This window comes from Cetorhinus maximus, chromosome 10, assembly GCF_964194155.1.
Source record: "Cetorhinus maximus chromosome 10, sCetMax3.hap1.1, whole genome shotgun sequence".
NCBI classification, from domain to species: Eukaryota; Metazoa; Chordata; class Chondrichthyes; order Lamniformes; family Cetorhinidae; genus Cetorhinus; species Cetorhinus maximus.
The window spans coordinates 138,648,390-138,720,478 of NC_135888.1; positions in this window are offsets into that span (position 1 = coordinate 138,648,390).

The following is a 72,089-nucleotide window of genomic DNA, read 5'->3' on the forward strand; positions in this document are numbered from 1 at the left end:
AGCAAGACCTGGGTCCTGCAATCGTTGAAAAGCCACCCCTGCCTTACAGCTACTCTGGTAGGCAGAGGCCTGATGGTAAGCCCCCTTTAAAGTGATGTGGTGCTGCCTGTGAAGCCTGGCGTTGATGACTGCGAGTGCTGCCCGAAGCAAGGCCGACAAATAAACCTCGAAGTCCTGAGCAACGTGCAGCTCGCCAGGTGCACGTGGCTTATGTTGTGAAACACCCGGATGATCCAGCATTAAGGGATGATTCTGGCGAGCAGGGCTTATAATGAGATGCTAAAGTATTGAAATTAGGTTCCCGATGTGTGGCAGCGGGAAACGTGGCCCTGCCATTAACAGGTCGGACGGACAATCGCAAACTGGTTTCACAACAGTGTGAAAACGATTTTTGGCCCACTCACCATATTGTCCGCTCATGCCCACCATGACGCCTACCGCAAATGGGATCGGGCGATTCTGCCCCATGTTTACCATTTTTAAAGGGTGATGGCGGGTCAGTGTAACGGTGTGATTTTCTAATCCAGGTGTGTATTTATCACCTGCATCGCCAGATAAGGTGACAGTTTTTGGTGCCAATCGGCTTTTGGTTTACTGAAGACCGAGCTGTGTGCCTGAAAACAGTGGATTTTAACTAACATGCCAATCATGTTGCATATCCTGTATTGACTCGATAAAGAAGAAAACTGTTACTTTCATCCACACCTCTCAGAGCCACCTCAAAGCATTTCAGAAACAGTGGCCGGAATTTTCCAGCCCCCGCTCTCCCCCCTCCCGCGGCGAGGCCATCGAACCACTGAAATCGCCATTCGCATCAGCGGGACCAGAGGATCAGATGAAGGGCTGGAGAATTCCGGCCTGTAGCTTTGCAGTGCCATAACAATTGTGAAAGTGACAAAATGCAGCAGCCAGTTTGTACTGGAGCTCCCATAATTGACGGTGAGGTTAATCTGGTTTCTTCCAGATTAGTCAGGCCGATGGATAATGGAGCTACATAAAGAGATAGGGGGGCATGTGACTCAAAGTACTTGGTCAGGTATTAAAGGAATGTTGTAAATGAAGAAGGAGTGGTTTAAAGGGGACTTGCAGAATCACAAAAAGTCAGCATGCAGTTACAGCAAGTCATGAGGAAGGCAAACAGAATATTTGCCTTTATTTCTGGGATATATTGGCCTTTAATGCTGAGTATGAAAGTAGGAAAGCCTTGTACAGGGCATTGGTGAGACCACACCCACTGTGTACAGTTTTGGTCACCTTACTTAAGGAGGGTCATTCTTGCATTGGAAGCAGTTCACTAGCCTGAAGAAAGATTGGAATTTAGAAGAATAATCTTATTGAAACATATAAGATTTGGAGGGAGCTTGACAGGGTATCTTTTTTAGCTCTTTCATGGGATATGGATATCACCAGCATTTATTGTCCATCCCTAATTGCCATTTTTCAGGGGGCATTTATAAGTCAACCATATTGCTGTGGACCTGGAGTCACATATAGGCTGGGCCAGGTAAGGGCAGCAGGTTTCCTTCTGTAAGGGACATTAGTGAACCATCTCTCCATTAAGGCAACAATCTAGATTTTTGTTGGATTCAAATTGCACCATCTGCTATGGTGGGATTTGAACCCAGGTCACTGGTACATTATCCTGAGTCCCTGGAATACTAGTCCAGTGACAATACTATTAGGCCACCCTCTCCCCCTGCGGATGTTTAGAAGATGATTCCTCATGTGGGAAGTTTCCAACTAAGGTGCCTCCCATTTAAGACAGAGAGGAGGAGGATTTATTTCTCTCCGAGGATGGTTAATGTTTGGAATTCTCTTCCCCGGTGAGCATTGGAGGTTGGGTTATTGAATATGTTCAAGCCTGAGTTAGACAGATTTTCTGATCTGCCAGCTGGGATTAAAGGGTTATGAGGGGCAGGCCAGAAAGTGGAGTTAAGGCCACAATCCGATCAGCCATCAGCAGGCTCAATGGGCTGAATGGCTTACTCCTGTTTCTGTTTCTCACGTTCTAATCTTCTGTTCAGGGCAAATGCAGCTTAAAGCACAGCTGCTAATGGTGGGGTGATTAAGATGAGAGATGCACAAATCCTTCTTTTGGCTTTTCCCATGTCTGATTTTCCTGTATTTGCTCCGCCCTGACAAAGGACCATATGATTTACCCCCAGCTTCTGATAGTCTGAAAAAAACAGTGAACTCTAAAGATGTGCATCTATCAATGTTTAAAGATGCCTACTACTCACAACTGTCCTAAAACAGATATGAAACATATGTCTCCTTGTTCATCAATTCACAAACTTATTCATGCTTAACACAAACACCTTATTTTTGTGTTTTTCCTTCATTATTCTCTTCTCCATTCCTGACTTCTGCTCAGGTAAAGCAATCAGTGGACAGCAATCAGAGCAGGTGCGAGGGCTAGTTTATTCTCCTTCCTATCAAAGAAGCACTGCAGAAAATGTTGCCAACTTAATACTGTCTTTGCTGAGATCAGCAACATTGGTACGGTGTTGGGATTGAACCCCTGACCTTCCCTCACTCCCTGCTTCAATTCCACACCAACTATATGAATTTACATTGCTTCTAATATTGCAAAACATCCCAAAGAGACATTAGTCAGCAGACTGCTTTCTAATAGAGCAGCAGTGGATGATGGTATAGTGGTAATGTCACTGGGCTAGTAACGCGGGAGCTCAAACTAATGCCCTGGGGGCACATGTTCAAATCCTACCATAGCAGCTGGTGGAATTTCAATTCATTTGGAATTTAATTTCCATCTGACTTTAAAAACTCATCTCAGGAAAGCTATTATCAATTGTCATAAAAACCCACCTGGTTCACTCGTGCCTTTTATAGGAGGAAATCTGCTGTCCTCACCTGGTCTGGCCTACGTGTGACTCCAAACCCACAGCAATATGGTTGACTCTTAATTGCCCTCTGAAATGGCCGATAGCAAATGCTGGCCTTGCCAGTGGCACCCACATCCCATGAAAAAAAAAATGTCACATCCCAAACTGAGCCAGCTGTTACCAGATGTTAAAAACGCATAGCTTCCAATAAAGCTTTTGGAATTAGGGTATAAACAGAAAGGGTTTTGGAGGAGCTCTAGTTTGACAGAGGGTAGTAGCTGCGAGGGTGGCCAGGAATGCATTGGCCTAGTCTAGTATGGAGGTAACAAAATGAGAGTCGGAAGTATCAGCAACATATTCAATGTACTGTACAAGGCATAGCTTCTTCTATGCATCCTTTGAAGATATATGTATTAGCTGTTACAAACTAAATAGTTGTCATCACATAGGGTGGTGAAGAGTTAAATTCATTTCATGTTTCTGGCCCTCAGCAACCTCTGCCAGTGCAGATGAAAGGCCTGTGGAGTATTGATCTTACTAATACTGTAACAAACTTTGTACTCAGGCTTTTCTGAAGTTTAATCTTCTAAGGCCCACAGTAAGATTGCTTCACTGCAGATTGGCAATATTACAAGGTTATAGCTTCACGTCTGATTCCAAGCATAGTGCAGAAATGCTCTGATGTTTGGTACAATTCTGCTTTAAGAACATGAGCATGTTTAACAGGGGTAGTTCATTCAATCCAAGAGGCTCAACTCTTCTTTGGATAGATCTAACTCACCCACCTACCTCCACACAATAAGTCCCAGTCATCTCTCTCTCCAGAAATACAGCTAATACCTGCTTGCCTCATTGCTGGCAATTGCATCTCTGGATCAGAATATTGTGGGTTTAAGCAACATACTTGAACAGCAACACCTAATGTAGAACGTACTGAAGATATAGTGGATTGTTGGCAGCTGTCCTTTGAAGAGAAGTTCAAATGAGACACAATTCACTTCTGTTTGGATCCTCCCACGGTACTATTCCAGTAAAACACTAGTCTGATTTCAACTAGAGTATTGCATCCAATTTTGGACAGCAATTTACTAAAGATGTGAAAGCTTTAGAGAGGGTGCAGAAAGGATTTACAAGAATGGTTGCAGGATTAAGGAACTTCAGTTACGAGAATAGATTGGAGAAGCTGGTGTTGTTCTCCTTAGAGAAGAAAAAATTGAGAGGAGATTTGATAGAAGTGTTGAAAATCAAGAGGGGTCTGGACACTAATAGAGAGAAACAGTTCTCACTTGTCTGCTTCTGAACTTGCCGCACTCCATTCCCTGAAGTCCAACCCTAACATTGTCATCGAACCAGTTGACAACAGTGGCACTGTTGTAGTCTGGTGGACTGACTTCTACCTAGCAGAGGCTGAACATCAGTTCCCTGGCACTTCCTCTTACCTCCCCCTGCACCGTGGTGCCACTACCAAACATCAAGCCATTGCACCCAGGACCGTCACTGGGTGGAGGGGGGCGGGGGTTATGTGCAGCACTCCCTCAGTACTGGAGACTCATCTAAATGATATGCTCAAGTCTCTGGAGAAAAGATTTAAACTCACAACATTCTGATTCAGAGGCGCGAATGCTACCAGCTGATAGGTAATAACAATCGCTGCACTCCAAAAGCAATTAATTGTGAAAAGCACTTGAAATGTCTTAAAGCGCTGAAATGGCTTATAAATATAAGTATCATTTATTATTGAACCTTTTGTCCTGCCTGCTTCCCACAGCCTTTCCTGTGAACTGATTTTATTTCTCTATTACCATTTGGTGGAAAAAAAACTCAGTTAACTTCCATTTTTACTTCAAACATATCCCGTCCTTATTTTCCGGTGGAGTTCCTGCCATTTGAACCCTGCACGGTAAAGAACAAATGACCGCTGGTCACATCAGTTATGAGCAGCAGAACAGGACAGTGGCAAAACTGTTTCCCCTTGTGTTCCCAACACTTACCTAATGCAAATATCAGGCAGGCTCATACATGGGAGCCTAGCGGACTCACTTGGAACAAGAGGAAGGTTGTTTGCATATGCAAATCTGGGTATTAAGTCGATTGTAACTTTCAATCTTTATTGCGATGTGGATCAGGATCCCAGTGACAGTCTGGTTTGGATTTAAAGCTATAACCTTCCTCCTTGATCTGAATAGATTATAAACAATCAGCTTTATTTTTAGCTTTAAACGTATGGATTGACTCGATAAAACTGTGATCAGGATGACAGCAACACCAGCCAAAAATGTCAATCTGATTATACTTGGACAAGTTACCTTCTCTGGCTCCCAACCCTTTGCTTACTGTTCTCGTAGTGCCCTCAATTTTCAAAGCAGTGCTACCCACACACACATACACTGAGTGAGGACAATCCTAAGTGACTATTCAGTGCCATGTCCTGAGGCAGCTAAGGAAGGTTGGATGCAGTGATGTGCAATGACACATTTATTAATGCTGCTGGTAACGCTGGTCTCTGGCTTTCTTTCATAACCTGTTATATAAAGCAAAAACCTAGCTGAGGTGAAGCCAGCATTAATAAAAGCTCTCATTTTACATGTGTGTCTCAGAAAGAACCCCACTAACAGAGATCTAGAGAAACTTTCACCTTTTGAAACCTTATGTCGAAAATAGTCATTTTGAAACCTGGTCAACCAACGAAAGGAGAGTTACCTCATTCTATTTTGTTCTTTCATGAGACGAGTGCCCTTGGAAAGGCCAGCATTTGTTGTCCATCCCTAATTACCCCTGAGAAGGTGGTGGTGAGCTGCCTTCCTGAACCGCTGCAGTCCATGTGGTGTAGGTACACCCACAGCGCTGTTAGGAAGGGAGTTCCAGGGTTTTGACCCAGCGACAGTGAAGAAACGGCGACATATTTCCAAATCAGGATGATGTGTGGTTTTGAGGAGAACTTGCATATGAAGCTGTCCCCATGAATCTGCTGCCCTTGTCTTTCTTGGAGGTAGAGGGTGCAGGTTTGGAAGGTGTTGCCTAAGGATCCTTGGTGAGTTGCTGCAGTGCATATTTTAGACAGTACACACTGCTGCCACTGTGCGTCGGTGGTGAAGGGAGTGAATGTTTAAGGTGGCAGATGGGGTGCTGATCAAGTGGGCTACTTTGTCCTGGATGATGTCAAGCTTCCTGAGGGCTGGGAGAGCTGCACTCAGCCGGGCAAGCGGAGAGTATTGCATCACATTCCCGACCTGTGCCTTGTAGATGGTGGACAGGCTTTGGACAGTCAGGATGTGAGTTACTCACTGCAGAATTGCCAGTCTCTGACCTGCTCTTGATACCAACAGTATTTATATGTCTGGTCCAGTTAGGTTTCTGGCCAATGGTAACCCTGAGAATGTTGATAGTGGGAGATTCAGCAATGGTAAAGCTATTGAGTATCAAGGAGAGATGTCTAGACTCTCTCTTGCTGGAGATAGTCATTGACTGGCATTGACTGGCAATATTTGTAGCACAAATGTTACTTACTACTTATCAGCCGAAATCCGAATGTTGTCTACAGGTTTTGCTACATGCAGGCACGGGCTGTTTCGAGATCTGAGGAGTTGTGAATGATACTGAGCATTGTAGCAATCAACAGTGAACATCCCCACCCCTGACCTTGCTGGAGGGAATATCATTGATGAAGAGGCTGAATCCTGAATCACCTCACTCCTACTGTGAAGGAGGAATAACATTGACGTGTGATTAAAAATAAATCAGGTTCAATTATCAGGATGACAACCCTAAATCCTTTGAATCTTGAGCTGGCTATGAAAGCAATAAAAACAAAGGCTCACATTTTTCACAATGCAGGATTTCTCAATGTGTTTTACAGTCAATAATATGTAAGAACATAAGGGCATAAGAAATAAATCCAGCATTAGACTGGAAGGCCCCTCAAGACTACTCTACCATTTAATAAGATCATTTCTGAGCATCAATTTCAACTCCACATTCTCGCCTAATCATCATATCCTTTGTTTACCTTAGAATATAGATCTTGGCCTTGAATATACTCAATGACTGAGCATTCACAGGCCTCTGAGGTGCACAGTTCCAAGGATACCATTCTTTGAGTAAAGACATTATTCCTCATCTCAATCTGAAATGAGCCTTTATCCTGAAACTACACTCCCTAATTCTAGACTCATCAGCTCAGGAAACAGCCCTTTTAAAATTAATTTTATGGGATGTGTGGTTCGCTGGCTGGGCCAGCATTTATTGCCCATCCCTAATGACCCTTGAGAAGGTGCTGGTGAGCTGCCCTCTTGAACCACTGGGTGTAGGTACATCGAGAGTACTGTTAGAAAGAGAGTTCCAGGATCCAGCAATAGGGAAGGAAGAATGATATATTTCTAAATCAGGATGGCGAGTGACTTGGAGGGAAAATTCCAGGCAGCAGTGTTCCCATGTACTTGCCATCCTTGTCCTTCTAGATGGTAGTGGTTGTGGGTTTGGAAGGTGCTGCCTAAGTAGCCTTGATGAGTTTCTACAGTGCATATTGTAGATGGAACAGTATCCACAGTATCTATAACATCAGTCTCAGTATCTACCCTGTCAAGTCTTCTCAGAATCTTATATATTTCAATGAGATATTTTTTTCAAGGGTAGTCATGTTGTAATTTAGGAACCATGACATTTTTCCATAGCATGGCCCCAGAACAAATAATAATATTTAATAATTAAATATTTATAAATAAATAAATAATAAATAATAATAATCAGATAACCTGGATTTCTTTTGTAGTATTGGTTGAGGGATAAATTTTGGCTAAGACACTAGAGAGAACACCACTGGTCTTCTTTGTTAATTAGTACTGGGTTCCTTATACCCACCTAAGAGGACAGTGAGAAATCCATTTAACATCTCATTTGAAGGATGGTACTTCTGACAGCGTAGAGTTCCCTCAGTGCTGCACTGGAGTATTAGCCTGGAGTTTATGTTCCGCTTTCTGGAGTAAGACTTGAAACTACAACGTTCTGACTCACTGGTGAGTGCTATCCACTGAGCCAGGACTGACATAAACAGCCTGTTGGAAGTCACTGAGTGTAAGTGACCCAGGTGTAATGAAATTGTTAAGAGCATGCACTGGTGTAGTCCTGATTACAGGTATGCTTGAAGCCAAAATCAAGTAGTTTTAAAATGTATACACATAAGGATCTTCATGACATAGCTTGATTTCTAAACCAGGCTGCAATGTTGGCAGCTCTGAGTTGGAAGATTATGAATTCGAGTTCCATTCCAGGGACTTGAGCTCCACTGTAGTATAAGGGTCTGGCACATATAGGGTTAAAGTGGGACTGAGTACAATACCACCCATATAGTGATGTAAGAGGACACAAGCCCCTTACCCAGGGTCAGTCTAGTGTTGGACAGAGCCATGTGTACCAACAAGCATGGCGACAGCTCCTAGCTTGTACCCTTCACTGTATATTTGTAAATAGTTCTCAGAGTCAATAAAAACTTACAGTTGACCTTCATATGACTACGGAGTCTTCTTCAGGCCTACCGAACTGTAACCAACATGCTACAACATCCACCACTTCCAAACTGAGATTTCAGTGCAATGCAGAGAGGGTGCTTTATTGGAAGAAGTGATGCTCTTCCACTGAGAGGTTAAGCAGTTCCATCTGTCTCTTGAGAGTGGCCACTAACCAACTTATTGTCTCAGCTATGGCTCAATGCTAAGCATAAGCACTTGAGTTAGTTGAAGCACTTTGATGTGAAAAGCAGAAATACTGAACCCAGAAATCTTATGAGGACATTATCTTACCTATTGTAGAAGAAAGAATTCCTCTTGGCCGAGAGAGCATTCTGAGTGCATAGGTGGACTGTTTGTCAGAGTGGCTTCTTACTGGATAGAGAATAATGTCATCCTGTATAGTAAAATTGCAATTTTTTCATGAAAAGATCTTTAGCCAGACAGTAAAGCTCTTCTTTTAGAAAACATTCTCCTATTACAATATATACAATATATACAATATAAATTATTTGTTCATAGGATGTGTGTGTTGCTGGCTGGGCCAGCATTTCTTTCCCGTCCCTAATTGCCCTTGAGAAGGTGGTGGTGAGCTTCCTTCTTGAACCGCTGCAGTCCATGTGGTGTAGGTACACCCACAGTGCTGTTAGGGAGGTGGTTCCTGGATTTTGACCCAGTGACAGTGAAGGAAGGGCGGTATATTTCCACGTCAGGTTGGCAAGTAACTTGGAAGGGAACTTGCAGGTGGTGGTGTTCTCATGTGTCTGCTGCCCTTGTCTTTCTAGATGGTAGTGGTCATGGATCTGGAAGGTGATGTCTAAAGAGGTCGGTTCCCGCAGTGCATCCTGTAGATGGTACACACTGCTGCTACTGTGCATCAGTGGTGGATGGAAAGAATTTTTGTGGATGGGGTACCAATCCAGCGGGCGTTTTGTCTTGAATGGTGTTGAGCTTCTTGAGTGTTGTTGGAGCTGCACTCACCCAGGCAAGTGGAGAGTATTCCATCACATTCCTGACTTGTGCCTTGTAGATGGTGGACAGGCTCTGGGGAGTCAGGAGGTGAGTTACTCACCACAGGATTCCTAGCCTCTGATCTGCTCTTGTAGCCACAGTATTTATATGGTTAGTCCTGTTCAGTTTCTGGGCAATGGTAACCTCACAGGATGTTGATAGTGTGGGATTCAGCAGTAGTAATTGCCATTGAATGTCAAGGGTTGATCGTAAGATTCTTTCTTATTGGAGATGGTCATTGCCTGGAAATTGTGTGATGCAATTTTTTGTCCACTTGTCAGCCCAAGCCTGGATATCATCCAGGTCAAGCTGCATATCAAAAATATTACATTAGAACATCCTGAAGTCACGAAATGTGTTATATATATTTTTTTTCATCTTTCTTTTATCTTCCATCCACAATTTTGTATTGCTGAGAAAAGAGACATTCTATCAAAACTTTTCATCTTGCACTCATCAGGACAGCACATTTTTCTAAGAAATTTCCAATCATAACAGGGGAACAATTTATACTACATGAGAAAAGAATGCTGATTGTTTGGCAGGTGGGACTTTGGTGGAGGCATTGCCACAGAGAATGCAGCATGGAAAAGTTACCTACCCAGCTTTGTTCATATTAAAACCTGGCAAGTCAAATCTGGTCAAGACATTGCCCTGAGGAATGAACCAGGGAGTGGCTGTGCCTTCAGTTTTTGTTAAGTTGAAAAAGGTGCAACGTGAGAAAATGTTCCTTTTATCTGCAAAAGACAGGGCCCTGGGTGCAAATATATGTGGCCTCTAGCATGCGTAAGTGAGCCAAATTGTGAGCCCCACTGATAATCTAAATTGGTTTTCAGAATAATTCTTAGCACAATCAAGATTGTTTGGATGTTGTCCAATTGCACAGTCATAGCCAATGTTGGACACCATTTTGAGTTCTGCAAGAATGGGTTGGTTGAATATGGTCTTTACTTTGCCTGTTGTGAACAGCCAAATGAATGTGCTGTTTGATAGGATCCACCAATCACTGGGACGTGCAGCCTATATGTTTGGCAACACACTAGCATGAACAAGAACAAAGAACAAAGAAAAGTACAGCACAGGAACAGGCCCTTCGGCCCTCCAAGCCTGCGCCGATCATATAGCCTGTCATAAGTGCATTTTGCACTTCCGGGGTCCGTATCCCTCTATTCCCATCCTATTCATGTATTTGTCAAGCTGCCTCTTAAACACCACTATTGTACCTGCTTCCACCACCTCCTCTGGCAGTGAATTCCAGACACTCACTACCCTCTGCGTAAAACACTTGCCTCGCACATCTCCTCTAAAGTTTTCTCCTCTCACCTTAAATCTATGTCCCCTAGTAATTGACTCTTCCACCCTGGGAAAAAGCTTCTGACTATCTACCCTGTCCATGCCATTCATAATTTTGTAAACTTCAATCAAGTCGTCCCTCAATCTCAGTCGCTCTAGTGAGAACAATCCGAGTTTCTCCAACCTCTCCTCATAGCTAATAACCTGGTAAACCTCCTCTGCACTCTCTCCAATGCCTCCATATCCTTCTGGTAATGTGGCGACCAGAATTGCACGCAATATTGCAAGTGTGGCCTAACCAAGGTTCTATACAGCTGCAGCATGACTTCCCAGCTTTTATACTCAATACCCCTGCCGATGAAGGCAAGCATGCCATATGTATTCCTGACTACCTTATCCACCTGCGTTGCCACTTTCAGTGACCTGTGGACCTGTACACGCAGATCCCTCTGCCCATCGATGCACTTAAGGGTTCTGCCATTTACTGTATAATTCCTGCCTGTATTAGACCTTCCAAAATGCATTACATCGCATTTGTCCGGATTAAACTCCATCTGCCATTTCTCCGCCCAAGTCTCCAACCGATCTATATCCCGTTGTATCCTTTGACAATCCTCTTCACTATCTGCAACTCCTCCAAACTTAGTGTCGTCTGCAAACTTATTAATTAGCCCAGTTACATTTTCCTCCAAATCATTTACGTATACTACAAACAGCAAAGGTCCCAGCACTGATCCCTGTGGAACTCCACTAGTCACAGCTCTCCATTCAGAAAAGCACCCTTCCACTGCTACCCTCTGGCTTCTATGACCAAGCCAACTCTGTATCCATCTTGCCAGCTCACCTCTGATCCCATGCAACTTTACCTTCTGTACCAGTCTGCCATGAGGGACCTTGTCAAAGGCCTTACTGAAATCCATGTAGATAACATCCACTGCCCTTCCATCGTCGATCATCTTTGTCATTTCCTCAAAAAACCCGGTCAAATTAGTGAGTCATGACCTCCCCTTCGCAAAAACCATGCTGCCTCTCACTAATACGCCCATTTGCATCCAAATGGTAGCAAATCCTGTCACGAAGAATCTGCCCCAATAATTTCCCTACCACTGACGTAAGGCTCACCGGCTTGTAATTTCCTGGATTATCCCTGCTACCCTTCTTAAATAATGGAACAACATTGGCCATTCTCCAGTCCTCTGGGACCCCACCTGTAGCCAGTGAAGATACAAAGATTTCTGTCAAGGCCCCAGCAATCTCCTCCCTTGCCTCCCTCAGTACTGTGGGGTAGATCCCATCTGGCCCTGCGGACTTATCCACCTTAATATTCTTCAAGATGCCTAACACCTCCTCTTTTTTGATCTCAACATAATCCAGGCTTTCTACCCACTCGTCCCTAGACAAATCAACTGCTAAATCCTTCTCTTTGGTGAATACTGATAAGAAGTACTCATTTAGTACCTCTCCCATTTCTTCTGGCTCCACAGACATATTCCCACCTCTGTCCCTGAGTGGGCCTACCCTTTCCCTGGCTACCATCTTGCTTTTACATATGTATAATAGGCCTTGGGATTTTCCTTAATCCTGGTTGCCAGTGACTTTTCATGACCCCTTTTAGCCCTCCTGGCTCCTTGCTTAAGTTTCTTCTTACTTTCTTTATATTCTCCACGGGCTTCATCTGTTCCTAGCCTTCTAGCCCTTACGAATGCTTCCCTTTTCTTTTTGACTAATCTCATAATATCCTTCGTCATCCAAGGTTCCTGAAACTTGCCATACTTACTCTTCATCCTAGCAGGAACATGCTGGACCTGAATTCTTATCAACTGACGTTTGAAAGCCCCCCACATGTCAGTTGTTGATTTGCCCTCAAACATCCGCCTCCAGTCTAGATTCCTCAGTTCCTGCCTAATATTTTTATAATTAGCCTTTCCCCAATTAAGCACCTTAACCCGAGGACTCCTGTTATCCTTATCCACCAGTACCTTGAAACTTACTGAATTATGGTCACTTTTCCCGAAATGCTCCCCTACTGAAACCTCGACCACCTGGCAGGGTTCATTCCCTAATACCTGGTCCACTATTGCCCCTTCCCTAGTTGGACTATCTACATATTGTCTCAGGAAGCCCTCCTGGGTGCACCTTACAAACTCTGCACCATCCAAGCCCCTAGCACTAAGTGATTCCCAGTCAATATAGGGAAAGTTAAAATCACCCACCACAACAACCCTATTACTTTTACATCTTTCCAAAATCTGCCTACATAACAGTTCCTCAATCTCCCTCCGGCAATTGGGAGGCCTATAGTAAACCCCCAACATTGTGACTGCACCCTTCCTATTCCGGAGCTCTACCCATATTGCCTCGCTGCATGAGCCCACCGAGGTGTCCTCCTTTGATATTCTCCTTAATCAGCAGTGCAACTCCCCCATTTCTTCTACATCCGTCTCTATTCTGCCTGAAACATCTAAATCCTGGAATGTTTATCTGCCAATCCTGTCCATCCTTCAACCAAGTCTCTGTAATGGCAATAACATCATAGTCCCAAGTACTAATCCAAGCTCTAAACTCATCTGCCTTGCCTGTTATACTTCTCGCATTGAAACAAATGCATTTCAGACCCCCAGTCCCACTGTGTTCAGTAATTTCTCCCTGCCTGCTCTTCCTCTTAGTCCTACTGGCCATATTCACTGATTCCCAGTCATTTGTTTCACCTGCTGACCTATTGCTCTGGTTCCCACCCCCCTGCCATACTAGTTTAAATCCCGAGTGACACTAGCAAACCTCGCAGCCAGGATATTGGTGCCCCTCCAGTTTAGATGCAACCCGTCCTTCTTGTACAGGTCCCACCTGCCCCTGAAGAGATCCCAATGGTCCAGATATTGGAAATCCTCCCTCCTACACCATCTGTTCAGCCACGTGTTTAGCTCCACTATCTTCCTATTTCTAGCCTCACTGACAGGTGGCACAGGGAGTAATCTTGAGATTACAACCCTAGAGGTCCTGTTTTTTAACTTTCTGCCTAGCTCCCTGAACTCCCGCTGCAGGACCTCGTCACTCTTCCTGTCTATGTCATTAGTACCAATGTGCACCACAACCTTACCTCGGGGATAGACGGCCTAGTTCCAGGGAGCAGAGTCAGAGGGCGGAGTTCCAGAGCGGTGAGTATAAAAACCTTACCTCGGGGATTCGCGGCCTAGTTCCAGGGGGCAGAGTCGGCGGGCGGTGTTCCAGAGAGGTGAGTGTAAAAACCTTACCTCGGGGATTCGCAGCCTAGTTCCAGAGAGCAGAGTCGGAGGGCGGACCTCGGGTCTTAAAAAAAAATAATTAAAAGTGGCATCATGGTAAATCTGTCATCTGATTGGCTGGTAGGCTATACTGAATTTGAAACTATGGGAAATCATATACCACATTGCTCTATTTGTGTGACAGAATGTCTTTTTGGCTTGACAGCAACATCCTGTTTGTGGAGAATTCTACTCATGTTGCCACTGCATAGTAACAGTGTGAAATGGCTAGCTTCACTTGTTTCTCAAATTTTTGAGGTGCCTTACCATTCTGGAGTAACCTGAGGTACTGGGTGCTTTTCAGGACTGAAAGTGGCAGACTTAGGCCCATTTCCTGGGTTTTCCTGATATACATTGAGTGATGGCCTGATCAGGGTAGCCATTGTTCTGCAGGATGGCTTTGGTGTGCCCTATTTCAACAAATGGCTTGAGCCCTATTTAACAGTTTGTCGATAACTATTCTGATGAGTGCAAGATGAAAAGCTTTGACAGTAAGTCTCTTTTTTTCAGCAATAGTTCTGTACTACCAAACAACTATCTACAATTTCGTTAAAAGGATCTAACCAAGGGAATCTTCCTCATCACAGCTAGGATCTTCTCAGACAAAAAAGATCAGACGATTCTTGACCCTGGCAGATTTATCCAAATTTTTAACATTGTTAATTATTTTTCAGCATTATTTTACTTGACAGCATCATCCAACTGTTGTGCTATACTCATATTTTTTAAAATTTGCTTCTAACGTTGTGATATTTGATGTGTTAAGCACATGGTATGCTTTATGAAGAACGTTTTTTAGTATAGTCGAAGTTAAAGACAGATTTGTTAAAAAAAAAGGTGGCATCTCAGCATAAATAATTGAATCTCTTTGTGAGGAAACTTATTTCCCAACTAATCAAACCTCAATGAAATATTAAGTAGCTTTTCAGTCATCAATATTAGTTAATAAAATGAGCTTGATGAATAATTAATTGCCCATCCCCGCGATATAATATTCAAATCACTTCATCATTTGCTAAGAGAAAATTGCATGGCAGCCCTGACATTATTATATTGATCAGTGTTCAGGATTATACATGAAAACAGATCATTATTCAGTGAAAAAATTGATTATTTGTCAAAGGGCTTATTTGTTAATTAAAAGGATTGTCTACTTACACTCAATATTATCAGTACAAAGGGAAATATGTAATTCTGGTACTGAATGCATTAACATGTCATCACTGTATTCACAGGTTCTTTGCAAATTTTTATCAATGTGCAACTGTAAAGAAAGTATAGAGTGTAAAGCATATGTAGAGTGTTATAGCCTAGCTGTCATAGTTCAGCTGTCACACTGAAGGGAAACCACTTTTAATTTAGGTAGCACCTTCTCATGACATCGGGATGTCCCAAAGTACTTTATAACCAACAAAAAGTATAGGCACTGTTGCAATGCAGCAGTAACTTACTTTTGTGTAGCACCTGTAAAACATCCCAAGGTGCTGTACAGGAACATTATCAAACAAAATTTGACACAAAGCCACATAAGAAGATATTATGATCGGCGAGTAAAAGCTTGCTCAGAGAAGGAGCTTTAAGGGTTGTGTCAAAGGAGGAGGGAGGTGTAGAGAGGTGGAGACATTTAGGGGAGACAGTTTTGAGCTTATGACCTAGTCAGCTGAAGGCACAGCCACCAATGGTGGAGTTATTAATCTGGGGACATGCCAGAGGCCAGAATTAGAGGAGTGCAGAGATTCTGTGGGTTATAGGGATGGAGGTAGTTACAGGGATAGGGAGGGTCAAGGCTACAGAGTGATTTGACAATGAGAATACAGAACAGTGTATCAAATCCAACTGCCCCAAAATTGGAGTTATCCAAAAACCAGACACTTTTAGAATGTGCCCCGCATCAATTTTAACTGAGAAAAATCAAAAAATAACTAACCTGGAAAATTTGACTAGATGCTGCACTGGTGCTGTGTAGCACAGGGCTAGTTATTCCCTTCCCTGTATTGTTCTGTATTCTCATTGTCAAATCACTCTGTAACCTTGTCCCTCCCTATCCCTGTAACTACCTCCATCCCTACAACCCACAGAATCTCTGCACTCCTCTAATTCTGGCTTCTGGCATTGCGCACTGGTCTATTCCCGTGCTCTGAGCGACCCTTAACTCCACCTGATCTGCCTTGACCCGAACCTCTCAACCCAAAACCTGGCAAGATAGAAACATAGAAACTAGGAGCAGGAGTAGGCCATTCGGCCCTTCGAGCTTACTCCGACGTTCAATATGATCATGGCTGATCCTCTATCTCAACGCCATATTCCCGCTATCCCTCCATACCCCTTGATGCTCCTAATATCCAAAAATTTATTAATTTCTTTCTTGAATATACTCAGTGACCCAACCTCCACAGCCACAGGTTGACCACCTTCTGAGTGAAGAAATTTTTCCTAATCTCAGTCCTAAATGGCCTGCCCCGTATCCTGAGGCTATGGCCCCTGGTCCTAGACTCCCCAACCAGGGGAAACATCCTCCCTGCATCTAGTCTGTCTAGCCCTGTTAGAATTTTATACGTTTCAATCAGATCCCCGCATTCTTCTAAACTCTAGTGAAAGAAGGTCTAGTCGCACCAATCTCTCCTTATATGACAGTCCTGCCATCCCCAGTATCAGCCAAGTGATACTTCGCTGCTCTCCCTCTATGGCAAGCATATCCTTTCTTAGATCGGGAGACCAAAACTGCACGCAATACTCCAGGTGTGGTCTCATCAAGGCCTTGCATAAATGCAGTAAGACATCCCTACCTCTGAACTCAAATCCTCCTGCAGTGAAGGCCAACAAACCATTTGCCTTCCTAATTGCTTGCTGCGCCTGCCTGTTTACTTGCATTGCCTGCTGTACAAGGAAGCCCAAATCCCTTTGTACATCCATATTTCCCAATATATCACCATTTAACTAATATTCTGCCTTTCTGTTTTCACACTGAAGCGTATAACCTCACATTTATCCACGTCATACTGCATCGACGTGTGTTTGCCCACACACACTTTTCTAAATCGCCTCCTTGCATCCGCCACACAACTCACAACCCCGCCCAGTTTTGTGTTGTCAGCAAACTTGGAAATATTCACAGAATCACAGTGCAGAAGAGGCCCTTCGGCCCATCAAGTCTGCACCAACACTTGAGAAATACCTGACCTATCTACCTAATCCCATTTACCAGCACTTGGCCCATAGCCTTGAACGTTATGATGTGCCAAGTGCTCATCCAGGTACTTTTTAAAGGATGTGAGGCAACCCGCCTCCACTACCCTCACAGGCAGCGCATTCCAGACCGTCACCACCCTCTGGGTAAAAAAGTTTTTCCTCACATCCCCCCTAAACCTCCTGCCCCTCACCTTGAACTTATGCCCCCTTGTGACTGTCTCTTCAACTAAGGGGAACAGCTGCTCCCTATCCACCCTGTCCATGCCCCTCATAATCTTGTACACCTCGATCAGGTCGCCCCTCAGTCTTCTCTGCTCCAACGAAAACAACCCAAGTCTATCCAACCTCTCTTCATAACTTAAATGTTTCATCCCAGGCAATATCCTGGTGAATCTCCTCTGCACCCCCTCCAGTGCAATCACATCCTTCCTATAATGTGGCGACCAGAACTGCACACACTACTCCACCTGTGGCCTCACCAAGGTTCTATACAACTCCAACATGACCTCCCTACTTTTGTAATCTATGCCTCATTTGATAAAGGCAAGTGTCCCGTATGCCTTTTTCACCACCCCACTAACATGCCCCTCCGCTTTCAGAGATCTATGGACACATACACCAAGGTCCCTTTGTTCCTCAGAACTTCCTAGTGTCATGCCGTTCATTGATTACTTCCTTGTCAAATTACTCCTTCCAAAGTGTATCACCTCACACTTTTCAGGGTTAAATTCCATCTGCCACTTATCTGCCCATTTGACCATCCCGTCTATATCTTCCTGTAGCCCAAGACACTCAACCTCACTGTTAACCACCCGGCCAGTCTTTGTGTCATCCGCAAACTTACTAATCCTATCCCCCCACGTAGTCATCTATGTCATTTATATAAATGACAAATAATAGGGAACCCAGCACAGATTCCTGCGCTACGCCACTGGACACTGGCTTCCAGTTACTAAAGCATCCTTCTGTCACCAACCTCTGCCTCCTACAACTAAGCTAATTTAGAATCCACCTTATCAAATTACCCTGTATCCCCTGTGCATTTGCCTTCTTTATAAGTCTCCCATGTGGGACCTTGTCAAACGCTTTGCTGAAATCCACACAAACTACATCAACTACACTACCCTCATCTACACACCTGGTCACCTCTCAAAAAATTCAATCAAATTTGTTAGGCATGGCCTCCCTCTGACAAAGCCATGCTGACTATCCCTGATCAAACCTTGCCTCTCCAAGTGGAGATAGATTCTCTCCTTCACAACTTTCTCCAATAGTTTCCCTACCACTGACATGAGACTCACTGGCCTGTAGTTCCCTGGCTTATCTCTACAACCCTTCTTAAATAGCGGAACCACATTAGCTGTTCTCCTGTCCTCTGGCACCTCCCCCGTGGGTTTCCTCATCCAAGTCATTTATATATATTGTGAATAGCTGAGGCCCAAGCACTAATCCCTGCAGTGCACCACTAGTCACCGTCTGTCATCCAGAAAAATTATTCCCACTCTCTGTTTCTGGTCTGTCAACCAATTCTCAATCCGTGCCAGTATATTACCCCTGATCCCATGTGCTTTAGTTTTGCCCGCTAGCCTCTTATGTGAGACTTTATCAAAAGCTTTCTTGAAATCCAAATACACCACACCCACTGGTTCTCCCTTATCTGTTCTATTAGTTACATCCTCAAAAAACCCCAGTAGATTAGTTAAGCATGATTTCCCTTTTATAAACCAATGCTGACTTTGTCTAATCCCATTAATGCTTTCCAATTATTCACTTCTTTTATAATAGACCCTAGCATTTTCCCCACTACTAACACTGATGTTAGGTTAACTGGTCTGTAATTCTCTGTTTTTTTCTCTCCCTCCTTTTTTTAACAGTGGGGTTACATTTGCCACCCTCCAATCTGTAGGAACCGCTCCAGAGTCTATAGAATTTTAGAAGATGACCACCAATGCATCCGATATTTCCAGGGCCACTTCCTTTAGTCTTCTGGAATTATCAGGCCCTGGGATTTTTCAGCCTTTAACCCCATTAATTTCTTGAGCACCATGTTTTTACTAATACTGATTTTCTTCAATTCCTCCCTCTCACTAGACCCTTGGTTCCCTACATTTCTAGGAAATTATTTGTGTCCTCTTTTGTGAAGACAGCACTGAAATATGTGTTCAATTCTTCTGCCATTTCTTTGATCCCCATTATAATTTCCCCCATTTCTGACTGTAAGGGACCTACATTTGTCTTTGCTAATCTTTTTCTCTTCACATATTTATAGAAGTTTTAACAGTGAGTTTTTATATTCCCTGAAAATTTGCTTTCGTATTCCATTTTTTCTTTCTTGATCAACCTTTTTGTCCACTTTTCCTGAATTCTAAACTGCTCCCAATCTTCAGGCTTGCTGCTTTTTCTGGCAATTTTATATGTCTCCTCTTTGGATCTAATACTATCCCTAATTTCTTTTGTAAGCCATGGTTGAGCCACCTTTCCTGTTTTATTTTTTGTGCCAGACAGGAATGAATAATTGTTGTAATTCATGCATACATTCCTTAAATATTAGCCATTGCCTATCCACTGTCAACCCTTTTAGTAAGGTTTCCCAATCCATCATTGCCAACTCAGGCCTCATACCCTCGTAGTTCCCTTTATTTAGATTCAGGACACTAGTTTTGGGTTCAACTTCTTCACTCTCCATCTTAATGGATAATTATATCATTTTATGATCGCTCTTCCCCAAGGGACCACAAAACAAGATTGTTAATTAACCCTTTCTCATTGCACAATACCCAGTCTAGGATAGCCTACTCTCTAATTGGTTCCTCAATGTATTGGTCTAAAAAACCATTGCGTACATACTCCAGGAAATCCTCCTGCACAATATTATTGCTGCTTTGGTTTGTCCAGTTTTTTTGTAGATTAAAGTCACCCATGATTACAGTTGTACCCTTATTGCATGCATCTCTAATTTCCTGTTTAATGCTTTCCCTTACCTCTCCGTTAGTGTTTGGGGTCTATAAACAATCCCCACCAACATTTCCTGCCCTTTGGTGTATCTTATTTCCACTCAAACAGATTCCATATCATGATTTTCCAAGCCAATATCCTTCCTCGCTATTGCATTGATTTCCCCCTTTACTAACAGTGCTACCCCACCTCCTTTCCCTATTTGTCTGTCCTTCTTAAATATTGAATACCCCTGGATCTTCAGTTCCCATTCTTGGTCACCCTGCAGCCATGTCCCCATAATTGGAACTATATCATAACCTGCAATCCGGCACAGCCTCGCCCCCAAGGTTGTCGGTCTTGAGGCACTGAGCCTGTATGAAAATTGATGCGTTGCTGCAATAGGAGCTATGTAGGTCAGGATGCACTGGGGATATGGATGAATGACATTTGGTGTGAGTTAGGACACAGGCAAGAGGTTTTGAAGGCACTCAAGCTTACAGAGATTGGAAAATAGAAGCCCAATTAGGAGCGCGCTGGAATAAAAGAAACATACATCTGTAGAGTGTCTTTGAAGAACTTGGGACATCTCAAAGTGCTTTACAGCCAATGTATTACGTCTGAGTTTCTGTTATAATGTAGGACACACAGTAGCCCATTTACCCACGGCAATGTGATAATGAACAGATATTCTGCTACATATTTAGGATTGAGATACATTTTCCCAAGGGAACAAACCCAAAGATTTTAGCAACCATGTCGAATACTTTAAATCCAAGGTTAACAAGGGGATTGGGAAAGGCAATTTAAGCAAATTACTGTCTGGTGCAGATGGGTTTAGATATCAGGTGAGATATGCTGAAAATGAGGAAGTCACTGGTGAAATCAAGTACATTTTCAACCAAAGGTGAGAGACCAGTGGAAAAGATTACCAGGGAATGAACTGTACAAATGGATTCATGAAGCATGATTTGAGAGAGAAAGAGGATTGAAAGGCATGCTGAGGAGGCAGGGAAGCGACGGTGTGATATATATATATATATATATATATTTATCCCTTTACTCTTTTTCTAGAGGTATCACTATGACACTGATCTGATCAGGGACAATTTCAGTTGGAAGCTGAGAAACTGACACATGCCATGACTTCAGAAATGCAGCACGTGAATGAAATACATGCTTAAAAGCATCAAGCTGAAGCAGTTCCATGGCAGGAACAGACAAGTGTCATCAAGATGTTAATTTCACTCTCTTGCTGCTTGTAACCTGTCTCTCTGCTGCACTCTGCAATGCCTTGATGGAGCGGGCAGGTTTCAACAAGAAACAGATACACTTTATTACAGAGAGCTTTCCAAGTGTTGCATGCTCAATCAGAACTCTCGTCAGGAAGCCCCCACCCCGCAGATTGCCCACGCTTAGAGTTCATTGGTAGGAGCCTCCAAGAACTATCACGTGACCCCTGATAGACAGTAGGGAGGGCTATTCCTTCAGATACCTAAATTTCCTTCCCCTTTAGTTTTTGACAGTTTCTATTTACAGAGAACACTTGAATATCCAACATCGTGTACATAAATGAAAGCAAAATGCTGCGGATGCTGGAAATTGGAAACAAAAACAGAAAATGCTGGAAAAACTCGGCAGGTCCAACAGCATCTGTGGAGATAGAAACAGAGTTAACGTTTCGAGTCCGTATGACTCTTCTTCAGAGCTAAAGAGAAGTAGAAATGTGATTAAATTTATACTGTTTAAGTGGGGGTGGGGCAGGTGAAGCTGGATAGAAGACCAGCGATAGGTGGGAGCAAAGGAGAGATTGACAAAGAGACAGTCATTGAGTAAGGAAATATGGCTGAGAAAGTGAGTTTTGGTAAACACCTTGTCAAACACCAGGAGGCTTAACCACTGGAACGATGGGTGCTGCCCATTCTGAGAATTGGACAGGCTGGATGATGTCCAGCTTTTCTAACCAGCACAGGTCTACATCCACCTTCTCCTTCAGCACATAAGACACAGGTCTGGCCTTAAAGAAATGTGGTGTCGCCTGAGGATTTGCATATATTTTTGCTTGTAAGCCTTTTACCCTCCCTACTTCGTCCCGAAATACGCTGTCATGTTTCCCTAGCAGTTCAGGAACTCCTCCTGTTTTCAGGTGAAATATTTCAGACAGTCAAGCTTGATTTCCTGTAACCATTCTCAGCCCAGAAGATTAGATCCTTCTCCTGTCACTATTATCACTGGAACCTGGGCTGTCCGTTGCCTATAAGACACTGGTACTGTGGTGAGGTAATTATGGCTTTATATAATGTGCAGTATATCTTTAAGAAGAATGTTATAAAGGATGATCACATGACCTTGTGTAACCAGAAGAGCAGCGCAGTCTACCTCTGTAGTCAGTAACCTGTAGCTAGTAGTCAGAAGCATGGAGACAGGGCTTGATATAGAAGCACACATGTGTAGCTGCCGAGTACCTTGTAAATAAACAGAATATGTTCCACCTAAGAAGTGTCTGCTGATCAACTCTCCCTATAGTACCAATCCCTCAAACAAGCATGCAACTGAGGTTCACAAGTCTCCACATGTGGCGATGCCCTTTCCCTTAATAGATTCCCCAGTTTGTGTCTTTAATTTAGCAGTTGTCCACTCAAGGTTCAGTGGCTAGGCACCTTCCTTTAGGTATTTAAATGTGTCCTCTCCCACTACTGTGGTTGAAGCTCCCGTATCTGCCTCCATTATTCGTGGCTTCTCATTAACTAGGATTGTGACAGTGATAGGTTCAGTTTTCACAGCAGTGATGTTATCCAGGGAATAGATGTCGGTATCAGCAGCTTCAGGTTCTGCTGCATTCTTTAATTCAGTCATGTTAGTTTGCTGCCTTATGGGTTGTTTTGACTCGCCCTGAATTGCCTTACTATGTGACCTTTCTCAAGGCAGTAATGGCATTCTGCCTTCTTAAGTCTGCATGTGTCCAGTCTGTGGTCACCCCCACATCTATAACAAATTAACTGCTGGAGCAGTTCTACCAGGCCTTTTCATGTTTCTAACAGCGGACATTGCCTCTCACTTCGATGATGTATCTCTGGTTTTCATGCCACGCTCAGCAGTAGGTTCCTGCTTCACATGAAGAACAGCACCATGTTGTAAATTTTGCACAGCCTGCGAGACTCTCGCATCGCTTTCCATGGTGAGGGATATTTCCAGGGCGCACTTCAAGTCGATGTTGACCTCAGCGAGTTAACGGCACTGAATGGCGTTGTGTTGAACTCCACAAACTAATCGGTCCTGTAGCGTATTAACTACCCGACTACTGAACTAAGACAAGTTGAGATTGCATCTGAGAGAAGTCTGGCCGACAGTGAAGTCAAAAAGAAGGCCGAGACTAAATTCTTTGGTAAAAAGAACAAGATATGTAGCGAGAGGATGCAGAATTACTGGTGAGGTGCCATTTTTGTACAAGGCTAAGCCTGATGCTTCCTAATTTGGATGGGAAGGTGGAGAAAAGTCAAGGGAACCAAAAAGCCACTCATGATTTGCATAGTTGTGAGCGACAATTTACTGTTTGTTATGCAGCATATGTAAGGAATTTTGGCAGAAGACCAAAATGGTTACCTGGTAAAGTAAGCTCTGTGACCGGACCATTATTGTACCACGTGGAAGTGGAGGTCCGGATAACCCGGAAGCGTGTGGATCATTTAAGAAAAAGTGAGATACCCCAACAAAATGATGTTCCACCTGTGACCATTACTGAACCTGTGGTTCTTGTTGAAGTTGCTCAACCAAGGACAGGCATGCCCGATGTCTCTGTAAAAGTCCAAGACACTGAACTGCATTTGCCTAATGAGGTATCTGATGTTAATGTGGCTTCAGAGAAAGTGTTTCCTACAAAAGAATCTGAAGTCATGGAGCTGTGACATTCCACAGGGATCAGGAAACCACCTGAAAGACTGAACCTGTAATTTCATGACCTGTGTAAATATTGTAATGTCATAAGGTAAATGTCCTTGTAAATACAAAATGTACAGAAAAGTTAAAGGGGGAGGAATGTAATAATTATTGTTTTGGGAAATGTAGGAATGTAGCTTTAAGAATAACCCTGTGTTGTAAGATCACATGATCCATGTAAACCAACGTGTGAACTCTCTGCAAGAGAGTTCTTCTTAAGTTATGGAGTTTGGTGCACACGTGTAGTTGCTGCTGCTGCCTTGTAAATAAAGTTAAATGTTTCCACTCAGCTCTATAACATGCAGTTTTCTGTCTGATCACTGTCAGATGCAGCAGTTTCAACACTAATCAGAAGATTTGGGCCACTTATGTAGATACCTGTGACATTTGTACTGGAGACTCTTAACCATGGCACTGCGTTTCAGTAAACAAAAGTATATCTGGTGCATTTTGCATCTCAGCTCGGCGTACTTAATTCTTTCAGTGGAGACAGGAAGGATGATATGCTCTGAGCACTGGCATCCCTCAGATCCAGGAGCACTAATTCATTCATAATGCAAGCGTTTTCCCTTACTGTAACACTCAGACCTGGCATGGCCTCTCTTTCTGAATGCCCACTCCATACAAAGCTCTGGCCCCGATGTTCTGCGGAGATTATCCTGGTCTTTTGCCATCACTCCAGCAGGACATCAGCAAGTTTTCCCAAGGGAGCATCATAAAGGGTCAAAGAAACCCTGTTGAACAGTTCTATCGGATCCAGTTTACATTAGACACCCATGGAATTAGGAAAACTCTCATAGCCTTCTCATTATAATACATTCTTTGTATGTTTTGCAAATAGAGAAGCCCGATGCAAAACTAAGTCAGGCTTTCTTGACAACAGAATATTCCAAAGTGCTTTCTGGCCATTAAAGTGCTTTTGAAAGGGAGTCACTGTTGGAATATAAGAACACATCAGCTAATTGGAACACACCAATTTCCCACAAAGAGCAATGCAGGAATAACTAGATAACCTGTTTTGTCATGTTGATTGAGGGATGAATATTGGGCACATCACCAGGGATAACTTCCCCTGCTCTTCTTTAAAATAGTGCCAGGGGATCTTTTAGATCCACCTGAGTGGGCAGACAGGTTCTTGGCTTAACATCTCATCCAAAAGATGCACATCCGACAGTGCAGCACTCCCTCAGATGTTTGTGCTCGAGTCCTGGTCCAGAATTTTTCTCCCCCCCGCCCAGTGGGGTATGAGTTGGGGGGGGTAGGGGGTGTGGGGGGCATTCGATTACATGGATGGATTCCCTTTGGGTTCCTGCCCACCCCACCCTGGCAGCGATTTCACGTTGGGGCGAGCGGGGCTTCAGCTGGGAAGCCAGACTTTACCCCAGTTAAGGCATTCAGCTTTTAGGCTGGTGGGCGGATGACAGGTCGTTGGGCGAAGGCCAGTAATGGCGGAAGTTAGATTTCAGGCCAGGAGTGGGTGGCGAGGCACCTCCATCAATAGGCCCCTTCTGACTGAGGGCGCCCTCCCCTTAAAGCCCAGTGACCTGTGGTGAACACACCCTGCCCAGCACACCCCCACCTATCCCCCGAGACCCCAATCGTCCCCCCCTCATGACTTCCCCCCCACCCCCACCAGGCCTTCCCTACCCGCCATAGCCAGACCCCTGACGCTTACCTTTCCCTTCGGTTCCCTGGACTTAGGCTCAGGAAGCCTGTTGCAGTGCCTCTTCCGGCCTCTGCAGTGCTGTTCCTGGAGGGACTGGAGAGCTGCTGATCAATCTGATTGTCAGGCAGCTCTCCAAGGTGGGATTCCCCCTCCCCAAGTAAGGGCTACGAGCTCTGCCTACTGCCAATCAATGCTTGTTGGAGCGTAAAATGGCAATGGGTCTCTTGGAGCCAGCGGGGATTTGTTGACTCTTCAGATGTTGGGGGCTGAGTCCCCACCACTCTAGAAACACTGACCCTGGAGTTGGGACTTGAACCCACAACCTTAGACCTTAGAGTGCTATCAATGGAACCATGGCCAACTACAATTACAGAAAAGCATAAGTATGCCTTGTTAGTATGCACACCAATTTTCCCCTTAAACCCTTATCAGGTTGGAACTAAAAATTTAATTTACAGAAATTTACAGAAATTCAACCTAACTGTAACAGCTATCGAGCTGTAAAACCATGTTATATATGACCAAAAGCTTTATTGTAAATTTACAAGGCAAGGAACAATTTTGACTTAGGGCCATAGCGGATGGGTTCGGATCAGCCATCCGTTATACACGGCCTCCAATTTTCATTTCCATTGAAATCAACAGAGATTAAAAAAAAAACAGGAGAGATGTGTGAAGGAGGACTGAACGGACATTGCCCTTTCTATACTGTCCAAAGTCAAACTTATGCCCCAGTGCTTTGACTCTGAATAAGAACAGTGAGGTAAACTACACACAACTCTTGGCAGAGAGGTGAAAGCACCATTTTATTTTTAACCGTGGTTTTACTACTCGCTACTTCATTATCCTGTAGACTGATGTAGGAATGCGGTACCTCAGTGGAGGAATTTCAGACACTTTCAAGACAAATCAAGGTGATTAACATTGTCACTGACAGGAAATAAAAACACAATTTCTAGAAATCTGAGAAACAGCAAATATTCGGCAGCCTAATTGATCAGTTGTGGTGACACAGTTATACCTGATAATGCCAATCTACAATTGCCTCTAGTATCGTAATTGGTTTGCTCATCCTGTTGCTGTCTATTTACAATGTATTATTTTGTCTGTGCCTTTATCACTTAAAAGGAGGAATTCTGTGGCACTTTGAGTTAGAATTTCCCAGGGCTGAGCCTGGAATCAACTCAACAGAGGGATCATGGAGATGAACGGTCCCAACAGAACTGCTGAGGGGCCTCGAGGGCCGTCAATCACAAACTCATTAGGGACTCAGTAGGTATGTAGAAGAATGGTCTCCCCTATTCTTCATTTTATATTGTTTTCCCCAGATCAGCTACATCATCTTTCGAGGTAAATTAGAATTCAGGCATCCTTCAAACATTAACAGAATTACCTGGAAAAACTCAGCAGGTCTGGCAGCATTGGCGGAGAAGAAAAGAGTTGACGTTTCGAGTCCTCATGACCCTTCAACAGAACTGAGTAAAATTAGGAGAGGGGTGAAATATAAGCATTAATGGGGTAGCAAGGCAGCTGAGTCCATTTTTGGTGCCAAGGCTGCCCCCTATAATGCCGGATAAAGGCTACTCAAGAATGGGCCACAAGTTGAGATGTTCAAGTCCAAACTGAAATGAAGCAGGGAGAGATTTTCACTGAGCCTCAGTAAACTTCATTCTAATGTCGGATAAGATCCTGCCCCAGATTCAAATGGCATTCACACTATGATGCAACCTTGAAGAGAAGTGAAACCATTACATTACGTCATTATATTTGCAGTATAAACGTATCTTAACCCATTCATGAATTCCCCTGTCTGCTGTTGAACCGGAGATGTTTAATATGGCTGATATGAACAAGTTAATGTCCTTATTCAAATAGCAGTCCAAGGAACATTACCCTCATTTGTACAACATGATCGCTTGCTTTGAGTTAGCGTTTCTCTTCCCTTTTTACCAACTTTGAATTCAGATCATTTGAATACATTGAGCTGGATTTTCATGGAGTCAGTTGAGTCCGCGGATGGATGACGAACGCCAGCCAGGACACGATTCCGCGATTCGCGGCCCCATTCCCGGCGGGTCTGATTTTTAGCAGGTGCTCTCTAAGGGTGCAGGCTGGTTCAGGCCATGAGCCCGCATTCCCGACTGGGTTTGTTCCATCGCGGGGACAGGCACATCCTGGTCCTCCGCAATTTTCATGGAGTCGGGCCAGTTTTTCAAAATGTCATGGGCAGGATTTTACCATCGCCGTGCGGGCGCACGCCCGACACGCTGGAACGCAAAATGACGCGCGATGACGTCAGGCATGCAGCCCGATGTCACTGCGCACCGTCGCGATATTTCGCTAAGTGGGCATGCGATGAAAGCGGAGGCGTGCCCGCCAATAATTAATGGGCCAGTTAAGGCCCTTGAGGCACCAATTGTCTCGGAGTTTACGCAGCCCGTGTGATTTTCAGGGCATCGCATGGGTGCAATGGGTAGGCGGGTAGGCCACATTTTCAAAAACCTCACGGGCAGGATAAGAGGGGTGAGTGGGGCTCGCGAATGTGAGTTGTTTGTACTTTAGCTTATCAGTCGCTGCTGTTTGATTGTGTGAACAGGAAAACCTCATCTCGCTTCAGAGCTGCTTTGACAGGAATAAGAGGCTTCAGTTCAGGATTCGGAGGAGTCATAGCACTTGGGACCTTCCAGGTATCAGACAGCCTTCCCTTACCCTGAGAATGGGGATTGTGGCCTCTGCTGGAGACAGCTCATCCTCTGAGGAATAGAGGGCTCCTAACTGCTGTGCTAAGTGGCCCAGGCCTCACCCTCCCCGATCGCAGGAGATCATTGAACCGCTTACGGCACTGCACCCATGTGCGCCTCCCCAGATCGTGGGAGCTCACCCTGGATGCCACCTCCTCCCAGGCATGTTTGGTGAGGGGGGGGCAGCCTCCTCCTCCCGCCCCTGGGGACAAGGATCTCTCCGCGTGCTGCCACCTCCCCCAGGAGGGCAGCGAGACACACAGCGATAAACACAGGGCCCCACCGACCTGCCCTCCCGCCTGCCGTATTCACCGGTAACCAGCTCCGTGACGAGGTGCGCCTGCTTCACAGGCGGCCTTCGCTTGGCAGCCGCAGAGGCTTTTGAATCAGCCGCTGGGTCGCCATCGGGCCCGGCAGACACTGACCTCCCGCCCTCACCCGCTCCTTCCCCCTGTTGCCGCTGTCGCGTCTTACGTCGGGCGGGCCTGCGTAAAATGGCGGTGTGGAGCCAATCGCAGGCAGCAGTCAGCTTCCCGACCTCCCCGGCTCGATCCCACCGAGCCCCCGCGTTGACCCTAACATTCTGGCCCATGGTCCGTGACTTCTCAGGGTTATTGTGAACGGTGGTCTGCGTGAGGGAATTTTTGGGAAGTAAAGTTCAAAAGGTCCTCCTCATGACCCCATGCCAAGGTACACCCACCACCCCCCCCTCCCCCCCCCCCCCCACACCCACCCCCAGGCTCCTCATGCCCCCCATGCCAATCTGTGGCTCTTCCATCCTATTTACCCACTATACACTGTACAGTGTATGAACCATATAGTGACAATAGGATGTACAAAAAAAAGCTTTAAAAAAAACCCAGTCATTTCACTTTCTTAAAAAAATACTACTTTTTATTTCTGGGCAATAAAAGTGTCAAATCTCCAGACCCTTGAACATATCAATAACTGAAACTGCAAACTCTTGAAATCTCTTCATCTTGTGTAAATAAACATTGTGACATTCACAGAAGAGATCAGAGAGCCAGATCGTCAATCAATCAATGTTCTCCCAAGTCTCATTACGCATCCTTGGCTGAGGGCCCAGGCATCCATTACCATACTGAAACATCGGAGTCCCAGGGAAAATATTGCTTGATTGACAGCTCTGACTGTCTGATCTATGCTGTCAATTTCCGCTCTCCCGCGATGAAAGTCCTGTCTTTCCTGGCACTTTCTCCCGAAGCAGACGGACTGAACCAGGAATTTACCCCACGCCCTGAAGTCTCCTTGAGGATGAAAGTCCAGTCCATTGTGCTCAGAATATAAAATTAGCGTCAATTGCAACACATTTCCCTAGTTAGCATTTGTATTTTATTCTCTTCAATAATTAAATATTTGGGCTCCTGAGCCATTCACAAATGCATGATTCTGTCGCTGAAAGGACAGATTAGCTAACCTTGCTCACAGGTACATGTCAAAGCTGGTTAGCAGAAAGCATTCCCACATTAGGTGCAGCATGAATTAGATACGGACCAAAGCTTCTCTATACTGGCCCATCAAATACTGCCAGAAAGGTAAGCTCTGAAGAATTTTTCCATTCTAACTTATTAACATGCAATCAAATGCTCAGTGAAGTGCTGAGGGAGCGCTGCATTGTTGGAGGCGCCATCTTTTGGAGGATGCATTAAACATGTGGATGTCAAAGATTCCAAGGCACTATTCAAAGAAGAGCAGGGGATTTCTCCCCGGTGTCCTGGTGAATATTTATCCTTCAACCAATATCATCAAAACCAGAATATCTGGCCATTAACATATTTCTTGTTGTGGGAGCTTGCTGTGCACAAATTAGCTGCCACGTTATCTTCATTACAGTGTCAACTACACTTCAAAAAGTAATTAATTGATGTAAAGCACTTGGGGAGGTCATGAAAGGTTCTATATGAATGCATGTTCCTTCCGTCTTAAGCAAATGCAATGGAGTTTCATTTTCCCACCATCTTACCTGTCGGTGTGTGACTGGTAATTTAGCAACAAAAACGGAAAATGCTGGAAAAACTCAGCATGTCCAACAGCATCTGTGGAGAGAAAAACAAAGTTAACATTTCGAGTCCGTATGACTCTTCTTCAGAGCTAAAGAGAAGTAAAAACGTGATGAAATTTATACTGTTTAAGGGAGTGGAACAGGTGAAGCTGGATAGAAGGTTAGCGATAGGTGGGGGCTAAGGAGAGATTGACAAAGATGTCATGGACAAAAGGACAAAGGAGTATTAATGGCGGTGGTGCTGACTGAAGGTGGTGCTGATGGTGGCATTAAGGTCAGAAAGCAGAATGTGATAATAGCAGGACAAGGGTAAGCACTCTGGAAAGAACAACATGAACAAGTGACAGATGGCCCTTGTGGGGGTGGAGTGGGGGGAGGGGATGGTGGTGGGAAAAAGACCGAAAATAGGATAAAAGGTGGGGGTAAAACAATGATTAAAAATGAAAATAAATAAAAATAAAAATAAGTGGATAAAAATAAAAATTATGAAATAAAAATGAATATTGAAAAAAGCGAATAAAAAGTGGGTGGGGATGGAGGAGAGAGTTCATGGTCTAAAGTTGTTGAACTCAATATTCAGTCCGGAAGGCTGTAAAGTGCCTAGTCGGAAGATGAGGTGCTGTTCCTCCAGTTTGCGTTGAGCTTCACTGGAGCATTGCAGCAGGCCAAGGATGGACATGTGGGCATGAGAGCAGGGTGGAGTGTTGAAATGGCAAGCGACAGGGAGGTCTGGGTCATGCTTGCGGACAGACCGAAGGTGTTCCACAAAGTGGTCACTTCCCCCCAATCTACCCCTACACGGGCCACCTGTCACTTGTTCATGTTGTTCTTTCCAGAGTGCTTACCCTTGCCCTGTTATTATCACATTCTGCTTCCTGATGTTAATGCCACCATCAGCACCTCCTCTAGCCAGTACCACTATCATTAACACTCCTTTGTCCTTTTGTTCATGACATCTTTGTCAATCTCTCCTTAGCCCCCACCTATCACTGGCCTTCTATCCAGCTTCACCTGCTCCAGTCACCCGTAAAAGGTATAAATTTCATCACATTTCTACTTCTCTTTAGCTCTGAAGAAGAGTCATATGAGCTCGAAACATTAACTCTGTTTTTCTCTCTACAGATGCTGTCAGATCTGCTGAGTTTTTCCAGCATTTTCTGTTTTTGATTCAGATTTCCAGCATCTGCCGTATTTTGCTTTTATCTTAGTGGTAATTTAGCAATTGTCTTCCACTGTTGGTCTATGTTCATTAGGATCTAACAGCTAACAAGCAGAGGGCATTTGCTAATATTTGAACCTCTCAAAATGAAAGGCCAGTTAATAGCCTATTGCACCACTCAGCCTGTCCCTCAGAGTTATTCCTTTTACTGTGTTATATAAACTTAATTGTGCTGATGCCCTAAACCAACATATTCACTGAACTGTAGTGTTATTGATGTCAATTCAGACCCTGTGAAAATTCAAGCTAATCTTGTAACATCACACCATATATTGTAGTCAACAGGTTTAAATTAACATTGATTTTTTTTCCCAATTCAACAGCTACAAAAAAAAACAAGAATACCCTGTCTTTTCTTGTCAATGTGTTGAAGACAATAATTCATGACGAGAAGTTGAGTTTTAACGTTGATTCCAGCCTTGTTTCTGGAATGTCACTGCATTAAATGGCTATCATGTTTGCTAATGTAATGACAGGCGTTGCATTTCAGAAAGGAATGCAAATTAATTATAGGATGAGCTTTGAAACATTTTGACCTTGGCATTGAAAGATATTTGATACATGTGGGTGTGACTCCGAAATGGAGGGTTGCAGATTTGGCTGCCATTTCCTTAAAACAATTAGTTTTTATGTCAGGTAGAATTGGTGAGAACAATTCCTGATACTTTTTCATAATTTCCTCACTGACATTAATAATTTATTCTCACATTATAGGCAATCTTTGCATTGTGGGTCTTCTACATCATGGATACAGAGTTGAGAAAAGCTAAACTCATTTCACTCAAAGCCCTCGTCAGGCGTCGCATTTGTCTCCTCTGAGCCAGAAGACAGTGTATTCCATTTCAGGAACTTGAGCAAAAAAGTTAAGTTTGAAACTCCAATATTGAGCGAAGAACTGTATTTTGGATCAAATGCTAAACCAAGGCTTCATCTGGTCTTGCAGGTCAAAATAAATGACACCATGGCTCTAATTTGAAGATGAGCAGGGTAGTCCTCCCTGGCGTCCTGGCCAACATTTCCCACTCAACCAACATCGTTAAAACAGTTAACTGACCATGGTCGCACACCTTTTTGTGGTAGCTTGCTGTGCACAAATTGGCTGCTTCGTTTCCCACATTATCACACTTCTAAAGTACTTCCATGGCTGAAAAAAACGTTTTGGGACATCCTGAGGTCATGAAAAGTGCTCTGGAAATGCAGGTCTTTCTTACTACCTGCAGAAAGAGGAGACCATCAAATGGTATCCATGCTCGATCCTAGTCTCCCCCTCAGCGCGGTAGGATTGCAGTTTATTGCTGGCATTGTGGATCATTGTAGGAATCATCCAGCTCCATTTCCGCTAAATTTATTAGAGATGAAAATCGGGCAGTTGCATGAATCACCTGGGTGGGGAGTTTAAAAAAACTAATCTGCTGCACCACCCAATGTCAAGAGCATTTATTTTCCAACATGCTCGGCACTTGAAGTTACACAATAAAATATTAATGTAAAATAAACAAGCTTTGTAACAGCAAATTCAATGTCAACCTTTCATGGGATGTGGGCGTCGCTGTCAAGGCCAATATTTGTTGCTCATCATTAATTGCTCTTGAGAATGTGATGAACCACCTTCATGAACCATTGAAGTAAATGTGGCGTCGAATGCATCTTTCTCTAGTTTCTCTCCTATATCCCCCCCATGCCCTTTCCGTGCCCATCATGTCCATGAGGCGGGGGAGGTGGTGACATGGTAGTATTGGCACTGGACTAGTGTTCCAAAGACCCAGGGTAACGGTCTGGGGACCTGGGTTTGAATTGCACCACGGGTGGTGGAATTTGAATTCAATATAATTCTGGAATAAAATGTTTAATGAAAACCATGAAATGATTGTTGTTAAAAAAACCCAACTGGGTCCTTAATGTCTTTTCACAGAATCACAGAATCACAGTGCAGAAGAGGCCCTTCGGTCCATCGAGTCTGCACCGACACGTGAGAAACACCTGACCTACCTACCTAATCCCATTTACCAGCACCATTTAGGGAAGGAAATCTGCTGTCCGACAAATAACAGCAATGTGGTTGACTCTTAAATGCCCTCTGAAATGGCCTACAAGCCACTGAGTTGTATCAAACTGCTACGAAGTCTAAAAGGAATGAAACCTGACGGACTACCCGGCATCGACCCAGGCACCGGAGAAGACAACAGCAATCTCAGTCCTATGGGTGTTCCTACACCACATGGACTGCAGCTGTTCAAGAAGGCAGCTCACCCCCCACCTTCCCAAGGGCAATGAGGGATAGGCAATAAATGCTGGCCCAGCCAGCGAAGCCCACATCCCATGAATGAATTTTTCTTTAAAAACGAGACCCACTTCCTGCTCCTTCAAGGGCAGGATTTTGCCCTTGGCGTGGGTGCTCGGTGGGGGCAGGCAGGGGGCAGTCAGGAAGCTGACCTCCAACCGCGATCAGCTCTGCACTGCGATTTCATCCTGCGTGGATGGTGAGCAGCAGCGCTGAGCGCTGCCTGTGCAGGCGGGAGGGAGGAGGGAGAGCCGGGCCTAGTGGGCAGTTCGCGCATACGCGAGAAAGAGCACTGCAATCTCCCTGATCACGTAAGCTGGGACATGTTTTTAATTCAAAAATAAAGTTTTCGTTTGACGTTTATTTGCTTCAGGAAACCTCACCCTGCTCGTGGGTGAGGTTTCCTAAAAAAACGTAAAGGCCGCTTGGCCGTTTTGCCTGCTCGCTAACCGTTGGGTTGGACGGGAAGCGTGAATTTGAATTTAACTAAATTGTTAATGGCCTTAATAGGCCTTTTAATTACAGGTGGGTACGCAGCCGACTCCGGGCGTGTGATGACATCAGGAGGCATGCCCGATGTCACCGTGCATCATTTTACGCTCGGGCGTGTCAGGTGTGCACCCGCCCGCCAAGGGTAATATTCTGCCCCAAGTCTATTTCCACTAAATTGCTGATCCCTCAACTTCCCCTCTTGGTTCCCTTATTATTCAACATTGTAAATGGCTCTCTCTCTCCCTTCAGGTTTCTGCCCCTCTCCTTTAAATTGGCCCTCATCACCACTCTCCTAAAAGAAACACCTTGACCTCACTGTCCTTGCAAACTATTGTCCGACCGGTAACCTCCCTGTCCTCTCCAAAATCCTTCAACATATTGTCACCTGTGCCCATCTCTCCCAGAACTCAATGTTTGAATCCCTCCAATCGGGTTCCTGCCCCTTCCCACTGTACCGAGGCAGCTCCGATCAAAGTCACAAATGATATTCTGCGTGACTGTGACAAAGGTAAACCTCCCCTCCTCATCCCTCTCAATCTGTCTGCAGCATTTGACAGGGTTGAGTGCATCCTCCTCCTCCTCCAGTGCCTTTCCACTGCCCTCCAGCTGGGTGGGTCTGCCCTCAGCAGGTTCCATTTTTATCTATCGAACCATCGCCAGAGCGTCACTTGCGATGTCTTCTCTTTCTGCTTCCTCACCATTACCTCCATGTCCTCCAAGGGTCTTCTACTCTTTCCTATTTCTCACCCGCATGCTGCCGCTTGGCGACATCATCCAAAGGCATAGCACTCGCTTTCCCTGGTGACACCCGGCTGTACCTCACCACTGACCTTCTCAACTCCTCCACTGTTGCTAAATTCCCAGAACTGGATGAGCAGAAATTTCCTAAAGCTTAACACTGGAAAGACTGAAACCATGGTTTTGATCCCCACCCCAAACCCTGCTCCATAACTACTGACTCCATCCCTCTCTCTGCAATAGTCTGACATTATCCCAGTCTGTTTGCAAGCTTGGTGTCACATTTGAATCCAAGGTGAGCTTCCAAACTAATATTCATGCCACCGCTAAGACCTCCTATCTCAGCCTCTGTACCATTGTCCAACTGTGACCCATCTCAGCTCACCTGCTGCTGAAACCCTCATTCATGCTTTTGTCACCTCTAGACTTTGACTATTCCAAACCATTTGGCTGATCTGAAACACTTTGCCCTCTGCAAACTTGAGGTATCCAAAATTCTGCTCCCCATGTCATAACTCACAGCAAGTCCCGTTCCCCAATCACCCCTGTGCTCACCCTACCTATGTTGTCTCCCAATCAAGCAATGCCTTAATTTCAAAATTCTCATCCCTATTTTCAAATCTCTCCAAGGTCTCGCCCGTCCCTATCCCTGCAATCTCCTACAACCCCGCAAATACCGGCACACCTCTAATTCTGCCTGTTTGTGCATCTCCAATTTTAATCACTGTACCATTGGTAGCCATGCCTTCATGTGCCTAGGTCCCAAGCTCTGGAATACCATCCTGATTAGCTCTCCACCTCTCTACCACACCATCCACCTTTAAGCCGTTCCATCAAACCTATCTATTTGACCAAGCTTCTGGTCATCTGACCTACTAGCTTCTTAAGTGTCTTGGTATCATATTTCATATGGTAATGCTTCTGTTAAGTGCCTTGGATGTTTCTTCATGTTAAAGAAGTTATATTAATATAAGTTGTTGTTATCGCACACCCACAGTGCTGTTAGGGAAGGAATTCCAGGATTTTGACCTAGTGAAAGTGAAGGAACAGCGATGTATTCCCAAGTCAGGAAGGTGAGTGGCTTGGAGGGGAACTTGCAGGTGTTATATCCTGAGACATTCAGAACAGGACGAGAACAACTTAATATTTCATTCAGCGCAGCAACCAATTGAAGGACGATGGAGACTAAATTCCGATTCTGAAAACTGCAGATGCTGGAAATTTGAAATAAAAACAGAAAATGCTGGAACTACTCTTTGTATAAGACATGGTGAGGCCAACTTTGGAGTATTGTGTGCAGTTCTGGTTGACTTACTATAGGAAGGATATCAGTAAGATTGAGAGAGAGCAGTGAAGATTTACTAGGATGTTGCCAGGTCTTAAGGAGTCGAGTTACAGGGAAAGATTAAACAGGTTAGGACTTTATTCCTTGGAGCGTAGAAGAATGAGGGGAGATTTGATAGAAGTTTACAAAATTGTGAGGGGTATAGACAGAGTAAATGCGAGTAGGCTTTTTCCACTTAGATTAGGAGAAATAAACACGAGAGGACATGGCTTTAGGGTGAAAGGGGAAAGGTTTAGGGGGAACATTAGGGGGAACTTCTTCACTCAGAAAGTGGTGAGAGTGTGGAACGAGCTACCATCTGACGTGGTAAATGCGGGCTCACTCTTAAGTTTTAAGAATAAATTGGATAGATACATGGATGGGAGAGGGCTGGAGAGTTATGGACTAGGTGCAGGTCAATTGGATTAGTGGAATAATATTTCGGCACAGATTAGAAGGGCCGAATGGCCTGTTTTCTGTGCTGTAGTGTTCTATGGATCTACTCAGCAGGTCTGGCAGCATCTGTGGCGAGGGAATCAGAGTTAATGGACTATGATTTGTGCCCCCCTGCCCCTGTCGGGTGTGTTTTCAGCAGGAGCGGGGAGGGGCCATGTATAATACAAGGGGTGGCAAGCCCACCACCTTCTCGCACTTGTTAACAAGCCGCTTGACCCCAGTGTTAGCTCCGTAATGCAATTGGTGTTGGCAGCCAGGCTGAAATGTGCAACCCATTCTTTCAGATAACCTTTCAAAAGGGCGGGGTGGAAGACGGGCAGGACCTTCAAGGGGGTGGCCTTGGCACATCGGGGGGGCAGCCCCCTGAAGATATTATCCCCTTTCCTTCCTCCCCACCTGCACTGCAAATCCCACACCACCCCCCGCCAATCCCCCTACGCCCTCCCTCCCCCCAGGTGCCTGATTCCACCCCGCTCAATACCCCTGACTCCCCTGAGTTCAGAATCCATCTGGGCCATCATCCTGGGCCTGTTTTGCCATCTGAGAAGCGCCCGCTACCGCGCTCTGGGTGCTGCTGGGATTGCCAGATCTGTCAGCCAATCAGTTTGGTTGGCGGAATCCGGGAGGGCGGGACTTCCAACCTTCTCGTTGTTGCATCGTGTTACTGCTAGGGGGCAGACTTTTCTTTTGTCCATTGGCTACTGACCTAGTTTCTAGTTCCGGTTGGGGGGGGTGTGGGGGGGCGAAGGTGGTGGATGGTGGGGAGGGTGAGCAGTCTGCGTTGGCACCCTCCCTCCCTTTGTAAAATCTAGTCCAATATTTCAGCTCCCTGGCCATTCACCTGATAATGGATGACAGACCTAAATCGTTGGGCTGGATTTTTACGGGGGTCCTGCCTCCCGGTTCCTCCTGGTGCCATGGATTGGGGGCTGAACGCACCTCTGGACGATTCGGGGATTTACCTTTATAAGTCCAGTTGCGTCACTGATGCGCTGCAGGGTTGGGACCTGGAACTGGTCTTGCTATCGGGCAATCGTCCACCTCCACAGACGCCGTCAGACCTGCCAAGTACTTCCAGCATTTTCAGCTTCTATTTTTCAGGTTTGACTTCCTCACTGACAAGAGTTTCGCCATCCACTGCCCCACCCTGACCTCCAACCTCACCCCACCCCCAACTCCCTCCTGTAAAGAACAATGAAGAAGCAATTAAAGCCATTAACCCAATTAAGCCAATTCCTTTCAAATCATGGACCATGGGACCAACCCGGGCATAATCAATGGGAGGAATGCTCTCCGAAAATGCATTTTGATCCACAGGAGTACTCAGATAATTAGATTGACACACACCGAATGACAACATTTTACAGTGAAGGAGGTTATTCAATCCACTATTTTTGGGTTGGGTCTTTGGAAGGGCTATTACATTAGTACAATTCAATTCCACTGTGTTTTCTCCACAGATTTTTAACATTTCTTGACAAATATTTGTCCTCCGCCATTTTAACAGTTAGAGCGGATTCTACTTTCACCGCTCTTTAAAAGGGGCATACGTCCTTGAGAAACGTGTCTCCAAAAACCTTGTACGTTCATAGTTTTGGTGACCATCTTCAATTGATGTTGTAAATTTCAGCTATTTCCTCCAGGCTGTTAATGCAGCTCAGTACTGAGTCAGTTCTGATAATGCAGCTCAATTCTGAGCAAGTGCTCATTATGCAGTGCAGTACTGAGTCAGTGATCTTACTGCAGCACAGTACTGAGTCAGTATTCTTAATGCAGCACAGTACTGAGTCAGTATTCTTAATGCAGCACAGTACTGAGTCAGTGCTCTTAATGCAGCGCAGTACTGAGCCAGTGCTCCTAATGACGCGCAGTACTGATTCAGTGCTGATAAAGCAACGCAGTACTGAGTCAGTGCTCTTAATGTAGCAGATTATTGAGTCAGTGCTCCTACTGCAGCATAGTACTGAGTCAGCGCTGATAAAGCAGCGCTATACTGAGTCAGTGTTCTTAATGCAGCGCTGTACTGAGTCAGTGCTCATAATGCAGCACAGTACTGAGTCAGTGCTGATAATGTAGCAGAGGACTGAGTCAGTGCTGATAACTCAACGCAGTACTGAGTCAGTGCTGATGATGCAGCATAGTACTGAGTCAGTGCTCTTAATGCAGCGCAGTACTGCGTCAGCGCTGATAATGCAGCATAGTATTGAGTCAGTGCTCTTAATGCAGCGCAGTACTGCGTCAGCACTGATAATGCAGCATAGTATTGAGTCAGTGCTCTTAATGCAGCATAGTATTGAGTCAGTGCTCTTAATGCAGCATTTTACTGAGTCAGTGCTCTTAATGCAGCGCAGTACTGCGTCATCGCTGATAATGCAGCATAGTATTGAGTCAGTGCTCTTAATGCAGCATAGTACTGAGTCAGTGCTCTTAATGCAGCACAGAACTGAGTCAGTGATCATAATGCAGCACAGTACTGAGTCAGTGCTCTTAATGCTGTGCAGTACTGTGTCAGTGCTGATAATGCAGCGCTGTACTGAGTCAGTGCTGTTAAGGCATCGCAGTACAGAGTCAGCGCTGATAAAGCAGTACTATTACAGTGCTCTCAATGCAGCGCAGTACTGAGTCAGTGCTCTTAATGCAGCGCATTACTTAGTCTGTGCTCCTATTGCAGCGCAGTACTAATTCTGTGCTGATGAAACAGTGCAGTACTGAGTCAGTTCTGATAATACAGCACAATTCTGAGTAAGTGCTCATTATGCAGTGCAGTAATGAGTCAGTGATCTTACTGCAGCACAGTACTGAGTCAGTATTCTTAATGCAGCACAGTACTGAGTCAGTGCTGTAAATGCAGAACGCTACTGAGTCAGTGCTCTGAATGCAGTGCAGTATTGAGTCAGTGCTGATAACACAGTGCAGTACGGAGTCAGTTCTGATAATGCAACGCAGTTCTGAGTAAGTGCTCATTATGCAGTGCAGTACTGAGTCACTGTTGTTAACGCAGTGCATTATTAAGTCAGTGCTCTGAATGCAGTGCAGTATTGAGTCAGTGCTGATAACACAGTGCAGTACGGAGTCAGTTCTGATAATGCAACGCAGTTCTGAGTAAGTGCTCATTATGCAGTGCAGTACTGAGTCACTGTTGTTAACGCAGTGCATTATTAAGTCAGTGCTCTTAATGCAGCGCAGAAATGAGTCAGTGCTCTTAATGCAGCACATTACTGAGTTACTGCTCCTAATGCAGCTCAGTACTGAGTCAGTGCTAATAATGCAGCGCAGTACTGAGTCAGTGCTCTTAATGCAGCGTGGCACTGAGTCAGTGCAATTATTGCAGTGCATAACAGAGTCAATGCTGACAATGCAGCACAGTACTGAGTCAGTGCAATTGTTGCAGTGCACAACTGAGTCACTGCTGATAATGTAGCACAGTACCAAGTCAGTGCTAATAATGCAGGGCACTGCTGAGTCAGTGCTGAAAATGCAGCACAGCACTGAGTCAGTGCTGATAATGCAGCACAGTACTGAGTCAGTGCTCTAAATGCAGCGCAGTACTGAGCCAGTGCTCTAAATACAGTGCAGTACTGAGTCAGTGCTCTTAATGCAGCGCAGTACTGATTCAGTGCTGATAATGCAGCGCAGTACTGAGTCAGTTCTGATTATGCAACGCAGTACTCAGTCACTGCTCCTAATGCAGCGCAGTACTGTGTCACTGCTCTTAATGCAGCGCAGTACTGAGTCACTGCTCCTAATGCAGCGCAGTACTGTGTCAGTGCTCTTAATGCAGCAGCGTATTGAGTCACTGCTCTTAACCAGCACAGTACTGAGTCAGTGCTGATAACGCAGCGCAGTCCGTAGTCAGGTCTCTTATTGCAGCACTGTACTTAGTCAGTGCTCTGAATGCAGAGGAGTACTGAGTCAGTGCTCTTAATGCAGAACCGTACTGAGTCAGTGCTTAAAATGCAGCACAGTACTGAGTCAGTGCTCTTTATGCAACGCAGTACTGAGTCAGTGCTGATAATGCAGCAGATTATTGAGTCACTGCTCTTAACACAGAACAGTACTGAGTCAGTGCAATTATTGCAGTGCATAACTAAGTCAGTGCTGATAATGCAGCGCAGTACCAGGTCAGTGCTAATAATGCAGAGCAGTATTGAGTCAGTGCTGATAATGCAGCACAGTACTGAGTCAGGGCTGATAACTCAATGCAGTACTGAGTCAGTGCTGATAACTCAATGCAGTACTGAGGCTGTGCTCTAAATGCAGCACAGTACTGAGTTACTGCTCCTCATGCAGCACAGTAATGAGTCAGTGCTGATAATGTAGCACAGGACTGAGTCAGTGCTGATAACTCAACGCAGTACTGAGTCAGTGCTGATAATGCAGCATAGTATTGAGTCAGTGCTCTTAATGCAGCGCTATACTGAGTCAGTGCTTTGAAGGCAGTCTAGTACTGAGTCAGTGCTCTTAATGCAGCACAGTACTGAGTCAGTGCTCTTAATGCAGCACAGAACTGAGTCAGTGATCATAATGCAGCACAGTACTGGGTCAGTGCTCTTAATTCAGCACAGTACTGAGTCAGTGCTCTTAATGCTGTGCAGTACTGAGTCAGTGCTCTTAATTGGACACAGTACTGAGTCAGTGCTCTTAATGCTGTGCGGTACTGAGTCAGTGCTGATAATGCAGTGCTGTACTGAATCAGTGCTCTGAATGCAGCGCAGAACTAAGTCAGAGCTGATAATGCAGCCCAGTACTGAGTCGGTGCTGTTAAGGCAGCGCAGTACAGAGTCAGTACTGATAAGGCAACGCAGTACTGAGTCAGCGCTGATAAAGCAGTACTAAGACAGTGCTCTTAATGCAGCGCAGTACTGAGTCAGTGCTCTTAATGCAGCGCAGTACTTAGTCTGTGCTCCTAATGCAGCGCAGTACTAATTCTGTGCTGATAACACAGTGCAGTACTGAGTCAGTTCTGATAATACAGCACAATTCTGAGTAAGTGCTCATTATGCAGTGCAGTAATGAGTCAGTGATCTTACTGCAGCACGGTACTGAGTCAGTGCTCTTAATGCAGCACAGTACTGAGTCAGTGCTCTTATTGCAGCGCCATACTGAGTCAGTGCTGTAAATGCGGCGCAGTACTGAGTCAGTGCTCTTAATGCAGAACGCTACTGAGTCAGTGCTCTGAATGCAGTGCAGTATTGAGTCAGTGCTGATAACACAGTGCAGTACGGAGTCAGTTCTGATAATGCAACGCAGTTCTGAGTAAGTGCTCATTATGCAGTGCAGTACTGAGTCACTGTTGTTAACGCAGTGCATTATTAAGTCAGTGCTCTTAATGCAGCGCATTACTGAGTTACTGCTCCTAATGCAGCACAGTAATGAGTCAGTGCTGATAATGCAGCGCAGTACTGAGTCAGTGCTCTTAATGCAGCGCAGTACTGAGTCAGTGCTCTTAATGTAGCACAGAACTGAGTCAGTGATCATAATGCAGCACAGTACTGGGTCAGTGCTCTTAATTCAGCACAGTACTGAGTCAGTGCTCTTAATGCTGTGCAGTACTGAGTCAGTGCTCTTAATTCGGCACAGTACTGAGTCAGTGCTCTTAATGCTGTGCGGTACTGAGTCAGTGCTGATAACACAGTGCAGTACGGAGTCAGTTCTGATAATGCAACGCAGTTCTGAGTAAGTGCTCATTATGCAGTGCAGTACTGAGTCACTGTTGTTAACGCAGTGCATTATTAAGTCAGTGCTCTTAATGCAGCGCATTACTGAGTTACTGCTCCTAATGCAGCACAGTAATGAGTCAGTGCTGATAATGCAGCGCTGTACTGAGTCAGTGCTCTTAATGCAGCGCAGTACTGAGTCGCTGCTCCTAATGCAGCGCAGTACTGAGTAAGTGCTCTTAATGCAGCGCGGCACTGAGTGAGTGCAATTATTGCAGTGCATAACAGAGTCAATGCTGATGACGTAGCACAGTACTGAGTCAGTGCTGATAATGTGGCGCAGTACTGAGTCAGTGCTGATAATGCAGCGCAGTACTGAGTCAGTGCTGATAATGCAGCGCAGTACTGAGTCAGTGCTGATAATGCAGCGCAGTACTGAGTCAGTGCTCTTAATGCAGCGCAGTACTGAGTCAGTACTGATAATGCAGCGCAGTACTGAGTCAGTGCTGATAATGCAGCGCAGTACTGAGTCAGTGCTCTTAATGCAGCGCAGTACTGGGTCTGTGCTGATAATGCAGCGCAGTACTGAGTCAGTACTGATAATGCAGCACAGTACTGAGTCAGTGCCCTTAATGCAGCACAGTACTGCGTCAGTGTTGATAACTCAATGCAGTACTGATTGAGTGTTGATAATGCAGCACAGTAGTGAGTCAGTGCTCTGAATGCAGCCTAGTACTGAGTCAGTGCTCTTAATTAAGCACAGTACTGAGTTAGTTCTCTGAATGCAGCCTAGTACTGAGTCAGTGCTCTAAATGCAGCGCAGTACTGAGTAAGTGCTCTAAATGCAGCGCAGTACTGAGTCAGTGTTCTTAATGCAGCGCAGTATTGAGTCAGTGCTCTTAATGCAGCGCAGTACTGAGTCAGTACTGTTAATGCAGCGCAGTACTGAGTCAGTGCTGATAATGCAGCACAGTACTGAGTCAGTGCTCTTAATGCAGAACAGTACTGAGTCAGTGCTCTTATTGCAGCGCCATACTGAGTCAGTGCTGTAAATGCAGCGCAGTACTGAGTCAGTGCTCTTAATGCAGAACGCTACTGAGTCAGTGCTCTGAATGCAGTGCAGTATTGAGTCAGTGCTGATAACACAGTGCAGTACGGAGTCAGTTCTGATAATGCAACGCAGTTCTGAGTAAGTGCACATTATGCAGTGCAGTACTGAGTCACTGTTGTTAACGCAGTGCATTATTAAGTCAGTGCTCTTAATGCAGCGCATTACTGAGTTACTGCTCCTAATGCAGCACAGTAATGAGTCAGTGCTGATAATGCAGCGCTGTACTGAGTCAGTGCTCTTAATGCAGCGCAGTACTGAGTCAGTGCTCTTAATGCAGCACAGAACTGAGTCAGTGATCATAATGCAGCACAGTACTGGGTCAGTGCTCTTAATTCAGCACAGTACTGAGTCAGTGCTCTTAATGCTGTGCAGTACTGAGTCAGTGCTCTTAATGCTGTGCGGTACTGAGTCAGTGCTGATAATGCAGTGCTGTACTGAATCAGTGCTCTGAATGCAGCGCAGAACTAAGTCAGGGCTGATAATGCAGCCCAGTACTGAGTCGGTGCTGTTAAGGCAGCGCAGTACAGAGTCAGTACTGATAAGGCAACGCAGTACTGAGTCAGCGCTGATAAAGCAGTACTAAGACAGTGCTCTTAATGCAGCGCAGTACTGAGTCAGTGCTCTTAATGCAGCGCAGTACTTAGTCTGTGCTCCTAATGCAGCGCAGTACTAATTCTGTGCTGATAACACAGTGCAGTACTGAGTCAGTGCTGATAATACAGCACAATTCTGAGTAAGTGCTCATTATGCAGTGCAGTAATGAGTCAGTGATCTTACTGCAGCACGGTACTGAGTCAGTATTCTTAATGCAGCACAGTACTGAGTCAGTGCTCTTATTGCAGTGCCATACTGAGTCAGTGCTGTAAATGCAGCGCAGTACTGAGTCAGTGCTCTTAATGCAGAACGCTACTGAGTCAGTGCTCTGAATGCAGTGCAGTATTGAGTCAGTGCTGATAACACAGTGCAGTACGGAGTCAGTTCTGATAATGCAACGCAGTTCTGAGTAAGTGCTCATTATGCAGTGCAGTACTGAGTCACTGTTGTTAACGCAGTGCATTATTAAGTCAGTGCTCTTAATGCAGCGCATTACTGAGTTACTGCTCCTAATGCAGCACAGTAATGAGTCAGTGCTGATAATGCAGCGCTGTACTGAGTCAGTGCTCTTAATGCAGCGCAGTACTGAGTCGCTGCTCTTAATGCAGCGCAGTACTGAGTAAGTGCTCTTAATGCAGCGCGGCACTGAGTGAGTGCAATTATTGCAGTGCATAACAGAGTCAATGCTGATGATGTAGCACAGTACTGAGTCAGTGCTGATAATGTAGCGCAGTACTGAGTCAGTGCTGATAATGCAGCGCAGTACTGAGTCAGTGCTGATAATGCAGCGCAGTACTGAGTCAGTGCTGATAATGCAGCGCAGTACTGAGTCAGTGCTCTTAATGCAGCGCAGTACTGAGTCAGTACTGATAATGCAGCGCAGTACTGAGTCAGTGCTGATAATGCAGCGCAGTACTGAGTCAGTACTGATAATGCAGCGCAGTACTGAGTCAATGCTGATAATGCAGCGCAGTACTGAGTCAGTACTGATAATGCAGCACAGTACTGAGTCAATGCTGATAATGCAGCGCAGTACTGAGTCAGTGCTGATAATGCAGCGCAGTACTGAGTCAGTGCTCTTAATGCAGCGCAGTACTGGGTCTGTGCTGATAATGCAGCGCAGTACTGAGTCAGTACTGATAATGCAGCACAGTACTGAGTCAGTGCTGATAATGCAGCACAGTACTGAGTCAGTGCCCTTAATGCAGCACAGTACTGAGTCAGTGCTGATAACTCAATGCAGTACTGATTGAGTGTTGATAATGTAGCACAGTAGTGAGTCAGTGCTCTGAATGCAGCCTAGTACTGAGTCAGTGCTCTTAATTAAGCATAGTACTGAGTTAGTTCTCTGAATGCAGCCTAGTACTGAGTCAGTGCTCTAAATGCAGTGCAGTACTGAGTAAGTGCTCTAAATGCAGCGCAGTACTGAGTCAGTGTTCTTAATGCAGCGCAGTATTGAGTCAGTGCTCTTAATGCAGCGCAGTACTGAGTCAGTACTGTTAATGCAGCGCAGTACTGAGTCAGTGCTGATAATGCAGCACAGTACTGAGTCAGTGCTCTTAATGCAGAACAGTACTGAGCCAGTGCTCTTAATGCAGCACAGTACTGAGTCAGAGGTGATAAAGCAGCGCTATACTGAGTCAGTGTTCTCAATGCAGAACAGTACTGAGTCAGTGCTCTGAATGCAGCACAGTACTGAGTCAGAAGTGATAAAGCAGCGCTGTACTGAGTCAGTGCTCATAATGCAGCACAGTACTGAGTCAGTGCTGATAATCTCGCACAGTACCAAGTCAGTGCTGATAACTCAACGCAGTACTGAGTCAGTGCTCTTAATGCAGCACAGTACTGCGTCAGCGCTGATAATGCAGCACAGTACTGAGTCAGTGCTCTGAATGCAGCCTAGTACTGAGTCAGTGCTCTAAATACAGCGCAGTACTGAGTAAGTGCTCTAAATGCAGCGCAGTACTGAGTCAGAGCTCTTAATGCAGCACAGTACTGAGTCAATGATCTTAATGCAGCGCAGTCCTGAGTCAGTGCTCTTAATGCAGCGCAGAACTAAGTCAGAGCTGATAATGCAGCGCAGTACTGAGTCAGTACTGATAATGCAGCACAGTACTGAGTCAGTGCTGATAATGCAGCACAGTACTGAGTCAGTGCCCTTAATGCAGCACAGTACTGAGTCAGTGCTGATAACTCAATGCAGTACTGATTGAGTGTTGATAATGTAGCACAGTAGTGAGTCAGTGCTCTGAATGCAGCCTAGTACTGAGTCAGTGCTCTTAATTAAGCATAGTACTGAGTTAGTTCTCTGAATGCAGCCTAGTACTGAGTCAGTGCTCTAAATGCAGTGCAGTACTGAGTAAGTGCTCTAAATGCAGCGCAGTACTGAGTCAGTGTTCTTAATGCAGCGCAGTATTGAGTCAGTGCTCTTAATGCAGCGCAGTACTGAGTCAGTACTGTTAATGCAGCGCAGTACTGAGTCAGTGCTGATAATGCAGCACAGTACTGAGTCAGTGCTCTTAATGCAGAACAGTACTGAGCCAGTGCTCTTAATGCAGCACAGTACTGAGTCAGAGGTGATAAAGCAGCGCTATACTGAGTCAGTGTTCTCAATGCAGAACAGTACTGAGTCAGTGCTCTGAATGCAGCACAGTACTGAGTCAGAAGTGATAAAGCAGCGCTGTACTGAGTCAGTGCTCATAATGCAGCACAGTACTGAGTCAGTGCTGATAATCTCGCACAGTACCAAGTCAGTGCTGATAACTCAACGCAGTACTGAGTCAGTGCTCTTAATGCAGCACAGTACTGCGTCAGCGCTGATAATGCAGCACAGTACTGAGTCAGTGCTCTGAATGCAGCCTAGTACTGAGTCAGTGCTCTAAATACAGCGCAGTACTGAGTAAGTGCTCTAAATGCAGCGCAGTACTGAGTCAGAGCTCTTAATGCAGCACAGTACTGAGTCAATGATCTTAATGCAGCGCAGTCCTGAGTCAGTGCTCTTAATGCAGCGCAGAACTAAGTCAGAGCTGATAACGCAGCACAGTACTGAGTCAGTTCTCTGAATGCAGCACAGTACTGAGTCAGATATGATAAAGCAGCGCTATACTGAGTCAGTGTTCTTAATGCAGCGCAGTACTGAGTCAGTGCTGATAATGCAGCATAGTACTGAGTCAGTGCTCTTAATGCAGCGCAGTACTGCGTCAGCGCTGATAATGCAGCATAGTACTGAGTCAGTGCTCTGAAGGCAGCCTAGTACTGAGTCAGTGCTCTTAATGCAGCGCAGTACTGCGTCAGCGCTGATAATGCAGCATAGTACTGAGTCAGTGCTCTTAATGCAGCACAGAACTGAGTCAGTGATCATAATGCAGCACAGTACTGAGTCAGTGCTCTTAATTCGGCACAGTACTGAGTCAGTGCTCTTAATGCTGTGCAGTACTGTGTCAGTGCTCTGAATGCTGCCTTGTACTGAGTCAGTGCTCTGAATGCAGCGCAGAACTAAGTCAGAGCTGATAGTGTAGCCCAGTACAGAGTCAGTGCTGTTAAGGCAGCGCAGTACTGAGTCAGTGCTCTTAATGCAGCGCAGTACTTAGTCTGTGCTCCTAATGCAGCGCAGTACTAATTCTGTGCTGATAACACAGTGCAGTACTGAGTCAGTTCTGATAATGCAGCACAATTCTGAGTAAGTGCTCATTATGCAGTGCAGTAATGAGTCAGTGATCTTACTGCAGCACAGTACTGAGTCAGTATTCTTAATGCAGCACAGTACTGAGTCAGTATTCTTATTGCAGCGCCGCACTGAGTCAGTGCTGTAAATGCAGAACGCTACTGAGTCAGTGCTCTGAATGCAGTGCAGTATTGAGTCAGTGCTGATAACACAGTGCAGTACGGAGTCAGTTCTGATAATGCAACGCAGTTCTGAGTAAGTGCTCATTATGCAGTGCAGTACTGAGTCACTGTTGTTAACGCAGTGCATTATTAAGTCAGTGCTCTTAATGCAGCGCATTACTGAGTCAGTGTTCCTACCCCAGTGCAGTACTGAGTCAGTGTTCCTACCCCAGCTCAGTACTGAGTCGGTGCTGATAATGCAGCGCAGTACTGAGTCAGTGCTGATAATGCAGCGCAGTAATGAGTCGGTGTTGATAATGCAGCGCAGTAATGAGTCGGTGCTGATAATGCAGTGCAGTAATGAGTCGGTGCTGATAATGCAACGCAGTAATGAGTCGGTGCTGATAATGCAGCGCAGTAATGAGTCGGTGCTGATAATGCAGCGCAGTACTGAGTTAGTGCTGCACCGTCAAGTGTCTTGTCTTATGTTGATAATCTGTCTGCTTTCTCAAGTGAACATAAAAAATACCACAACACTATATTTCAGAAGAGCATCATAATTCTCCACAGTGTTGTCCCAAAACACAGCCCACAATTAACACCGATGAAAGCAGATTACTTGGCCATTCTCTGATGTTTTCCTGTGGAATTTTGCTAGGCACACGATGGCTGGAGCCCTACATGAGTGACTCCACCTTACTTCAATGCCTGTGAAGCACTTTGGCAGATCCTGAGTTTGTGGAAGGCACTATGTTAATTAAAGTGTTTTTTTTTTTCTTCTTTTTAGTGCTCTTCAAAGTATTTAATTGTCGGTGAAGAGCCTTCTGATGTTTCAGAGAGAATCAATACAGTGGGCTATGTAGAAAAACATTTTAATAAAATGTAAAATCCAGTCATCCAGTAGTAAATAGGGACTTTGTAATGATGTACAGCTAAAACTGTGAGGGGATTACTTGCATAATTTATGAAAAGAAAATGCAATCGCTGATACATTTCAACCCTTAACCATTGACCTTAAAATTCAGCACCAAAATGATCCAAAATGAAATACTACAACTTTTTGATTGATCCTGACCTTTATATAAAAGCACTCCTTCCACATCTGTGTGCTTTATTAAGATAAACTCCCTATTAGGAAGGACTGAATCAGCCAGGCACAGCTGAAGCCCTTGAGTGTATGTGACACCTCACCAAACACGAGGCAGCCAAGAGGTGCTGTGTAGCTGTCGGGAATAATTTACATCCATTTTTGCCAAGTCAAGCGAGGGCTGTTTCTGAAAGCTTCTCAGTTTTACTGGCTGCTCCTAGTTATTACAAAGTATCACAAACTTTTCTTTACAGAACAAAAGCAGACCTTCCGAACCGCAACTTGTCCATGTTGGTGTTCATGCTCCACCTGAGCCTCCTCCCACCCTACTCCATCGAACCCAATCAGTATGTTCACCTCGGCCACTCTCTGTGGTGGCGAGTCCCATGTTCTAACCATTCTCCAGACAAAGAGATTGGCCCTGAATCCCACATCATATTTGTTCATAGGCCAACTTATATTTTATGGTTTTGAGTCCTGGTCTCACCCACAAGTGCAACCATCTTCTCTGTGTCTACCATAACAAAAAACCCTTACATAATTATTGACAGGCATGCTCATCGCAAGGAATTAAAATCATGCTCGGGGAGGTTAAAATCCTCCACCGTGAAGGTTGGATTACTCGGTTGTTGCTCATCATGTGGTTATGGCCTAATGTTCAGATGCAATGTGACTTCCATAATCAGATCCTGACTAAGTCAATAAAATTGTCACGGTCTATCCACTCTCAATTAATACATGTAAACCATGAATGTTAGGTGAACAATGTAAGTGAGATACTGGTCTGACTGAATTAGCCCATAAAAATCAATACATAATAAGTATTATTGAAGATAATGATGTGCACATGGCCCCAGTGCTTATATCAGGTACATAGGAACATAAGAAATGAGAGTAGGGGTAGGCTATTTGATCCCTCGAGCCTTCTCCACCATTCAATAAGATCATGGTTGACCTGACTGTAACCTTAACTCCACATTCCTGCCTGTCCCCCTTGACTCTATTGAAGTCTGTCTAACAAACAGATCCCACTTAAATGTTTTCCCTGTTGTATTGTAAAATGTGTTTGTGACGGATGGGAGAGAGATGATGGGACACTTTTCCCCTTTCTCCTCACTTCCCGGTTGCAGGCAACAATTTGTGTGTTTTGGAGGGAGTGCTTTAAAATCTTTTCAGTGTCATGGTTTTAGTAACAGGCACAAAGCAGGCTTTCGAGTAAGTTTAAGTCAGAAGAAAGGATAACGTTTATACACACAAGACCCTAAAATGTGAACAGCCTCTCATGCATAAAGACACACGCACCCAAGTAAAGCTGGATTCTAGAGGTGAAGCATGCACTTAGATTATTGACAGAAAATACATGAGGCAAATCACATGTTTAAACTTAATCCTTTAATAGCAGGCCCTGCAGGACAGAATAGATTTTCTTTCGTGGTTTCTTTGAATGAAGTGAAGTTGGAAGCCTTTGGGTTTCCAGGCAAAGTCATGGTGACGTTGCTGTGGGGACGAATATTTGCAGGTGAATACATATTAAGCCCCTCTCTCACTTCCTGGGTTGACTAGTTATTCTGACAGTGTTCTTTTCTTATTTCTGTAAATGGTCCCGTTTGTCCTGTTGGTTTCCAGACTGCCTGGTTTCTGGTTGGTTCGTGGAGTAATAAAATTTTGTTAGCTGAAGTCAGTTTCAATCATGTGACCACATACTTCTATTGGCCACACAAAGGATTTGAAGTTAGAAGCCATTGCTACACAATGGGGTGGTGGGGGGGTGAATGGTGGTCGTTCACACTTGCTTCACTCCGCACCTCTCTTTATTGTCTTTATCGAGCGCACCGACAGTGAGCCTGGGGGCAGGGAGCTATTGATTCTGAGTTTCGGTAAACACCCGATCAATAATGGGGAGCTGGATCTGAAATAGCTGAATTTAATGTTGAGTCCAGAAGGCTGTAAAGTTCCCTCATCAATGGATGAGATACTGTTTCTCAAACTTATGTTGAGCTTCATTAGAACAGTGTAGGAGGCAGAATTAAAATGAGGAACGAGATTGAATCTGTGTCCTAAAGTCCCTTGCTGCAGCCGTTTCCTGCTGATATGAAGGTTGAAAGCAAAAGCTCACAGATTTAAGATAATTGGCAAAAGAACCAGAGGTGAGATGAAGATGATTTGGTTCGTGCAGCCAAGTAGCTGTGATTTGGAATGCGCTGCCTGAGAGGGCGGCAGAAGCAAGTTTCAATAATAATTTTCAAAAAAGAATTGGATAAACACTTTAAAAGGGGGAAAAAAAAAGAAGATGCAAGGCTACGGGGAAAGGACAAGAGAAATAGAATTAATTCACTAACTCCTTCAGAGAGCCATCACAGACACAATCGAGCAAATGGCCTCCTGCCGTGCTGTCAATGTCTTTGATTCTTTGATAACTCGCGCTGTCAAAGCCATGATCAAAAGTCCCCGATCTGAACGTTGGCGATTTCAACCGGGGTGTGAATTGAGGAACCGAGCCATTAAGCAAAGACCCAAAAATAGACAGCATTGGTCAGGCAGAGACATAAGTGTCCAAATTACTGGGGCTACACAAAGCTCATCAGGACACTGTCACTGCTCCCCACCTTTAAAGTAGAAATGCAAATGCAAAAAACAGGAAAGATGAGACATTAACGACACTCCACACCACTCCCCACCTATCCCACAACGTTTCATAGCAATGTTGATGGTGACTGAAGAAGATTGGATAAGACCAGTGAATGTTGGTATTGCCAACATGAAACAGGTTCTCCTAATGAGCTATCAGTCAGCAGTAACAGGTACATAACACAGTAGGCAATTTGCATCCTCCCTGAGGATTTGAGAATTAATGAGGCATCAATCTAAATGTTATCGGTGTTCCTATTTGAACATTCTGCATTATTTCTTTGTATGGATTTAATTTGCTTAGACTCTTCTGCCTTTGCTGTTGTCCTTTACACTGAACGGAAGAGCACCTTGCACAGGAACAGCAGCAGGTTGTAAAAATGAAGCACTAACAGTACAGCACGAGCAGGTGGATAAGCAGGATGATGGATGGACAGGTGCACTTACACAAACTTTACTGGGACAATCAGCATGGTTTAAGTAGTCCTTTTCGTGTAAGAATTTCAGAAAAAGATGGGATGAAAATGGTTATACATTTCAAAAAGCCAATTTCACCCAGAGCAATGTCCAATGTCCTGCCCCCTCTCCCCAAGGGGTGTCTAATTCCTTTTGACCGGGCCACAACAACAACTTGAGTTAATATAGAGCCCGGCTCACATCTAAGTCAAATAGCCCAAGGGCAGGTTTTTTTTGCGGTCGGCAAGCCGGGGCGGGGCCCACTTGCCGACAGGTAAAATGACCCGGGGATACGTCGGGTGTGCGACCCAGCATCACCCCGTGTCATTTAGATTCTCAGTTTGGCGGGTGCACCGTTCAGTGAAAAAGAATCGGCTATAAACCCGCCGAACTGTCAAAGGCCTATTAAGGCTGTTAAAAAACTAGTTAACCTGGTCTATGGACCTGCCCAGCCAACCTTAAGGTCGGCGGGCAGGCCGGGAGCCCTGGCGGGTATTGGAAAAAGCATCAAACCTCATCCACGGGCGGGATGAGTTTTCACGAGGGTTTTTTTAATTTTTATCAAATGTTTAAATAAAAGTAATGGACATGTCCCAACTCATGTGAATGTGTCACATGTGGGGGCATGGCAGGGAAATTTCTTTATTACCTTTATTTCAACCCTTGAATCGGAGCCGATCTCCCTGAGGCTGCACTTTGCCTCAGGGAGATCTGTGCACTCCTTCGAGCGCACTCCCGGCTGAGGGAACGCCCCCCTGCCCGCACAGGGAGCGCACAGCCTTAATTGACCTGCCCACGTAAAATGGCGGCGTGCCCCCGACCGGGGGCACCAATCGGAGGCCCGCCCATGCCCGCTCCCGCACTTGCACCCCCAATGGTTGGGGGGGGTGGGGGCGAGTTGCTCTATGCCTCTCCTAAAATAATCAAAACACTAAGTTGCCCAATGTCATTAAAAAAGTGGCCTCATTTTAGAGATGCACAACTAATAAAGAAACAACCCATGAAAAGAGTCAAAGGAATGGGGATACCCAGTACAGGGACATACACTAGTCTTTCATGGTGGTAGGAAAAGCTGAGAATTCTGTTAAAAAAAGCATACAGGAGCCTTGGCTTCACAAATAGAGGTGTAGAGTGCAAAATAAAGGAAATAATACAAAATATTTATAAATTACTGGTTAGATCACAGCTGGAGTGGCCAATTCTTGAAGAATGTAAAGGCTTGGCGGACCAAATGGCCTCCTTCTGTGCTGTATCATTCTATAATAATGATGGTATTGTTTTCGATATCTACTCCAATGTCTATGGTAACCAAAAGCCTCAGTAAATGTCACCTTCTCCATCTGTAATGCCAGCCGCGAGGAACAAAACTATCGGGGAGAGGCAGGCAAACTGAGGGACCACTTACCATAAACTGCATCTGGTCTATACAATTGATATCCCATGTGTGACCTAACCCAGCCAAGGTGTGCTTAGATTCCAAGACTAAAGCACATCCAATTCTCTCAGAGCATCACGGAAATCGGCTCAAATAGCTTATGAGTTTTTACCTGATAACCGTGCTTTATGAAGAGAAAGTGTGAGGCTTGTTATAGTGAGAAATTAGTATGTCAAGAGAATTTACATCAACCATACTTACCAATATTTATACAAAAAGATACAGATTCCTATCTAATTATATAGACAAACATGCGTATACACATGGGCAGATTAACAAACATTATCAAAGCAGCTAGTTAGCCAACTACACGATTTTTCAATTGTCCCATTTTTAAATTACACTGTGTGAATATTATCATATGGATACTTAATACATTCACGTGAAATTGCTTAACAGGGACATTCACCTACATTGAATAAGCAGGCTAAAATCCCTACTAAAGCAGCAGTCTTAGGACTGTCTTAAGGACATGTTAATTATTGGTATGCTAAAATTCACAGCGTAATTTCAAGGCTTGCAAAACATCTTGAAATAAACATTAAAGAGTCTCTAGTGGTCTCTATTAAGAAAGATTACCCATCCAGTGCCTAATGTAGTATAAACTGAAATAAGTTTTCTCTTTTCAGTTTTAGTGAACCATTTAACACTACCCTTAGTGGTAGGAGGTGATTTATAATCTGTGCATCTCACCAGGAATTAGAATTCCCAGTTGGGTGCCCTGTACAAAAAGGCAAAATCTATACACAGACCGGGAGAAGCTGATGAAATGTGATACTCATTAACATGTTAAGTTTGAGATATGTGACGTCAATGTCCAATGTCTTCAGCCAACAATCATTTTTTAACTGCCAGTTCCTTTCATCTGTTGAAGCCGAACATAAACAATTAGTTGTCGGTTATGCACATTATCAGTGTAATGTGTATGGCTCAGTTAGCACCAAGCCCCACTCCAGAGGCTTGAACATTAAAAAAACATGCGAGGACGAGGCCAGAACTTTCCAGCCCTTCACGCCAGCAGGGGGATGAACCTCGACAGAAACCACTGCATCTCTCTCCAGACCTTCTTTGCAGTTCTGCGACACAGGACTCTGTGCTCTACGGGCTGTTCCCAGGGACACACACTGAGACAAACATCAACTGCAGCTGGAGGATCATCAACTCGGTGCAAGGCGCTCTTTGGTCTGCCCGAAACCTGTTGGTCTTCCAGCACAAAGAGTTGTCCCCGACCGAGTGTTGCAGACTGGCACATTCCAAAGTCCGGGACTACGTGCTGAGGGACGCACTAAAGCTTGGGGCAGCCGCCGCAAAGGCGCAATGGGGAAGGGTCGCTGCCTAAGACCTTTCTGCCACAGTGCACCGAGAGGCTGGGAACTGTGTAGAGCCCCTCGGGCTGTACAGCCCAAAGTGAATGTCTGCAAATGATTGTAATATTCATTGTTTGTACTGATGCACCTTGTGATACATGTTGTGAAGGTTGAACCTAATTGTACCTTTGCGGTGGTGATTTTGAAATGGTTTGGTATGTTCTTGCAGATATTTTATGAATAAAGTATATTTTTCCAAAAAAAAAGCCCCTTATGCCAGCAGGATCTTCCAGTCCCACTGATGTGAATGGAGGTGTCAATGGCTTGAGGCCCTGATGTAGGGGAACCTGTTGCGGGGGTGGGGGGTGGTGGGCTGCAAAATTCCAGTTAACTCTCCAGTACAGTACTGAGGGAGTGCTGCACTTTTGGAGGTGCTGTCTTTTACATCATGTTAAATTGGGGCCCCGCATGTTAATATTATGAAGAAGAGCAGAGGAGTCATCCAATATTTATCCCTCGAGCAACATCATAAAAATAGATTGTCTGATCAATATCACATTGCTATTTGTAGGGGCTTTCTGTGTGAAATTGATTGATGTTACACTTCAAAAGAAATCATTAGCTGTAAAGTGCCTGAGGTTCTGAAAGGCACTATATAAATGCAAGTCATTGTTTAACCACAACCTGAATTTATATGGGTGCATTTAACTTAGGAAGATGTCCAAGGTGCTTCACAGGAGTATTATCGAACAAAATTTGACTCTAAGCCATATCAGGAAAACCTGGGACAAATGACCAAATGCTTGGGCAAAGATGTAGGTATTAAGGAACATCTTAAAGGAGGAAAGAGTGGTAGGGAAGCAGCAAGGTTTAGGGATGATATTCCAGAGCCTGGCAGGCAGACAGCTAAAAGCATGGCTCCCAGTGATAGGATGATTAACAATGGGGTGCACAAGAGGCCAGAGTTGATGGAGTGCAGAAACTTTGGAAGGTTATATTGCTGGGGAAGAGAGAAAGAGAGGGAGTGGAGAAAATACAGTTTTTTACTCTCCATTGGGCCATGTTCACAGTGCTAGGAGGGTTGTTAAACATCTTGGGCCGCTAGGAATAGAGAATAGTTGCCAAGACTTTTCACTTCAGGAGTGTTATATCAAGCACCTGGATACAGTGCCCAAAACCCTTCCATGTCCTCCCTACAATGGAGCATGTGTTGGAATTTCTGCCAAGCAATTTCAATCGAGTAGCTGGAGGAATTCACTTCTAACCCAAGTGTGATCATATTCTGAGTACCAGCACTCTACAATCTGCACTGGAATTTCCTGGAGGGGATATCGGGGGAATGGATGGGTTTCTCATGATGAAAGCATCTTGGCAGTGACTAATGCAACTGGCACAGACAGACATGATCCACGAATGGTGATCGTGCGTCTGTAGTAAATTGCTCATGTAATTTGAAGAGAGAAGGTGGTGTAGTGGTAATGTCACTGCACTAGTGATCTCAAAACCCAGCCTAATTCTCTCCAGGCCAGAGTTCAAATCCCACCAAAGGAACTAGTGGAATTTAAGTTTAGTTAATTAACCTGGAACATAGAGCTCATGGCAGTAATGGTGACCATGAAGCTATCAACAACTTTAGATGATATCATCCCCACCCCCTTTTCCAATAATTTATACTTTTTAATATATTTTTCTTTTCCCACCTATTTCTGTTATTTTTAAATGTATTTCCATCCATTGTTTCATCTCCACCTTTTAGCCTATTTTGATCCCTTCCCCTTACCCCACCCCCACTAGGGCTATCTGTACCTTGCTCGTCCTGCTTTCTACCCTTAATGTCGCCATTAGCACATTCCTTAGATAATATCACCACCGTCAACACCCCTTTGTCCTTTTGTCTATGACATCTTTGGCAATCTCTTCTTTGCCTCCACCTATCACTGGCCCTCTATCCAGCTCTACCTGTCCCACCCCCCTCAACCAGCATATATTTCACCTCATTTCTATTTTTCCTCAGTTCTGATGAAGAGTCATACTTCAAAATGTTAACTGTGTTCCTCTCCACAGATGCTGTCGGACCTGCTGAGTTTTTCCAGCTATTATTGATTTTGTTTCAGATTTCCAGCATCCGCAGTATTTTGCTTTTATCTTTTTTGTAAAAACCCATCTAGTTTGCTAATGCCCTTTAGGGAAGGTAATCTAGCCTACAGGTGACTCCAGACCCTCAGCAATCTGAACGAAATGACCTAGAAAGCCATGCAGTTCAAGGGCAACAAACGCTGGCCTTGTCAGTGATGCCCACATCCCATGAAAGAATTGATAAAAAGAACCCTTCCTGGTGAGACAAATTCTTGACTCACCCCTCAGGTGTCCTGATGTTTATATGTGAGCATTTGATGATGCCCCTGTACACGAGGGAAGCAGACCACTGCTCCAAACCCCAGAACTTCATTATTCTGGATGTTGACTTCCATTGTGGTACTAAAATACTGATTGGCTCGGGTTGAGAGGTCATCAATGATCTGCTTAATGGGACTGTGCACTGCAGACTGGGACCCAGTTAAACAAAGGTCTGGGTTTTCTCGATTGTTATTTAGCCATTCTGCACAAGCAGTTAGAGTTAGAGTACCAAGCTTTGTCATTGTTCATTTCCAATCAAGTAACAATTTAACTACTTCAGATTACAATTGAATTGAGACTGGTTGATTTTTGGCATTTCCACCATAAGAACTGGCCACTTTATGTGGTTTTTAGAACCCAGAAACAGGCCATTCGGTCCAGCTAGTCTATGCCAGTGTTTATGCTCCATATTTGCCTCCTCCCAACCTAATTCATCCAACCCTGTCAATACATTCCTTTCTCTCACATGTGTTTATCCAGCTTCCCCTTAAATGCATCTCAACTACTCCTTGTGGTAGCACGTTCCATTTCCTCATCACTCGCTGGGTAAAGAACTTCCTCCTGAACTTCTTATTGAATTTAACTGGTGACCGTCAAACATGATTGACAGTTAGTTTTGGGCTCCGACACAAGCAGAATCACACTGATGGGGTTTGCTAAGATCCGGGCACAGGGTCAGTTGGCCAAGTAACAATACAAGCTACCACAATGAATGCATTCTTCCCCTTGTACCTCAGTAGGAAAGACAGAAACATCGCCAATAACTTAAAAAATAAGAAATGAAAACGATGGAGGAGCAAAGGGACATTGTGATACAGGTGAACAAATCGTTAAAAACACCATAAAAATAAAAACATAAAATGCTGTAAATACTCAGCAGGTCTGGCAGCACCTGTGGAGGGAGAAGCAGAGTTAATGGTCACTGAGCTGAAATATGGCATTAGATTGTCAATGCAGGGTTGGGAACCCAAAGTCCTGATGAATTCCACGTCCAAACCTCAGGCCCCAACTGAGTTACTCTTGCAACATTGTTTTTAAATGTAAATGCCCTGACTGGTCAGGAGACGAGCTTAATGCCAAATTAATGGCATGAAGAGTCTCCAGGTGACAGGAGCTGCCTGCAGAGCACCAGTGGCAAAGGCAGATGGCAGCCATGATGGGGCCTGCCACTGCCTTGTCTGAGAGAGCAGGCAGCTCCTCAGAGGCCCCGCAGAATAAAGGAGTATGAATTGGCACAATGGGTAATGCACATCCAGCGCAGGATATCCGAGGGCCCAATACTTTTAAACATTGATTGGTTGCAGCACAGAAAGAGGTGATTTCACCTGTCGTGTCCATGCCGGCTCTCTGTAAGAGCTACTCATCTAGCCCCACTCCCCCATTATTTCCCAGTCGCCCTGCAAGCTTCTTTTTGCAGATAAAAGTCCAATTCTCTTTTAAAGGCCTGAATTGAATCCACAAGCTCAGGTAGTGCATTCCAGATCCTAATCACTTGCTACGTAAAAAAAGGTTTTTGTCATGCCGCAGAGTCACAGAATGATTACAGCACAGAAGGAGGCCATCCAGCCTATTGTGTGTGTGCTGGCTCTCTGAAGGAGAAATGCACCCACTGCCACTCCCCTGCTTTCTCCGTGTAACCCTGCACATTCTTCCCAGAATCACAGAATCACACAGTGCAGAAGAGGCCATCCGGCCCATCGAGTCTGCACCAACACCTGAGAAACACCTGACCTACCTACCTAATCCCATTTACCAGCACTTGGCCCATAGCCTTGAACATTATGATGTGCCAAGTGCTCATCCAGGTACTTTTTAAAGGACGTGAGGCAACCAGCCTCCACCACCCTCCCAGGCAGTGCATTCCAGACCGTCACCACCCTCTGGGTAAAAAATGTTTCCTCACATCCCCCCTAAACCTCCTGCCCCCCACCTTGAACTTATATCCCCTTAGGACTAACCCTTCAACCAAGGAGAACAGCTGCTCCCTATCCACCCTGTCCATGCCCCTCATAATCTTGTACACCTTGATCAGGTTGCCCCCTCAGTCTTCTCTGCTCCAACAAAAACAACCCAAGTCTATCCAACCTCTCTTCATAACTTAAATGTTTCATCCCAGGCAACATTCTGGTGATTCTCCTCTGCACCCCCTCCAGTGCAATCACATCCTTCCTATAATGTGGCAACCAGAACTGCACACAATATTCCAGCTGTGGCCTCACCAAGGTTCTATATAACTCCAACATGACCTCCCTACTTTTGTAATCTATGCCTCCATTGATAAAGGCAAGTGTCCCATATGCCTTTTTCACCACTCCACTAACATGCCCCTCCGCCTTCAGAGATCTATGGACACACACTCCAAGGTCCCTTTGTTCCTCAGAACTTCCTAGTTTCATGCCATTCATTGAATACTTCCTTGTCAAATTACTCCTTCCAAATTGTATCACCTCACACTTTTCAGGGTTAAATTCCATCTGCCACTTATCTGCCCATTTGACCATCCTGTCTATATCTTCCTGTAGCCCAAGACACTCAACCTCACTGTTAACCACCCGGCCAATCTTTGTGTCATCCGCAAATTTGCTAATCCACCCCCCACATAGTCATCTATGTCATTTATACAAATGACAAATAATAGGGGACCAAGCACAGATCCCTGTGGTACGCCACTGAACACTACAACTAAGCCAATTTTGAATCCACCTTATCAAATTACCCTGTAACCCCTGTGCATTTGCCTTCTTTATAAGTCTCCCATTGTTAGGCCTGGCCTCCCTCTGACAAAGACATGCTAATTATTCCTGATCAAGCCTTGCTTCTCCAAGTTTTCTTTTCAGATAATAATCTTAGATAGGTATCTTTTTCAGATAATACTCCAATTCCCTCTTGAATGCATTGATTGACCATACCTCCACCACATTCTTAGGCAGTGCACTCTAGATCCTAACCACTCTCTGCTTGACCAAGTTTTTCCTCATGTCGCCATTGCTTCTTTTACCAATTACTTCCAATCTGTGCCCCCTTGTTCTCAATCCGTCTATGAGTTTCTCCCCATTTACTCCGTCCGGACCCCTCATGATTTTGAATACCTCTATCAAATGTCCTCTCAACCCTCTCTTCAAAGAAAACAGTCCCAACCTTTCCAGCCTATCTACGCGATTGAAGCTCCTCTTCCCTGGAAATATTCTCGCAAACCTTTTCTGAACTCCCTCTAATCCCCTAATATCCTTCCTAAAGTGTGGCATCCAGAACTGGAGGCAATACTCCAGTTGAGGCTAAACTAGTGTTCTATACAAGACTAACATAACTTCTTTGCTTTTGTACTCAATGGCCAGGATTTTCCCATTGGCGATTTGGGGGCGGAGCCCGCTCCCCGATGGGAAAATGATGCGGGATGATGTTGGGAGGAACCCCCGATGTCATCCTGGTCCCTTTAAATTTTCAGGAAGGCGGGCGGACAGCGAAATCAGCTGTCCGCCCGCCGACCTGTCAATGACCAATTAAGGCCATTGACAGGGTAATTAAGATTGTTAAAGGCCCTGCCCAGCCAAGCTGAAGGCTGGTGGGCAGGCCAGGAGCCCCAGTGGTCTTCTGATAATACATGAAACTTCATCCAGTGGCGGGATGAGGTTTCATGTCTGTTTTTAAAAAGTTTATTTAAGTTTATGTGTTTCTTATTAACATGTCCCATCTCGTGTGACATTGTCACATGAGGGGGACAAGTTAATAATTTTAATATTTTTCTATTTTTGGAGTTTTTTTACCTGTCACTAATCTCCCTGAGACAGGACATTGCCTCAGGGAGCTGTGCGCACTTTGACAGCTGGGGATTCCCTCCCCCGCCCCTCACATAGCGCTTCCTGTCGGGCAGGCCGCTGGGTTTAATTGGCCTGCCCACTCAAAATGGCGGTGGGCCCCGTTTCGATGGCGGGGGTCAGCTGCCTGCCCATCAAGGGCATAATTCTGCCCAATGACTCTATTAATAATGTTTGGGAACCAAAAAACTTGCCTTCACTTTAGATTGACAGTCGGAGGCTGGAAGCTCCAGTTTCTAGCGGATCGCGGGTCTTCCGTATATGCGCTGGCCGGGAAAGGGCCACTTATGCACAGTTCGTTCGTTTTCACATCTTCAGGCTGAGAACGGGCCCTGAGCATACGCGCAGAAGAAAAGGAAGAAAAAATAGGAAACTGCGCAAAGCTACGGGCCAGATGACCTGGAGCCGGGGCACCATTCCGGAGGAAGATGTCCCAGGGAGCAAGACACAGGGAAGGGAGACATGGAGAAGACCCCAACCCAGACAGTGGGAGAGAAGGAGGCCCCAGGAGAAAGTCCCAGGCAGGGACAAAGACAAAGATTGGAAAGAGATCTCAAAAGTCATTAAAAATAACGGAGCAGGGTGATAGGCTCCCGGTTAAAGAGGGAGAGCTGCGGGGAGCAGGCTTGAAGCAGAGTGCACTTCGAGGGAAGTGCAATCGATCCGAGAGGGCGATCAAAGGTTGGTGACTCCGTGCATCGGGCTGTAGGGGCTAAGGGACCCCATTGGAGCAGCGGCGTTCTCGCTTGGCACGGCTGAAGATCTGAAATTGTGCTTGGAAGGCGGAACTTGGAGATCCGGGGGAAATGAATCTCGGAAGGCGAGATTGAAACCCTGGACGTGGGTACTTGTTGAAGCCACCTGGGTGGGAGCAACACTTGGAGAGAATTCCAAGGCAAGCTCTTCAAAAATTGGATATTGGAAACCCTCGTGAAACTGGTTGGCTCACAGTGTGACAAACATTTGGGTGGGTTGTTGAGAAATCCCCAGAATCTGCTTTGGTCGCATCTGTCATTTATATTTTGGAATGTGGTGTGTCTGGCCACAGTTCACCAATTGGCTCACATGTGCCGTATACTTACCCTGAACATTAGAGTATAAGGTAAATATGGTAAATTGTTTTAACTTTCTGAATTTGTATGTGTCTGTAAATATATAATTGGGGTGAAGAAATAGTGAACATTTGAATCATTTTCTTGGGTTTGTATTGAGACCTTTCCGACCTTTTTATCTAGTGTAATATGGTTCACTTTTTTTCTTTTTTAATAAGTGTTTTATTCATTGTGTTAGAAGTTCACCAGCAGACTCCTGTGAATGTGTTCTGTAACTTTCCTCCACAATTTTTTTTAAAGAAAAGTTAGGATCTATCAAGCCACATTTCACTCTTGGATCTGACTTGACCAGCAGTAACATCAGCTGGGATTGTAACAATAAAGCCTAAGATACTGTATGCTTTATTAACTGCGCTTTGAACCTGTCATGCCGCCTTCAATGACTCGTGCACATACACACTCAGGTCCCTCTGCTTCTCCACTCACTTTAGAATTTTACCATTTATTTTATATTGTCTCTCTATGTTATCCCTACCAAAATGAATCACTCACACTTCTCAACATTAAATTTCATCTGTCACTTGTCCGCCCATTCCGCCAACCTCTCTAGGCCTTTTCGAAGTTCTACACTATTCTCCTCATAGTTCATAATGCTTCCAAGTTTTGTATCATCCACAAATTTAGAAATTGTGCCCTCTACAGCAAGATCTAAGTTATTAATATATATCAGGAAAAGCAGGGGTCTTAACACTGACCCCTGGGGAACTCCACTTTAAACCTTTCTCCAGTCAAAAAAAACAACAGTCCACCACTACTCTTTGTTTCCTGTCACTCAGCTAATGCCATGTCCATGTTGCTACTGTCCCTTTTATTCTGAGAGCTATAACTTTGCTGAAAAATCTGTTATGCGGCACTTTATCAAAAATCTTTTGGAAGTCCATGTACAGCAAATCAATCACATCATCCTCATCAGCCCTCTTTGTTACACCATCAAAAAACTCAAGCCAGTTAAATACAATTTTCCCTTAAGAAATTCCTACCGGTTTTCCTTAATTAGCTGTGACCAATATCTAGTCCATGGTTCACGTTAATATTTCAGAGGTAATTTTTAGTTCTGGGAAAATTGTTGTTGTGAAAGTAATTAAAATGTTGGGCTTTACAGATTGTTAGAACACCTAAAAGAAAAAGGCAGTTCAGGAGATTACCCATGTTTGTTTAATAGAGTCAGAATAGAAGAGATAGTGACTTAAAACAGTAGGTGGGCTGGAGAACTGGAGACAGGATGTCTACACTGCTTGCAAAGAAATGCAGTCTGGAGAGGTGTTTTGGTTTGGGAGTTTGAGCTAAATTAGTTTAAAAGCGTTCACTGAATCCTGAAATACATCATTATGAAGTGGAGTGAAGCTTAAGAAGGTTCTGTGGTTTCAATTTATCTGAGTGTTCTGCAGCAGAGGAAGAGCCTCCATACAAAAAGGGGCTACTGTTAGCAGGCTCCAGGCAATTAGGGCTGAAAGAAGCCCTGGGAGCCATTGGTGTAGCTGTCGATTGCAGTTTGGACCTCATGTGGCTTGAACTCACAGAGAATACTTGAGATCTGTTAATAGGCTCCAGGCAGTTAGGACTCGGAGAAGTCCTTTTATAGTTTGGTGCAGTTGGGAGACTGGAGTTTAGGGAAACCCAGGGCAGTGCCAGACTTGTGAAGCTAGCAGACCGCAAAATATTTGGAAGTGTGCTGATAATTAAAGGTAGGAATGCAGCTTTCTGAATCAAGTCTCAGTAGAAGAGCTTGAACCATCAGGAGTTGAACAATTGTTGAGGCAGTCTGAGTCGGAGCGGCTTTTTGAGGGAAATCAGGGGCATATCTTTAAAAGTGGTGTTGGAATCCCTTGTGAGGGAGAAAGAGTTTTAACAAGATATTGTGACTCACAGTGGTCACTGACATCCAGGTGGGTTGCTGAGAAATCCTTGGGATCTGTCTAGGTTGCATTTGCAGTGTGGTGTGATCAACCACAGTTTGTTAGTTTGTATTTACCTCATGTTAATTCTGAATGTTAGAGTATAAGATTGATATTGTGGATTGTTTTACTTTGCTGACTTTGTATGGTAAAATTTATGTTGTTTGTTTAAAAACGTGGAATCTTGTAGCTTTATCCTTTTGGTAAATACCTGGGATTCCAAACTTTGTCTACGTTAAGCAAACAGTTAGTAGTCCCTAACTGGAATGTAACATAGTTCACATTTGTTCAAGTGGATTTTCTCCTAGGTCATCATCTCTAAAAGCTCCCCCACCATCAAGTTTAAACAGACCAGCCTGTAGTTGCTGGGCTTATCCTTACACCCTTTTATCAACCCTTTGCAATTTTCCCACCCACTGGAAACCGCTCCTGTATCTAAAGAAGATTGGAAGATTTTGGCCAGTGCCTCCATAGCTTCCACCCTTACTTTTCTCAGTATCCTTGGATACATCTCATCTGGTCCTGGTGACTTAACAATTTATCAACAGTAAGCCTTTTTAATACCTGCTCTTTATCAATTTTTAGCCCACCCAGTGTGTGAACTACTCCCTCTTTCATTATGCCTTAGTCAGCATCCATTTCCTTGGTAAAGACAGATACAAATTATTCATTTAGTACCTCAGCCATGTCCCCTGCCTCCATGCGCAAACACCCTTTTAGGTCCATAATCAGCTCCACCGCTCCTATGACCATCCTTTTACTGCTTATATGCCTTTCGAAAACTTTTGAATTTCCTTTCATGTTAGCTGCCAGTCTCTTCTCACACTGTCTCTTTGCTATTCATTTTTTTTCTACTTCCCTGTGAACCTTTTATATTCAGCCTGGTCCCAATTGTATTATCAACTTGATATCTGTCCAATGCACCTTTCTCCTGCTTCATCTTACTCTCTATCTCTTTCAACATTCAGAGAGCTCTGGATTTGTTTGCCATTGCTTTCCCTCATGTTGGAATAAATCTTGACTGTACCCAAAACCATTTCCTCTTTAAAAGCAACCCATTGTTGGGTTACAGTTTTTCCAGCCAATCATTTTTTTCCCCAATTTATCCAGGGACATTCATTCTAAACCCATTGAAGTTGGCGTTCCTCCAATTATTATTTTTTTAAAACTCAGACTTGCTCCTTGTCCTTTTCCATAGCCAATTTAAACCTTACAATGCTATGGTCATTGTCCCTAAATGCACCTTTAGAGAAAATAAACCTTAGAGGTGACCTGATGGAGATCTTTAAAATGATGAATGGGCTAGACAGGGTAGGTGTGGAGAGTATAGTTACTATTTGTGGGAGAATCGAAAATTGTATCCCATAAATGGAAAATAGTGTTGAATAAATCCAATCGGAAAATAAGGTGAGATTTCTTTATTCAGAGAGGGGTTCGAATGTGCAACTCACTATCATAGGAAGTGGTTGAGGAAAATAGCTTAGATGTTTTTACAAGTAAACTAGGCGAGCACATGAGAGACAAGGGAATAGAAAGATGCTGAGCGAATATGATGAGGCTGAAGGAATGGAAGGGGACTGGCCTGTAATATAAACACCCCCACAGTCTTGTTTAATGCTCTGGGTTTGTGCTGTTAATTCCAATTGTTTATCCACTTGTTGCATTTTGCAATGAAGTTAATTGGATAATAATAGTTTTCCTTGATTTGAAAGTAGATAAATAAGTTAAACCAATTTGATTAACCTTCCCTTAGCTTATATTTTTAGACGAGCTGAATTTGTGACTTTGGAGCCACCCTGTGTGTATCATAAATTCAACAATGTAAAGCAAGACTTGTCCATTTGTTTTGCACATATTCGACTTTTCCAATGCCTTCAGTTTTTTTGCATTGTCTGATTACTCGATGATAATGTCTCCTAAGCGGCAGCAGAAACACATTGACAGATAGAAATATAATTACACACCATCTGCTGAACAACATGTAAGTAGCAATTGTGGCTTTATTTGCACAGTGGTAAGAGGATTATTTACCATCACGTCATCAGGGTGCAGTTATGAATAATAGACATCTGACCAGATTTTCCCTTTTTTGGAAGGACTTGCACCTTGCTTTGTCTTAAACAACCCACATCCTCATGGTGTGTGAACTGAATTTTGCTGCAGTTTTGTGGAGGGAGATTTGGGAAAAGGAAATGATTGGCTATCAGTCAATACCGACTGAGTTGTGTTAATGTTCCTTTACCACTTTGAGTGCAGTTGACCTGACATTTAAACCAAAACAAAACACTGCGGATGCTGGGAATCTGAAATAAAAACAGAAAATGCTGGAAATACTCATCAGATCGGGCAGCATCTGTGGAGAGAGAAACACAAAAGCAAGTTCTGATGAAAGGGCATTGATCTGAAATGTTAACTCTGTTTCTTTCTCTTGCCTGACCTGCTGTGTTTTTCCAGTGTTTTTTGATTTTCTAATAACTCATAGCTGGGTACAAATGGTGAAGGGTTTGGTAGCGGAGCAATGGAACGCAATGTTCTCATGCAGGAAGCTTCTATGAAAGTAGCAGTTATCTCAAACTGTCCACAATAACAAGACAAACATCTTGCATTTATACTTTAAAGTTGGTACATGGCCCACACCAACACAATCAATCAATGCCTGATGCTGAACTACACAATGAGATATTGGTGTCCAAAAGCTTGGTTGAAGACCTCTTAAAGGAGGAGGGGGGAGCTAGAGGAGCTTTGGGAGGGAACATCAGACCCCAAGGCCTTGACAGGTGAAGGCACTGTTGTCAACGATGGGTTGATGAAATTCAGAAGTTGTAAGGGTTGCAAACTGACTAAGGAACAACAACCTGCACTTACAATGCACATATAAGTGTGAAATACCCTGAAATACTGCACAGGATTAAAATCAGGTAAAAATTGATTTGCACCTCCCAGTGCCTGACGTTTTGTTCCTTTGCTTGTCCAATTATCACCAAGTTTTGCCTTGCGCCATCATCACTTTTTAACATTTAATCTCTCCTGCCTTCTTTCCCTTGTTCCTTTTCTCTCCAACCCTGTTTCCAGGTATTTGCTTAAAACCTCTCTAATTACATCTCTAATATCTTCCAGTTCGGATGAATGGTCAGTGGCGTTAAATCTAACTCTGATTCACTCTCCACAGATGCCTCCAGACCTGTTGCTTTCCTGTGCTTTTTTTCCCCAGATTTCCAGCATCAGCGGTATTTTGCTTTTGTTTGAAGAAAGATTCAATTGGCCTTGGTGACTCAGGGTCACCACCCCCCTGGTTACTCTTTTTCAAATCAAAGGATAAGGAAAGCAGCCAACCATTAATAATGATATAAGGATAGTCATTCAGGTAATGGCAGCAAACAGCTACTGTAACTGATAGAACAATATTTTCTTCAACTCTCACTGACACTGGCAATCTATTTCTAAAACTTTTTTAAAAGGGTTTGGGATTTAACTAACTTCACAAGTTGAGCATTTGCAACTATCACTGACATAGGAAGGCTGTTTTTCAATCGTTAAAGGGTTGGGGATTAAATAATCTCACAGTGTGACTTTCTACATATCTTATCCACCCTTCTGGAGCATTTACGTCTCCTCCATAAATTTGTGTCCACTTCCTAAAAATCCTTCCTTCAGTGAATATGAGGAATCAGCCCCTTTCCCCTGCCGGTGAGAATGGCATCTGTCAGAAATGGGGGTGGGGCTTCCAGATCCAGGCCCCGCCCACCACTTTTAAAGGTCCATGACTCTGTAAAATCTGGCCCATGGTACTTCTGTAGTGTTAAATCTAGTAATTATACTCAACGGTAAAGCAAGTAAACTAGTTGCTGCGGTGATTTGAAATATTCAATGGCAGAATTGTTATGCACATAAACCAAACGTGAACCTATAAATACTTGAAAAGGGGGGAAAAAAGTTACCGGACTATTGGAATTAACTCGATAGCTCTTCCGGAGTTGGCAGAAGGACCTTGAGCCAAATGGTCTCCTTCTGTGTGATATGATTTTCTGATTCAATCATATATTTCAGGCTAGAACATCAATCCTTGCAACACCTGTGCATCCTGATGTTGTTCTGTTCCATGGTCAAAGCAGGGAGCTCTTGTGGAGCACAAACAGCGGCCCATTAGTCTGAATGGCCTCTCTGTGCTATTCATGTTTTGTAGATAGTTAATGTGTAAACATAAATAGATAATGCTATTATTACCTATTATTAGGATATTCAGCACGTCAGATAGCATTTGAGAAAGGCCAGGCAATCAGTTCAACATTTCAAACCTTTAATGACCAAATGATGTCCCAGAGCATTTTCCAGCTAATGAATTAATTTTGAAGTATGATCACTGTTGTAATGTCAGAAACACAGCAGCCAATTTGTGCACAGGAAGCTCCCACAGACAGCAACGTAATAATGACCAGATAATCTGAGGTGGGTCGAGGGATAAATATTGGCCAGGACACCATGGAGAACTCCCCTGCTCTTCCTCAAAGTGGTGCCGTGGGGTGTTTTATATCCACCTGAGAGGGCAGACAGGGCCTCGCTTCAGCATCTCACACAATCACAGAATCACATAATCTTAACGGCACAGAAGGAGGCCATTCGGCCCATCGTGTCTGCACCAGCTCTCCAAATGAGCATTATGACCGCGTGCCATTTACCTGCCTTTTCCATGTACCCCTGCACCTGGTTTCTATTCAAATAATTATCTGATGCCCTCTTGAATGCCTCAATTGAACCTGCCTCCACCACACTTCCAGGCCGTGCGTTCCAGACCCAAACCACTTGTTGTGTAAAAACGTTTTTTCTCACGTCACATTTGCTTCTTTTGCAAATCACTTTAAATCTGTGGCCTCTTGTTCTTGATGCTTTTATAAGCGGGAACAGCTTCTCCCTGTCTGCTCTGTCTAGCACCATCATTATTTTGAAAGCCTCTCTCATGTCTCCCCTCGGCCTTCTCCCCTCCAAGGAAAACAGTCCCAACTCCTCCAATTGTTCCTCATTGCTGAAGTTTCCCATCCCTGGGACTGTTCTTGTAAACCTGTTCTGCACTCTCTCCAATGTGTTCACATCCTTCCTATAGTGTGGCGCCCAGAACTGTACACAATATTCCAGCTGAGGTCTAACGAGGGTCTTATATACAAAAGAAGGAACAAGGGGAAGGGGAAAAACACAAACAGGTAGACAGCAAGAGAACCTGGAAAATGCTTAAGTGGCAAACATGATGTATAAACACCATGCTGGTGAGCTGATCTACAACTTTAGGTGTCAGCTGTGGCTTAGTGGGTAGCTATCTCACTGGAGTGAGGAGGTGAAAGGGTGACGTCCTCTCCAGAGACTTGGGTACAAAATCCAGGCTGACACGCTCAGTGCAGTACTGGGGCAGGTGCTACGCTGCCGAAGGTGCATCTTTCAGATGAAACATTAAACTGAAGCCCAGTCTGCTCTCTCAAGTGAACGTAAATCTCCCGTGGCCCTATTTCAAAGAAAAGAAGTGGTGGGGGGGAGCGCTGCCTGGTTTTTTAACCAAATCCCCGTTGCTAAAACCAAAAACAGTTTATCAAGCCATTGCCCTTTGTGGGATCTTGCTGTGTGCAAATTGGCCACTGCATTTCCTGTGTTGCAACAGCAACACTTCAACAGCATTTCATTGATACTTTGGCCTTTGTCCAATGGCAGACAGCACAACTACCGCTCCTGATGAACATGCACTCGCTGCCAGCCCCATTGCACACTGAGCAGACTGGTTGGTGCCCCATTAATGGGTGTTGTCCGTGCAGATTCCTTGGCCTTTTCCGATTTTGTTTTTTCTATTCCATTCCGTTTTTCCTTGCGCATGTTCGAGTTTATCGAGCATTTTCTATTTGCGTTTCAAATTTCCAGCATCTGCAATTTTGTGTTTCTATTAATTAAAGTAGATGCTGGAGAGCCGCATCAATGTGTTAGCATTCGCCTTAGGGTAGAAGCTATGATTGATAGCTCACTGAGCTGTGTGCCCCTTAACTCAGACTTCAGTTAAATCAGTTCCTCGAGGTCTCCCTCTCTCTCTCTTTCCCTCACTCTCTTCCCATTTATTTCTCAATCTTTCTTATCCCTTAGGGCAGAAGCTCCAGTCCAGCCAGTGGGCCCCGCCCCGCTCGCCGATGTGTAAAAGGACGCGCGGTGATGTCGGGAATGCGTCCCGACGTCACCGCGTGTCATTCAGATCTTGAATTTGGTGGGCCCGCAGTGGATTCGGCTGTGCGTCCGCCGAACTGTCAAAGGCCTATTAAAACCATTTAAATTCCAATTCATATCATTAACATAGCTGCCTGTCCAAGCTTAAGGTTAGCAGGCAGGCAAAGAGCCCAGGCGGCCTTCGCATTTATCATGGAATGTATTTCTCCTGTAAAGCGCATTGGGGTATTTCTTCTATGTTAAAGGTGCATTTGCTGTATTTAGAAAGGTTTAGGGTTAAGGTTAGAGTCTTGACATTCGGGGAAGGAGGAGTTTTTTTTCTGAGCATCATTAATCTTTGGAATTCTGTACCCCTGGTTATCAGTGGCGTCTGGGCCATTAAACATATCCAAAGCTGAGTTAGACAGATTTCTGACCCGCAAGGGATGTGAAGGGTTATGGGGGGCAAGGAGGAAAATTAAGTTGAGCTCACGATCAGATCTGCCATGATCTTACTGAATGGCAGAGCAGGGCTTGACAGGATAAATGGCCGATACCTGCTGTCTATTTTTTATTTTCTTCTGTACATAGTCAATCCACCTCCTTGTCTGACACCTCGCCATGATTTTCATACCCCTTGACTTTAGATGTCAAAGCAAACTACTGCGTGCACTGGAATGTGAGGGACTGGAAACCTCCAAGGGGTTGAACCAACGCACGGGTCACCACTCCCAGGAGGGGGAGGATTCAGGAAATTGTGATAGCCTGCAGCTGTGCCCCAACCCTCCCAGCTCTATTCGATGTATGCACAAACTCCACTTCATAGCTCCTGAGCATTCTTCAGCTCAGGAATTCAAAACCAGGGAAGAATGGGGTCCAAATTCTCTCACCACAGGGAGCCCAGTCCAGTCCCATGGAGGACATCATTTGCACTGAAGCACATTCTGACCTGCGACAATGGGGCAGTGCATTCTCACTGACCCAGAAGCAAAAGCTGCTGGCTGCTCTTGCACAGTCATCCCATAAATTGTCCAGGAATGTCCTCAAATAAACAAATCAAACGTTGTACGGATGGACCCAAGCTCAGTTCCTTTTATTTTTGAAACAAGTTGCTAAATTTTAAATAAGTGTGAAGTTATCCACTTCATTGGGAGAATCAGAATGGCAGAATATTATTTAAATGGTGATAGGTTGGGAAATGTTGATGTACAAAAGTACTGGGTGTCCTTGTACACCAGTCACTGAAAGCAAGCATGTAGGTGCAGCAAGCAGTTAAGAAGGCAAATGGTACGTTGGCCTTCATTGTGAGAGGACTTGAGTACAGGAGCAAGGATGTCTTACTGCAGCTATACAGGACCTTGGTGAGACCGCACCTGGAGTATTTTGTGCAGTTTTGGTCTCCTTACCTAAGAAGGGATAAACTTGCTTTGGAGGGAGTTCAGTGAAGGTTCATCAGACTGATTCCTGGGATGACAGGATTGTCGCATGAGGAGAGGTTGGGCTGACTAGGCCCTGTATTCACTGGGGTTGAGGAGAATGAGAGGGAATCTCATTGAAATGTATAAAATCCTGATAAGGATGGACAGACTGGATGCAGGGATGATGTTTCCTCTGGCTGGGGTGTCTGGAGCAAGGGGGTCACAGTCTTAGGATACAGAGTAGACCATT